At 41.5% G+C, this 61,933-nt stretch overlaps 2 protein-coding genes across 4 annotated transcripts; one reads left to right on the top strand and one right to left on the bottom strand.

The window, feature by feature from the left end:
- Positions 1-10,296: 10,296 nt before the first annotated feature.
- LOC107796819 (peptide methionine sulfoxide reductase B1, chloroplastic) lies at positions 10,297-18,823 on the bottom strand. The gene is made up of 5 exons (XM_016619642.2): positions 18,496-18,823; positions 17,677-17,788; positions 10,994-11,059; positions 10,711-10,908; positions 10,297-10,610 (listed from the first exon to the last, which is right to left on the bottom strand). Exons 1-5 carry the CDS (start codon positions 18,686-18,688, stop codon positions 10,583-10,585), a joined length of 597 nt encoding a protein of 198 aa, XP_016475128.1. The 5' UTR covers positions 18,689-18,823; the 3' UTR covers positions 10,297-10,582.
- Positions 18,824-19,314: 491 nt separating this feature from the next.
- Positions 19,315-23,025, top strand: LOC107796802 (ribokinase-like). Of its 3 annotated transcripts, none has more exons than XR_001650512.2 (6): positions 19,315-20,070; positions 21,043-21,228; positions 21,617-21,812; positions 21,886-22,024; positions 22,509-22,550; positions 22,668-23,025. XR_001650512.2 is itself a non-coding variant. In XM_016619622.2 (4 exons), exons 1-4 carry the CDS (start codon positions 19,360-19,362, stop codon positions 21,975-21,977), a joined length of 1,185 nt encoding a protein of 394 aa, XP_016475108.1. In that variant the 5' UTR covers positions 19,315-19,359; the 3' UTR covers positions 21,978-22,188. The 3 variants fall into 3 exon arrangements, 1 of the variants encoding a protein (XP_016475108.1); XR_001650511.2 differs by having other exon boundaries at positions 22,501-22,550; XM_016619622.2 differs by lacking the exons at positions 22,509-22,550; positions 22,668-23,025 and having other exon boundaries at positions 21,886-22,188.
- The last annotated feature ends 38,908 nt before the right edge of the window (positions 23,026-61,933 follow it).

Raw genomic sequence — 61,933 nt, 5'->3', positions numbered from 1 at the left:
AAAGATTTGGTATATTTCAATTCGTGAATAGTGCAACAGATAGAGGAAGTTGGGTGAATGGGTCAAAGGTATTCTCTGTGATGAGATCAACAAAGAAAGTGGTTAAGCAGTGACAAGCGAGGTCTTCCAATCAGAAATCACAGTTATCGTGACAAGTGAGGGAAGTAGACTTCAAGGCCAAGGCCAGTGATTTAAATCAGGAAAGAACAACATGTGCACTAAGTGGATGGAAATTAACGTGCTTTGGAATTCATGAGAAACGCAAAGGTGCAGTACATATCAACACAAGAGCACGAAGCAACAGATGGAGGGTGTTGGGTGGATGGATCAAAGGTATTTTCGGTAAAACACAAAGGTTGGTAAATGTCAGTTCATGAGCAATGCAACAGATAAAGGGAATTTGGTCTGAACAGAGAAGGAGTATTTTCTGTGATAAGGATGACACAGAAAGTGGTTAGTCCATAAGCAAGCAAGGTCCTCGAGTGGGAATCAGTTATCATGGGAAGTGAAGGAGTAATCGCCCTCAAAGTCAAGGCCAAAACCAACCACTACATTTTAAACTGACAAAATTTTTCTTTAATTAAAACAGGGGCAGAAATCTCATTTGTTTCGGAGAAACCCTCCGTGGAGAAAGGCGATCACCAAACAGGTTTGATTTTTGATTTTCAGGACCCTCCTGAAAAATGGGACCTAGTTTAAAGTTCAGAAATAGCATAATTTAGCATAAATGTATCCCAAAGGAATATAAGTTGGCTTAGAAGTTTGCATGTTCGAGATAGGATTCAATTAGGAGTTTCCAGGATCATCCTAAATAATGGGACTTAGCTTTAAGATTTCGATTAGATAACAACATTTAGCGTAAATTCTGCTGTAGGGTAGTATAATTCAGCAATGAAAGTTGTCACCTTTAAGATAAAATTTGACCTTTGATTTTTAGGACCCTCCTGGATAATGGGGAGTAGTTTAAGACCCTCTTAGATAACAAGATTTAGCAGAAGTCACACCTGTAGAAGATATAACTTAGATTTAAAATTGTCGTTTAGTTAAGAGTTGTCAGGACCCCCATGAATAATGGGACCTAGCTTTCAAATTCTTAGTAATACTTGGTAATATGATTTAGTTTTACACTCACATCTATGCCAGGGAGTACTTTCAAATGCAGAAGTCAGGAGCCCGCCTGGAGAGCAGGGAATACTTTCAAACGCAGCAGTCAGGAGCCCGCCTGGAGAAGAAGGGAGTACAATTTAAATTTTAGCTTTCAAATTCTTTGTTTTGTCTACGTTGAAGTCAAGAGCCCGCCTGGAGAGCAGGGAATACATTTCGAGTTGAAGTCAGGAGCCCGCCTGGAGAGCAGGGAATACTTTCAAGCGCAGCAGTCAGGAGCCCATCTGGAGAACAAGGGAGTACAATTTAAATTTTAGCTTTTAAATTATTTATTTTGTCTATCTTGAAGTCAAGAGCCCGCCTGGAGAGCAGGGAGCACTTTCAAGTTGAAGTCAGGAGCCCGCCTGGAAAGCAGGGAATACTTTCAAGTCAGCAATCAGGAGCCCGTCTGGAGAACAAGGGAGTACAATTCAAGTTTTAGCTTTCAAGTTCTTATTGATATTTAGTAATGTGATCCATTTTACACTTACATCTGTGCCCAACCACCAAACTGGGGCAGAAAACTTTCTTTGTTTTGTCTATTTTGTTGAAGTCAGGAGTCCGCCTGGAGAGCAGGGAATACATTCAAGTTCAGCAGTCAGGAGCCCGCCTGGAGAGCAGGGAATACATTTCAAGTTTAGCAGTCAGGAGCCCACCTGAAGAGCAGGAAATACATTTCAAGATTAGCAGTCAGGGGGCCCGCCTGGAGAATAGGGTCAGTTTTACTTTAGTCAAGCTTAGTTTATAGTTTTCCTAGTCTATTCTTTAGTTTAATTTCATCATTGCATCAATAGTACAAGTGGTTTACAATTTTGCTAACAACTCACAAATCTTCCTAGTGCAAACTGGGGCAGAAAAATTTCTTTGTTTTGTCTATTTTGTTGTAATCAGGCGCCCACCTGGAGAACAAGGGGAGACAACTCAAGTTTCTAAGGAAAGCAGTGTCGAAGGAAGACATCTCGAGTTTCAAGGGAAAACAATTTCGAAGGAAGACAGTTCAAGTTTTAGAGGAAAATGGTTCAAGGTGCAAGGGAAAACAATGTCAAGTAACAAGAGAAGACGGTTCGAGTTCAACAGTCAGGCGTCCACCTGAAGAAAGGGAAAAGCATCTCAGATTGTAATTCAAGTCAGCAACCAAAGAATCTCACGGCAAGAATGCGAGTCAACAGTCCGAGGTGATCAACAGAAGTTAGTCACAATAAAGAAAAAAGAGAGAAAGACAAGAAGTGAATCCATATGTAGAAGTTGATGAAAGATGTGAACTGCTTAAGACATGGTGGAAGTCACAAGCACTACATATCCGGTCTTGGTTCGAAAATCTGAAGAAGAACGAGCTAGCACCTGCAAGTAGCAAGCGTCAAGGTTCAAATCCAAAGTCTGCATGAAGAACCATTCAAGACTCAAGATCAAGCTTCAGAAGACTTATAGATAGGAATCTTGTAACTTGTAGTTGACAGGTTTAGTTAGTTTTTTTCATTTGATTTTTGATGTAATAACAGGGACCGTGGACCGGAACCTCGGCGAAACGGCACCTCGACCGGATCTCCACCTCAGCATACTCCATCATCTCACTCATCTCTGTACTATACGTGGCCTGATTCCTTTATAGACAAGGATATGTAGGCAGCCCAAATACCAGGGCTCGATCACATTCCCCTTTTCTCTTAGTTTTAGTCTCTCCAAATAAGGGTCGGGTCAAAAACCTGTCTAGTCAGTCTTTGTCTGAAAACTCTGTACGTTTCCAGTCAAAGAGGGGCAGCTGTAGACATGTGATTTTTGACCCTCCCCAAGATTTTTCATATTTTAGCGCATAAAACATTTAATTTAGACATAATATAGATATTTTAAGTAATTTTGACTCTTTTACTTTATTTTATTACAAGAAAACAAAAAATCACAAAAATAGGTTCATTAATGTTTTGTAGTCATTTTTAATCTAAAAAAGAAATCTTAAAAAATATATACAAAAATAGTATCGTATTTTTATTTTAAAATGATATTTGAAAATGCCAAAAATAGGTTTGTTTTAATGGTTAGTTTTATTTTAGTAATTATTTGAATAGTAGGATTAATTAATAAATGGGCCCGTATTTTTAATCTCGTTCGCAGGGAAAGAATAGAACTTGGGCTCGAGCAATCCATTTTTAGGCCTAATTTTGGACCTAGCCCACAATTTCCAAGCCCATAATTCCTAGGCCTATACTCCTTAACCTATAACCCTACCAAAAACCTAGACTATATAAATAAAAAGAAGAAAGAACGCTGATAAGGGGGATAACGAGGAGGGGCTGAAAACGAAAAAGAAAGGAAGAAGGCTGAACAAAAAAGAAGTAGCAGCTGAAAAAGCTGCGCAGCAAAAATGACCACCCCTGCGTCGTCTTCTTCACCCACAAACCCCCCCTCTGATCGAATGATGATCTTCTCAGCCATTTCCATGGCTTCTTAGGCAAAAAAAGCGACACCCATCGCCCCGACCCCTCCATCTCTTCTCCAACACCAACAGACTATAAAACATAGACCTACTAGAACATAGGAGAACCCTCAGCTCTTCTTCTTCATAAAAATCCTAACAAAAAAACGTCTAAGAACAAAAGGGAAAGGCAGTCGTTACCCTAGCTTCATCTTCCTCATGGAGAATACTAAAGAGCCACTAATCGAAAACAAGACCTTTTAGCCGCAGAACTCCATGAACACCCCTAAGCTTCAGCAATATTAACCAAAAACGACCACCCCAAAATGACTCCCTAACGCCATAGAACGTTGTTGCCTCACCACTGAACACTGACGCACACACGCATAAAGATCTTTGGTTTTCAATGGAGTCCAATTGAGGCCAAGTCGCGTGAGGTCCGTTCGAAGTTCCGGCGAGGCTTCTATGTCGAAGTTCTAACTCATAGCTTCAATTTTTTTTAGTCCGGTGGTCTTGCTCTGTTTTGTATATGTTGACTTTGTCCATCAATAAAAAAGTTTGTTCGATAATCAGATTTTTTGGTGTTGAGGCTCAAAGAAAACTTCAGTTTCTGGGATTGAGTTTGAAGCTGCGTAGCTTATGCATCGTCCCTATGCGTCGATATTTAGCGAATTCTAGAAAGTATCGGGTTTGATTCTTCTAAGTAGAAAGCTTGTTTTATGTGTTGAAATTTTGTAGTTGCTCTTCTCTGCTTATGGACTAATGTATGATTGTATTATTGTTTCATCTGTTATTGTTGACGGATATTCTAGCATAAAATGCTTACTGTTTTAGTTAGCAAATGTGGCTAAGTTTACGAAGATTGCTATGATAAACATATATATGTTGAATTATATGACAAGTAAAATACCAATCTTCAATGAAAGTGATGTGATTTTTGTTGTTTCTCTGACTAGTCATCCATATAGAATGAACGAACCATTACTAGGTAGCTAATTTGAATTGGTAGTTTGTATTTGGCGAATTTTTTCACACATGAGTCAGTAGCTGCAAATGGGGTGAGACGAGGGGTTTCAACAATTTTGTAAGTTTTGATGCAAATCTGTCGTTCAGGTCAATTGACACATGTATGCGCTGAACACTTAGTATACTTTAGGGCTATTATTGTGATTGTGTACATGTTCGCGTGACATAATTACGATTTCTAAAAACAAAACCGAAGTATGTGTTCGCGCAACTTCGGCCGAACTTGCAATAATAATGCGTTATTAATTGTGGACACGTTCGCGTGACATGATTTTTGACGCACCAAACAGATGGGTACACGTACGTGTGACTCATTTCAAGATAATTTTCTTAATTAAAAAGCGGTAAAAGATAAATGCACATAGGTTCTAAAATCAGTAATTAAATAATTTTAATAAGCCAAGTATGATCAAAGCGACCGTGCTAGAACCACAGAACTCGGGAGTGCCTAACACCTTCTCCCGGATTAATAGAATTCCTTACCCGGATTTCTGTCTTCGCAGATCGTAATTAGAGTCAACTTCCTCGACTCGGGATTTTAACCGGTGGCTTGGAACACCATAAATTATTCCAAGTGGCGACTCTGATTTAATAAACAATCCCGTTTCGATTGTCACTTTAATTGGAAAAACTCCCTTATACACCCCTTTCCGGGTGTGTAAGTAAAAAAGGAGGTGTGACAATTAACACGGCTCGAAGACATCCGAGAACCATAACAAAAATAGGCCTTCGAAATTTTCATAACCAATTTTAAAGGCTACGCTCGGCAAACTAGGGTCTGAGTTACTTACTTTGGAGAAGTTTCCCGGTAACCCCGAACCTCCAAGATAACTCAAAACAAATATAATGTAAAGGCAAGGTTGTTCGAACTTACACAACTCAAACTATTTTATGTTAAGGCATCCCGGCCTTTGTGAATTCAAGAAATAAAGCAAAGGAAAAATTCGAAAGCCAAAAGGGAAAAAAGCCTTGTATATATTTACACAATTATCTTTACAAAAGCCAAAATGGCTTAACTCGAAAAAATCTACAACGGCCAAAATGACCTCAAAAAGATGCAAAGAGAAAGCAAAAAATACAAAGGCTTAAATGGCTTGGTCTTCATCGGAGGCAACGTCTCCACCCTCGGGATCTTTCCCGCCTTTAGACTCACTTAAATTATCTGAGTCTTCCTAGGGAAAGGCCAGCTTTTGAGCACTGGCTTCCTCTACTTTGGCGTTCTCGAGCTCAACCAGTATATCGAAGCCTTGATCATGGACTCCCTCAAGGGTTTCCCTTCGATCTTGAAACTTTGCATAATCCACTATGCTTTTGGCCTACGCCTGGATGGCCTCGACGTCGACCTGGTACTGGGTCACATTAGCTTGGGCCTTGGTGTTAGCTGCAACCACCTCAAATTTGGCTGCCTCGAGCTCATTGGCCAAGTTTGTTAATTGGGACTGAAGCTCCTCATTTTCTTGGCTTACACCGGGGCTTTCTCTCTTGTAGCCCAGAGCTGGGACTCGGCCGACTCCAACTCTACTTGGACGGCCTCTTTTTTCGAGGCTATGATGTCCATATTCTTCTTAAATTATTTAGGATCGGCTCGTATTGCATCTATTTATTTCTGAAGATCCCTGATCTATTCGAGCCTCTACTTGACCTATAGAACCAGATCGTTAGTCGTTATCTCAAATTTGTCTTCAGTATCGTGAATCACTCGAAATACCTGCTCAGTCATCTCGGCATGCTCATCCCGAGCCGTTACTAAGTCTGCCTGAAGCTTCTTACTGAGAAGCTTGTAGGTGTCACTTCTCTCAGTGAGGTCCCAAACCTTAGTCTCGTGCTCCTCCCGGATTCGGAGGAAAGCTATGTGATGCAACACCAAAGCCTGCAAACAAGGAATAAGATGATAGAATTACCTACAACTCCAAGTTTAAAAGAGATAATGGAGTGGCCCTCGAAGTTACTCAATTCAGAGCATGTTGGGCCTTATTGAACAGGCAAGCGGCTCCCACCGCATTCATCACGGCTTGGTCTTCCTTGGTCACCAAGCATCTGAGATAGCTAGAAATACCCACTGGGAGAGAGAAAGCCCGGGCATCCTCCAGGACAAAAAGCACTATATTACGCCTGCGATCAGGGTTAACACTTGGGGTCGGGAATCGGTCCACCGGTTTTGGGCTCGATGAAGACCCAATAACACCCGATAACAATGCTTTCTTTGGCACCGGTAAGTCACCAAGCCCGGTGACATCTCCCAAAGTAGAAAACTCTACCACATCCAAGAAGTCGTGGATATCAACCATCCCCTAAGGACCCTCACAAGAGCAACCTTCCAACATATATGCCTCACGGATCGTGGCGTCCAAAAATTGAAAGGATTTAAAAATATCAATCATTTCGAGATCGTCCCTCGGGACATCTTCAGCTACTCGGGAAACCTCACCCCCAGTTTCTCCCTCGACCATCTCAGCTTGGGACGAGTGACCTCAACTCTTTCTGGTTCAAGAACTTTGGTCGAGGCTCCCCGTCAGCCTCCTCTGGTTCGGAGGGCTTTTGTACGGTGCCCGCACGCAGCTCACCAGTTTAGAACTATTATCCTCCTCTTCTTATTCGGACTCATCCCTTAATCAGCTGATCGAGTCCGAAAGCATAGCACCAGTGTCATCACTAAGCTTACGAGACCTCCTTGTAGGTCTTTTCTTTTCCGGGCTAGGGGAACTCAGAACCGTTTTTATTTTCTTCTCTTTGGCCTACTTTGGAGCATGTGGTGGGGAAAGGACCTCTTCTTCAGCAGATGAAGACCTTATTGCTACATTTTTCCCAAGGCCTAAAAAGGAAAAAAGATGAGTAAACTCGAGAAGGAGCCCGAACGGCAACCGTTCCAAGAAAGAGACTTACCATGATTGCCCCATTGACCCTTCGATAACTCCATCCTAGCACGCTCGGAGCATGGTCTCTGCGACATTAGGCCTTCGACCCATTGCTTGAGATCGAGGACTACTTCCGGCACATGGGCCACAACTGCAACACCAAAAACATAGATGAGGAAAGAAGATAAGAAGTAAAACGAAAAAGTTGGACATTCAAGGCGAAGTAATGTTTACAATTAGTGTTCCATTTTCCAGGAAACGACATATCTTCAGCAGGGATCAGGTCCGAAGTCCTTATTCGGACAAATCGGCCCATCCAACCTCGTCTATGCTCGAGAATGGGGCCTTGACGGACCGATGAGCAAGGTTCATCAACCCTCCTCGATAGAGTCAGGAACTGTAAAGACACATAAGGTGATCGAGGGTGAACGGGCATCCCTCGATTTTGCTCAAGAAGAATCGGAGGAGAATCACTGTTCTCCAGAAGGAGGGATGGATTTGGCTGAGGGTCACGTCATACCTCTTGCAGAAGGCGAAGATGATAAGGTCTAAGGGACCCAACGTGAAAGGGTAAGTGTAAACACTTAGGAAACACTCCACGTGGGTAGTGATCGACTCCTCGGGCAAAGGTACCACAACATGTTTATAAACCCAGTGGCAATCCTCTTTAACTCTAGGAAGGAGATCATCGGTTATCGTGCATATATATACCTCGAGACTGGTTCACATCGACTGGGTACTGAGGAGGTATTTTCAATCCTAAAATCGACGACAGTAGGACACCCTTCCGGAACGAAATCCTCAAGGGGATAATCCGCCGTTGCTCCGTCGCCGGTGGGCCGTGAAGAAGAGGCGGCCTCCTTTTGTGGTACTATTTTGGAAGTCTTTGCCATTATAGGGCAGAAGAAAAAGGAACAAGGATGGTATGTGGTTTTGCTAAAAGTTCAAGAAAATTGGGTGCAAAATTTGTAAAGTGAAGAAATCTTTGAAGTGAAGCAAGAATGGGAGAAACTTTGAACGTAACGTTTAAATAGAGGAAGGTTACGATACTTATAGCTTGCAGTGACGGTTCAGAACTCATGGTGGCCGACCAGCAATTGACAGGCATTTAATGCCTTGGTAACTGGACCAACAGGACATTTTGAGTCATTTCTTATGTCATGATTGGGCATATCAGTGATGTTCGTCGCTTACGTTACAAACCCGCCGAGATGGAACCCAGAAATTCATATTGTTTCTTGTCATCTTCTCTCCGAAAAAAGAGGGGACTATCTGTATACAGTCAAAATCGGGTTTGCCCTTTTGTATGACTAATCGAGACTAGAACATGATGGACCAAGGTTCAGCCTCGAGTTATATCGAACCATAATGCAAAGTTAGGTTGTCGAGCTCGTGGCCCTGAGACCGATCAAGATCGAGATCGACCAAGATCGAAACCGAACAAGATAAAGATCGAGGGAGGCTTATCGAGTCAAATAACGGAAAGCCGAAATATCTGCAATCGAGCAAAAACCACGGCGCGAATCCCGACACGTATCAAGAAGAGGCCGATTAATTGGCCAATCATGGGATTTCTTACCTCATATAGAATTGTATCAGGAGTAGGTCTCCCCTACTATATAAAGGGGGGTCTGATCATTTGTAAATCACATCATATTCACGCAATACAAAGCAATATACTGTCATTTTCTAGCTTTCATTATCTTGTTATTCTGTTCATAAGCCAGTTGAAACATATTTGGTTTAAGGGTGACAAACTCGATGGCCAAGGCTGTTCAATTGCTGTGATTTGCATTTATTCTTTCATAGTCAATATCAATATTAATTTATTCTTCTTAATTTGTGCCAAGTTTATATCGCGTGTCCTTAAAACCGCGTATAAATTAAATTGTTATCCGATTTTAGGGTAAACAAAGTCAAAAGAAAACAACATCATAATTTAAATATTTTTCACACACACAGACACACATATATATAAAATACAAAAACATCATTATGAACTTCATTTGAATTGTATGTACATTTTGTTGATTTATTTAACCCACGTGTTTACACACGTGTTTGGCCTTCACGTGTCCATTTAATTGGTGAGCTCGGATTTTCGTCAGTCGGAGGGGTAAGTTTGTTCAAAAGTATAACTATGAGGGATATATACAAAGGAATACTTAAACAGAGGATATATTCAAACAATTTTTAAAAGTAGAGAAGTAAATATAGCTTTTTCCGTTTATGAAAAGACTCTTTGCTATATTCTTGGCTCATTTGAATAGAATGTGTGTGTTGAAAATTTTACTTGTGCGTTTTTTTTTCACATTGCGAGGAAAATGATAAATCATGAAAAGGAAGCATCAGCTTGGTAACGAGAATACAGAATTCCAGTAAATTGGAGTAGGCGACTGTAAATGAAAACTTACTGACATTTTACATACTCTTAGAATGAGTTTCAAAATAATGAAATATCGTAGGAAAGGGTGGGAGGCAGCTTCTAAAGGCGCAGACGTGAACTTGTTAAGAGCTTAAAGCATAATACGTTAAGGGCAGAGCCAGAATTTTTATCAAGGACTGTCAAAATATAAATAATTAGATACATCCAAAAGTCAAGGAGAGTCAAAGTATAGTAAATATACATACAAAAAAATTATCTAGCATAGTAAATATACATAAAAAAAAAAAATCTAGCAATATAATGTAATTTCCCGGCGAAGGGTATCACTTGACACCCCTTTGTTCAATGTAGCTCCGCCACTAATTAAGGTATACTAGCAAGCTAAATTAGGCTTAAACCTAGTTTGTTGAGAAAATGCATGGTGTTTAAGTTTAACCATAGATATCGCGGATAGCCTATAATATAACCTTTGCCCAAATATAACCAAACACCAGAAAACTGTACTTATTCCAAATTGAATATTACAAACATCACAAGAACCAATAAAATCTATGAACATGTAAGACATTTACGTAGTGTGTGCAGAAACAGTGTATATTTTACACTCTTATATAATATGTGAACATATCATCAGAAATGTACTCAGCATATCACACAGAAGAAACCCTCAAGTTCAAAATTTTAGAAACAACAATGTTTCCTGCATTAGAAGAATTCTGTAGCTTGATATCTTCACTTCGTCATGAAATCAACAATACATTTCTACTTTGGCTTCAATTTCAGGGCAGCACTGCACATATAAAATAAGTCGTAAATCTCGAAGAAACATTAGAGAGAAAGTTTGCAGCAATGAAAGAAGAGGACAGCCCACATTAAAGGAAGTAATGTACCTATTGATGCAGTAACGCTTTCCAGTAGGCGGAGGGCCATCATCAAATACATGTCCAAGATGAGCATCGCAAACTGCACATACAACTTCTTGACGAGGCATGAAAATGATAGACAAGTCCATCTTTGACTTCACATTGTTGTCTACAGGTTGGTAATAAGATGGCCACCCAGTCCCACTGTCAAATTTGGTAGAAGATCTGCATATCACATGGTAACAAAAGTATTAAGAATGGTTTGCTTAAAGAAATTGAGCAACTAATCAAATACAAGGAGAATACATACTCAAACAAAAGAGTGTCACAGCAGACACAATGATATGTTCCAGGGGTTTTGGTGTTCCAGTACTCCCTGAAAACAAGAACAAAGAAGAGATCAGTAAAACAGGCCGCAAAAAAAACACACATTTATAGCAGCATGTTTGCCATCTCAACCTATAGGCAAAAGTGTAAAGGAACTAGATAGATGCACTACAGTGCACTAATGCTGAGCTGGACACTAGCTGGGGACAACTGTACATTGTAGTTAGTTAGTTGATTAATTTAGTCGATTAGTTAGTTGTATATATTGCTAGCTATAGTAGATATTTAGGTAGAGCTTCATTTTCTGTATCAGATTATTCTAGAAGCTATCGATTTCTCCTTGCTCTGTCTTCATTCTTCTTATGCTCCTAATCTCTTCGATCACGACTGATAATCAGCCAACTTAACATGGTATCAGAGCTAACTAGCTACTGAATTGAGGGATTTTTCACAGAATTGACAGTGAAAAACGAGGAATTCAGAAATAGGGTAGCAAGCAAACCCTCATTTTTCGAATTCAATGGCAATTGAAGACATAGTTACTGAAAATATGAGTGATACTTCAAGCGGAGTCACTGGCTGTAGCTCGGTGGTGATTGACCACAATCATCATTTATTCGTTGGTGCCGACGACACTCCTGGAGCCGTTCAAATTAGAGTTCAGCTGGTCAGAATGGAGAACTACTCGTTGTGGAGTTGAGCCATGAAAGTGGTTTTGCTAGTGAAGAACAAGCTAGGTTTCATAGATGGCTCAGTGCGATGTGAAGATTACAGAGGAGATCCGGTGAAACAGTGGGATCGCTGTAATGCAATGGTGATTTCGTGGCTTACCAGCAATGTAAGTGCAAATTTACTCGGTGGAATTCTCTATAGTTCAAATGCATTTCATGTCTGGAATGATCTTCAGGAAAGATTTGACAAAGTTAACTTGACGAGAATCTATCATTTGCTTCGAGCAATTTGTACACTAACACAAGGTGTTTCACCTATTTCTGTCTACTACTAAAAAATGAAAGACCTTTGGAATGAAATGGATTCAATAGTTGCTTTTCCTTCTTGTAATTGTGAAGAATCTAAGGAGTATGTGGTTCATCTACGAAACCAGAGGTTACTACAATTCCTAATGGGACTTAATGACTCCTATAGCCAAGCAAGGAGTCAAATACTTATGATGATACCAACTCCTAGTGTAAATCAAGCATATGCTATGCTGGTTCAAGATGAGAGTCAGAAAGCAACTTCTAGAATGCTAAATTTGGAGGGAAATGGTACTGAACCAACAGCCTTATTCACAGCAAAAGGACGCGGGAATGGGACAAAGGAATAGAAAAAATTACAATATGTACTGTGACTACTGTAACATGAAAGGACACAACAGAGACAATTGCTTCAAGCTGATGAAATGTGAGATTTGTCAAATCAAAGGCCACACGAAAGAGAACTGCTATAAGGTGATAGGATATCCAGCTGATTTCAAAGGAAAAAAGAAGGTCAACTTGGTGAAGGGGAGATTATGGTCAGCAGTCAGCTGGTCACATGAATACACCAGTAGCACCATTCTTCACTAAGGAACAATACAGTCAAATCTTAACCGTGTTAAAGAAGGCAAGCATGTGTGATGCAAGTGTAAACTTGGCAGGTAAACCTTTATTTTCTGCATTAACTAACTTGAAATGGATTGTGGATTATGGGGCAACTAACCACATGGTTGGTGGTAAATCCATGTTGAACACTGGTGTATGAGTTACAAATCCTGCAGTTGCAAATTCTGGACAGGTGCAACTTCCAACTGGTGATTCAGCAGGTGTCTCTCAGATTGGAAATTGCTCATTGACAGGAGGTGAAGTCCTCAAAGATGTGTTGTGTGTGCCATCTTTTAAATTCAATCCCATGTCTGTATCAAAAGTGATAAGAGATCTTAACTGTTACATCACATTCTTTCCTGGTTTTTTATTGTTTCAGGATCTCTTCACTAGGAGGGTGAAGGAGATTGGTAGAGAGGTAGATGGGCTGTATGTTCTGTGTTCACAAAATAAGACAGTTCAGTTTGAAGATATGAAGTCTATGGCAGCAATAAGCAGTGTACCTACAGAACTCTGGCATAAGAGAATGGGTCATGTTCCCATGTCTGTTCTTAGGAAGTTCACCACTTTCCAGAATAGTGAGAAGTTTTGTATTACTCATTGTGAAGTATGTCCTTTACCAAGACAAACAAGAGTTCCATTTCCAATTAGTAGTAGCAAGGCAAATAGTTGGAAACAACCTCCCTACTCCGAAGGAGTACTTCGGAGTAGGTGTAAGGTCTGCGTACACACTACCCTCCCCATACCCCACTTGTGGGATTCCACTGGGTTGTTGTTGTTGTTGTTGTAAGGCAGATAGTATGTTTGCTCTCTTACATATGGATGAATGGGGCCCTTATAAGGTGCCAACACATAATGGAATGAGGTATTTTCTGACATTGGTTGATGACTACTCTAGATGGACTTGGGTTTATTTTCTGCACCTTAAATCTAATGTTGTAGTTTTATTGAAGGATTTTACTGTGATGGTGGCTACTCAATTTGGTCAGAAAATTAAGGTGTTTAGATCTGACAATAGCTCAGAATTCTTCAACTTCAATTGTTGTGATTTGTTCAAAACCAATGGAATTGTTCATCAAAGCTTTAGCCCTTACACTCCACAACAAAATGGAGTGGTTGAGCAAAGGCACAAACATATATTAGAAACAGCTAGAGCAATAAGAATTCAGGGACACTTACCTATCAGATTTTGGGGTGAATGCATCATTGGGGCTGTGTATATTATTAATAGGTTTCCATCTGTAGCACTGGACAACAAGCCTCCTTATGAGCTTGTCTATGGGAAAGTACCTTCTTTGCAGCACATAAGAGTTATAGGATGTCTCTATCATGCCACAGATGTCAGAAAGAAGGATAAATTTGCCCCAAGAGCAATCAAATCTGTTTGACTAGGATATGCTGCAAATCAAAAGGGGTATAAGTTGTATGATATAGCTAACAAATCTAGTTTTGTTAGTAAAGATGTCACATTTCATGAGGACATCCACCCTTTCCAACATCTGAGTCCTATTAATTAGCCTGATAGTTCTCTGCATCACATTCCTACACCAACCCCTACACAAATTGTTCCTTCCAGCCCAGACTGCTTGCTATTTAATCCAGGACAGCAATCACATGTATTGAGGGAACCTGAGATGGAGGTAGACAGGGTCATCGCTCTGACCCATCGAGCAACAAGTGCAGCATCAGGATGTCTTGCCCATGGCAGACTCTCTTTCACCAACTCAAGATACACATATTCAGTCTTCAGCTTCCATTTCTCAGGAGCAACTTGTTAATATCGAGCCCATACAGAATGCAGTCAGGCAATCAGGGAGAGTCAGTAAGCCTCCCATCTGGCTCAAGGAGTATGTAACTCAAGGAAAGGGAAAGACAGTGGCAAACACATGCCTTTATCCTATTTCAACGGTGGTCCGCTATGATCATCTGTCCAAGCCTTACCAAAACTTTGTGGCACATGTCTCAAGCATCATTGAGCCCAGATCATATCAGGAGGCTGCCAAAGATAGCAAGTGGATAGAAGCAATGAAAGCTGAGATACAAGCATTAGAAGAAAACAAGACTTGAGAAGTTGTAGCACTACCTAAAAGGAAGAAGGCCATAGGGTGTAAATGGGTATACAAAATTAAGTATAAGGAAAATGGTGGAGTGGAAAGATTTAAAGCAAGGTTAGTGGCCAAGGGCTACAATCAAAATGAGGGAATTGGTTATCAAGAAACATTCTCTCCTAAATGGTCATTGTTAGAGCAGTTGTTTCTTTAGCTGCAGTTGAAGGTTGGACCTTATACCAAATGGATGTTTATAATGCCTTCTTCCAAGGTGATTTACATGAGGAGGTATACATGGACCTTCCTCAAGGTTTCAGTTCTAAGGCCGGCAAACATAAAGTTTGCAGGTTACAAGTACCTCTATGGGCTTAAACAAGCATCCAGGCAATGGAACATCAAGTTGATCTCAACATTGACCGCTTCTGGTTATACACAAAGTCATTTGGACTATTCTTTGCTCACCAAAAAATCAGGCAGCAAGTTGGTAGTGATTCTGGTTTATGTTGATGCTCTCTTAATCACTGGAAATGATCTTGAGCTCATCAATGCCACAAAGGTTGTTCCGCAGAACAATTTCAAAATCAAGGATCTAGGTGAACTCATGTATATATTGGGGATAGAATTTGCCAGCAGTAATGAAGGTATTCTGATGCACCAACGCACCAAAGCAAATATTCTCTGGAATTAATCTTAGACATGGGGTTAGAAGGTGCTCGACCACTTGGTGCGCCAGTGGAGTTGAACCAGAAGCTTACCAGTAGTGAATTTGATGCTCGTGTTGGCTCATCCTCTGATCGACCACTAGAGGATCCTAGCAGCTATCAAAGACATATAGGTAGACTGCTTTACTTGACCATCACTAGGCTAGACATTGCTTTTGCTGTGCAATGTCTGAGCCAATTTATGCATGATCCTAAAGCCTCTCACATGGAAGCAGCAGTCAGGGTAGTGAGGTATGTCAAACAGGTTCCTGGCCTTGGTATCCTTATGTCATCTCACAGCTCTCCTTCACTTCAGGCCTTTTGTGCCTCCTGCCCTAACACCAGAAAATCTTACTGGCTACTTGATCAAATTTGGAGACTCTCTTATCTCTTGGAGGTCCAAGAAGCAGGCAACCATTTCTAGAAGCTCAGCTGAAACTGAATAGAGGAGTCTTGCAACCACTGTTGTAGAGATTGTTTGGCTCATAGGTCTATACAAAGAATTGGGAGTTTCCTTACATCTGCCTATTCCAATGCACAGTGACAGCAAGTCTGCCATACAGATTGCTGCTAATCTTGTGTTCCACGAGTGGACTAAGCATATAGACATTGATTGTCACTTCATTCGGGAAAAGATTCATCAAGGCCTGGTGGACACGCTCTATGTGCCATTATCAGAACAACAAGCTGACATCTTGACTAAGGGCCTTCCTATTGCTCAACACTCTTATCTTCTATCCAAGCTAGGAATGAAGAATATCTTCATCTCTCCTCGCTTGAGGAGGATGTAAGGAACTAGATAGATGCACTACAGTGCACTGATGCTGAGCTGGACACTAGCTGGGGACAACTGTACATTGTAGTTAGTTAGTTGATTAATTTAGTCGGTTAATTAGTTTTATATATTGCTAGCTACAATATATATTTAGGTAGAGCTTCATTTTCTGTAATTGCATGTTGATCAGATTATTCTAGAAGCTATCGATTTCTCCTTGCTCTGTCTTCATTTTTCTTCTGCTCCTAATCTCTTCGATCATGGCTAGGAATGGCAAAAGGGCGGGTCGGGTATGGTTCGGGGCGAAAATGGATAGTGAAAAAATGAATAAATTATCCAACCCAACTCATATTTTATACGGATTAAAAACGGGTTAACCGACGGATAATATGGGTAACCATATTATCCATGACTTCTTGAATATGATCACTTTTGGGAGAATTCCTAGTCTCCCAAACTTGCGGAACCTCCAATTTGAAGCTTTACAAATGTAAAAGTTAAACTCATTGGTTATCCATTGGCTACCCATTGGTTAACCATTTTCTAAATGGATAATATGGTGCTTATCCATATTTGACCCGTTTTTAAAAAAGTTCATTATCCAGTCAATTTTTTAGTGGATAATATGGGTGGTTAACTATTTTCTTTTAACCATTTTGCCACCACTAATCATGGTTGATAATCAGCCAACTTAACAAAAAGCAGCAATGCAGTTAGATCTATTCCATAACCGATACAATCATGCTATATATCCTTTAATAAAATATGGACCATAATTGGACAGAACTTAGATGGTTGTCTGCGCATATAATGTTTAGACATTCCAATTAACCATGTCTGCGTCAATAACCCCAGCACATTTAGTGTTGAGTTCTGAACTCACGGTTGAAATCAATTAGGGGAAAGATGCTATAGTATAGACTATAAGATATCGTTTAGTTCCTGACTCTTGCTTTAGTAAGATTCAAGAGACATATAACTCAGTATGCTGATTCTCTCAGACTTGTTTCCCTATTCCCTCAGTGTGTAAAATAACAGCAAGGGGGAAAAAAAGAGAAAATTAAGTATGTGTTACTGGTCCCAGTACTCTATTCAACACAGTTCACTGCACGATGATATCAAAGTTCAAGGTTCTAGAGGTGACGGGTCCAAATGCAAGGCTTAAACAAATCAGCAGATAGTTTTATTTTTGTAAAAGATCTAAGAAGCTTTGCCAAAGGTTGTTTCCAGTTAGTTGAATCTTGAAAGCCAAGATTTTTGGGTAGAAAATTGGAATATTCCACGACCAAGTAGTCAACCTTTTACAAAAATTCTGTGGCAAAATCACATCTACATACCCAAGACAGCTTTTTCTTCTAAAACCTAATTCCCCAATTAACCAACCTCCTTCCCCTCAATTGCAAATGTAGAGCAATCATCGACACAATGGTAGCATCAGAGTACTTGACAATCAATATTCAGATACTGATGGTTCCTTGAGAGAGCATTCCTGTATTATTGAAGTCTACTAACAAGCAACAGGCAAAACATACACTGCGACATAAAAGGAACAGACATACCCAGTGAATGCCCGTTCTGTACCCTTTTGCCGTGTAATGTAAAATTGTTCATTTGTTAGCTGCTTCCTCCACTCCTCATCGCTTACAGAGCTATAACCTACTTTGCTGGCCCCTGCATAATGATGTGCATTTTATGTATCATGGTAAGATGATTCTCACTTCTGAAAGCCACGTGCTTTAACTATTTCAACAACATCATACAAGATGCTTAGACAAAGATGCCTCACAAAGCTTATTTTATGCCAAACCATTTTGAGACTACTTCACAAAAGTCAAATATCCTAAGCATTCCATTAATCTTATCCAAGTAACATCGAGTTTTTCTAGTTAAAACGGCATATACCAACTGCTATTACCCAGTAAAACTTCAATTTCCAATTTAACTTGGTACAAATTCTGCAAAATGACATCAGAATCTAAAAGAAATAATAACAGGCTTAGAACGAAAGAACCAAAGACTGAACCTTTCAAGTTCTTCTGAACCTTTCAAGTTTTTCATATTCTAACTTTTGCTTCCATGGCAAATCATTTCTAAATACAACCTCGATTCCATATATAGCTCCCCATACAAATAGGAAAAATGGGACATCCTATCACTATTCATCATAATCAAAAGTAAATTCCAATTTGCCTAAGCTATTAATTCTATCCTACGCTTTAAAATACTTAGTAAAATAGAGTCCCTTCACTATCTTCCGCATGAACTAGCCATAATATGATCAAAATGAAACAATGATTTTAACTTTTTACAAATTATAAATAAAGAGAGAGAGAGAGAGAGAGAGAGAGAGAGAGAGAGAGAGAGAGAGAGAGAGAGACCTTGAGCACTGTCTGGTTTTTGAGAAGAAGCTGAGGAGCCCATCGCACGAATTGAGACAGAAATTCTGCTTCTGGGTCTGTTTAGCGCTCCAAAAGTTACGCAAGACAATGGCTTGCTAGTAATTTGGGATTTTGATGAAAAATTCACAGCTGAGCTCAATGAGCTTGGTATGGTCCGAGAAGCCATGGACATGTACCAAATTAAACTGATTCTTGAAAAGGAAGAAAAATGCTGGCAATTTCTAGTATTCACAAAGGATATATTCCAATGCTCCTCACGCCCATGGACAGATTATGATTTCATCATCTTAAGCCGTTGAAGTATTGAATATCATATTCTTTCCACCTTAGATTTACCTGGATGTTTTCTTTTGTATCTCCCATCCCATCCTTTGATTAATCTGGAATTGACCAGTGTAACGTCTATTAACGGAGGAATGGCTCCTTATCTTGTGCAATCACCTAATTAAAAAGTTTAAATCATTTATTAAATTGATCTATTTATTATTTTTGCAACATTTCTTGTTGACTAACTAGTAACTTTAGATCTGCCTCTGATCTGCAATCAGACTGGTAATGACTAGGTTTTGATCGTGAACTCGAGTGTAGCTGAATATGCCTTGTATTGACTAGTGGTGCTAGCCAAAATAGAGGTTTATCTCTAGCCACGTTAACTGAAAGTTCCAATGAGCTTTACTCAAGTATTAGACGGACTGGGCCGAAAGCTTTTGTGTGGAACAGTGAGCCCATCAACAGAGACCGTAGCATCCACGATTCTTAGAGAGCGTGATTTTATCAGAATAAAATAAAATATTATTTGTCACATGTGGCGTCTCCGTCAATAACAAAAACCTGAACAGAAGAATGACTCAAACACTACACGAGAGACACAGTGAAGAAGAAGAAGAAAAAGATATGAGGGGTCTAACAACACCTTTACAATCAAAGCATTGGCACCCAACAGCCCAAAACAACCTCAAAAAATCAGAAAGCAACAATCTTTACAATTACCCTTTTCAGTGTAATGTCAACAATAACAACAACCCCTTATCAAGAAAAGTAAAACCCATATCTTGTTTTGCTTCAGAAAACCCAAATCAACCAATCTTGAAAGAATCAAAGCCACCCCTAGTAGTAGTTGGATCAGCCAATGCAGACATATATGTGGAAATTGAAAGATTACCAAAAGAAGGGGAAACAATCTCAGCCAAAACTGGTCAAACATTGGCAGGTGGAAAAGGTGCAAATCAAGCTGTTTGTGGTGGGAAGCTTTCATACCCAACTTTCTTTATTGGTCAAGTTGGTGAAGATGCACATGGGAAGTTGATTACTGAAGCATTAGAGAATGGTGGGGTGTATTTGGATTACCTCACTACTGTTTCTAATGCTCCTACTGGACATGCTGTTGTGATGCTTCAGTCCGATGGCCAGAATTCAATTATTATTGTTGGTGGTGCCAACATGTCTTGTTGGCCCGAAAATTTATCTGATGAGGATTTGGAGATTGTGAGGAATGCAGGGATTGTATTGCTCCAAAGGGAAATCCCAGATTTTGTTAATATTCAAGTTGCAAAGGTTTGAGCTTTGGATTTATTTATGATTTCTCTAAAGCAAAATATAATTAGTCTGTGGACTCTTAAACTAGGGGTTGATTTAAGTTTCTTCACTATTTCTTAATCTTTATGTTTTTTTATGAAATTGAGGCTATCCTTGATGAATTATTATGTCTGTAAGTAAAGAAAGGTAGATTATAACAATGTGTTTTAGTTGCATCCAAGCTGCAAAGGTGTGACTTTTGGATTTACTTTTGATTTCACTAAGGCTTGATTCGTTTAGGCGAAATTTGATTAGTGTGTGGACTGTCAAACTAATGTTCAATTTATATTTCTTCACTATTTCTCTTAAGCTATCCTAATTTTTATGTTATTTTGCTGAAATGGAGGTTCTCCTTTTGAGGAAATATTATCTCATTTAAGTAAAGAAAGATAGATCATAATAATGTGTTTCCTCACTTACCTTTTTCTTGTCGTAAATTAGAATTCGCCTTGGAGACAAAAAGATCAAGTAGGTGGGATATCCTTACTAATGGTTCCTTTGATGAACTAGGGGACACTGTCAGATTATCAATTTTAATTGTGATTATCATGTATTGAGAAGGGAATGATATATCGTTCTAGTAAATGAAAAAAGAGAAGATTTATTCTCATTCATTTTATGACTCTTTTTTCATTTTGGGACATACTAAAGTACTATTCCATTGATGTATTATTTAATACAACCTTCAAGAGTTCAAATTTATCTAGCTATTCAAATTAATCTCTAATATGGTATTTTCTTTATGAAACTAACTCTTCAAACGTGATTTTAATATTTCTTCTACTACCAGTAATATAATACACTAGGCAATTACTATCTTGAACTCCACGTCTAGTCAAACATCGTCATATATTGAAACAGATGAAGTATATATATATTTTGTGTGTGTGTGTGTGTGTGTGTCAAGTGTCTTTCATTGATATGCTTCTTTAAACGTCTTGGTATCTTCAGGCTGCCAGGAATGCACATGTTCCAGTTATTCTAGATGCTGGTGGCGTGGATTCTCCAATCCCTCTAGAGCTTCTTCGTTTTGTTGACATTTTGAGCCCAAATGAAACCGAGCTGGCTCGCATAACAAAAATGCCAACAGAAAGTTTCGACCAAATCAGCAAGGCAGTGGAGAAGTGCTATGAAATGGTTTGTTTTAACATGCCTATTTTGTTTTTATTGCCTAAAGTTTGCATCCTAAGTCTTAGGACACGTTATTGCAGCGGTTCACTTTGATTTAGACTTTATCAGTAATCCAAAACAACTTGCTAAGTTAAATTTTCCGAGTCTGTGTTGAGGTGTTATGGTTACCCCCTTATTGATGTTGCAAAATGTAAATGTCCTGTTAGTACTTTTGCTAGGTGAGTCTAATTAGCTGATACATGGCTTTTCTTCTCCTCATAAATATGATGGCCTAGCACTTTGTTGTTTGTGTGCTCCGGTTTGGTGCACTTACACAGCAGGACATTCTGTAAATTTGTGGTTATCTCAGTTTTCATTATGTAGGATGATACTTATATTCTGTTTTGTCTCCCAGGGAGTTAACGAAGTTCTTGTTAAGCTTGGTTCCAATGGATCTGCTCTTTTCACCAAAGGAGAGGAACCCTTGCGGCAGCCCATTATAAAAGCTGCAAAAGTCGTTGATACAACTGGAGCTGGTGACACTTTTACATCTGCTTTTGCAGTGGCCTTGGTTGAGGGGAAATCCAAAAAGGAATGTTTGAGATTTGCGGGTATGTATGCTGCTGCTTTCTCCTAGTTTTTGCTTCTTAGCTACCTATTTGACAAAGCCTTCTGCACTTACAGCTGCAGCAGCTTCTCTATGTGTTCAAGTGAAGGGAGCAATCCCAAGCATGCCTGAGAAGAAAGCAGTTTTCAGTCTTCTCCAGTCAGTTTGAAGACCTAGAGTTTCCTTTATTGATGCCCTTGTACATAAAAATAAGAGGTAGTCTTCAGATTCTCTTTTTCCTGCGTAAAACAACATTAGTGGGAGATCAACTGATTGGAATGTATGAGGATTATATTGATTGGTGCTTTACCCTAATCTAGGAGAAAAAAGAAATGATAAGACGGTTGGAAAAGGCAGTCTCCTGGGGAGGAAGTGAACAAGAGAGGAAATTCAAAAGATAACTTGAACGAAGTTTCACATTGACAATTATGTGAAATGATAATGTTTCTTCACAATGTAGGCATATATTTGGGTGCCCAAATAAGTTGAAACTGAAAATTAGAACTTAGAAGAAAGATGAACAACAAATTAAATCTGAACTTTTCTTAAACTCTTGCATTAATGAAATCTGAAGTTGCCTCATCCGTCATATGTGCCTGTTGTATTTGGTTCACTCAAATCTGCAGTTCTGGGTATTGAGACAGAATTTCTTCGCATTAGTAACACGACTTCTTTTGTTTCTTGAAATGAAGTTTCTCAGGTTAATGAGTTGAAGTTCCGGACTTTTTATTTTCATGAAGAGGTGATCAATTACTATCTTTGTGTCTCATTCACTTTTCCTTTTTCATTTGTTCTTTTCTGTGCTAAACATTTTTCCACTTCTCTTCGCCACCATACTTGTGCATCTGATATAATTCAGGACTGCTATGGATCACTGGTTAACTTTGGGAAGGAGCACTAATCTGCATATTTTGCTGCTGATGCCTAATCTGATACTGCTTTGAAATGCTTATTCTACCTTTTGTAAAAAACAAAAGAAAAGAAAACTATCCTTTTCCATGAGTAACTTCAGGTAGCCGGTTAGCATAGCTGTGTCCTCTGTGCCAGGGAACTAACCAAGCAAAGGGCATAGTGTTTATTACTTGAGAGTTTTCATTACTGATTGACAAATTTGAGTGACGTTTGACTGCTGTTGAGGGTTTAAATGAGCTTCATCTTGTTCCCGACTGATTTTGCTAATATTCTTGTGCTTTCGTTTAATTTTGAGTTTGATTTAATCAGATGGTCCAAATAATATGCTATTCTACCAATAGATTTTCATACCTAAAAGGCTAGAAAAAGGAAAATGTGCCTTCACATCAATCTTAGTGCCTTAGGAATTGTAGGCAAACACAGGCTCATTGTTGTATCTCGGACTTTCAGTTTAAAGATTCTTCAGGAACTTAATTTTGAGCTCCCAATCTGTTTCTAACAAGTTAAAATACATTATTACTAGATGATTATGGAGTAATGGAAATCAATTCCTTAGAGCAAGACTTGGTTATTCCTTCGACAATGTTAGCAGCTTATGGGTTTGATGTTCAAATTTATATGCTTCTGCTACCTGTAAAGGCTTCAAAAAATTAAAGAAACGTTATCATAAGTTTGGCACATTCAGATGGTAATGAGATTTCTTTTCTCGAGAGTGTTTTTTGTGTTCCTTGTACCTAAACTTTGGTGGGTAGAGTTAGTCAATATTTGTACGGAAAAGGGCTAAATATATTCCTCTACTTTCAAATATTGTTTATCTGTACCCTTCGTTATATTATTGGGTTATCCATACCCCTACCATCATACTATTGGGTTATCTATACCCCTATTGTCATACTTTGAAACAAAAATACTCCTATTTTTGGATGGAGTGCCACGTGGCAGCAGCAGATTAAAACGACCCATTTTTTTACCCGACCCGTTTTTTTGAAAAAACCCACAACCCGACCCCTATTTTCATTTTTTCCAGTTTTTTTTTTAAATTCAGTTTTTAAAAAACGAAAATATTTTGTTAAAAAACAAAAAATATTTTTTTTCTGTTTTTACAAATTTGTTTTTCCAGTTTTTACAAAACAAAATTCTTTTAAAAAACTAAAAAAATGAAAAAAAAAATATTTTTCAAAAACGAAAATATTTTGTTGAAAATAATTTTTTCAGTTTTTAAAAAACGAAATTATTTTTTTTTTCTGTTTTTACAAAAAAAAAATTCAATGTATACAAATTTGTTTTTTCAGTTTTTACAAAAAAGAAAATCTTTAAAAAAACTGAAAAAAAAACATTTTTCAAAAACGAAAATATTTTGTTGGAAATATTTTTTTCAAGTTTTTTAAAAAAGAAAATATTTTGTTAAAACTGATTTTTTTCCCCAGTTTTTACAGTTATTACAAAAAAATTATTTTCTTAAAAAAACGATTTTTTCCAGTTTTTACAATTTGTTTTGCAAAATCTTTTCAGTATCTACTCAATTTAAAAAAACGAAAATATTTTGCAATTTTTTTTTAAGTTTTACAAAAAGAAAATTCTTTAAAAAACTGAAAAATGAAAATATGGTTCGGGTTGTGGGTTTTTGTAAAACGAGTTGGGTAAAAAAAAAATGGGTCATTTTAATCTGGTGCTGCCACGTAGCACTCCATCCAAAATAGGGGTATCTTTGTTAACGAAGGTAACATATAGTTGATGATATAGTACATAAGCTGGCTGCACCTCTTTCATTCATTCTCATGCCCTCTATTCTGATTAGTTCCTTAAATAATCTGAATTTAGGCGAAGTTTTCTCCAATTTAAGGACGCCTAGAGTGAAATCATGGTCTTGAGTTTCAATCTGATTTTGTAATTGAATTGTTTTGATTAGGTCAATTAGCTTTAACCTATATTATCTCCACCAACTCAATCAACTTTGCTGGACGTCAATATCCTTTTTGGGCCATATCAAAATAAGCTTGGTCACAATATGCCACACCAACAAGTTATATCAGCCCAAATATTTTCTTACCTAAATTTTTCTTCCATTTTTTTTTTTTTTTTTTTTCTGTGGTAAAGGTGACCTGTACATTCGTCCTTCAAGTCTTAAATTGGAATTGCCAAAGCCTAACTTTACACTCGAAGGTCCGAAGTTCCAATTGCCATTCAAACTTAGGCTTTGGCAGTTTCATCTCAAAGTTTAAATCAGGAGCGACTACATGTTAAATATAATTCATAAATTTTAGCCTTTCTTTAAAGAGATTTTTACATTCCTATGCTATATAGTAAATTATATTACCTTCCATGCTTAACTTTTAATATAATTACCTTTTATATACCTAATTATCATTTATGTACATTTTAGGGGTTTTAATGATATTAATTAGTCTCCTAATTTAATTCTACCGTATATTTCCACTCCCCTCAAGTTTCTCTCTCCAAATCTCACCTCCTCACCCACGTATCAAACCACACCCCACGATTTCCTCTTCAATCATGGGCTAACCAGTTTTCGGACTGGTCATTCAAAAATAGCCAGCGTTTGCCAAGTTATTAAAAAATAGTCATTATTGTGCTGCAACAACGACCGGTCCAGCATAATATACTGGAGTTTGATGCACCTGTGTATAAACTTCCAGCATATTATATTGAATCGGTATACTTTGCTGGCCAAATTATGGAGGGGATAATTTGGTAAACATAAATTTTAGTAAGGATTGTCCTAACAAATACTCCATTATTAAGTTGATGCTTCTATGAGACACTGCAAATTTCTACTTCCTCTTCACATCAAAACATCAAGTACGACTTTTACTATTCAAACGAACTCATTTTTCTCATTAATCAGTAAAATAATATTTTATCCAAATTTCGGTCAAATAAGTTACTAAAAGGTAATTCGTGGATATCTTTTAGGTGCTGATAATGGAAAAAATAATAATTTTGGCCTTTCACGTGGTGTTCGGTATTCATATTGGGACCAACAAAATTCGGATTCGTGTTAGGAAAAGGTAAATCACTCCCTAACAAAGATGGCTACATACTCAGGGCTTGAGCGCAAGACCTGTTAACGATAAAGGATTATTTATCACTCCACTACAAATTTTTATCGGTGATAATTAAAATTATTTATGGTTAATGTATGTCAAGTATGTGAACATCATGCCATCTCTAATCTCTTGATTGAGGACTTCTTTCCGGCTTTAACTCGGTTGACTCCACGTGTAGGTACACTGCGGATTTAGCTTAGAGTTAAATGTACACCTATTGTTTACCAAAAAAAATACTACTAATTGATATAACAATATATCTAACACCTAACCTATAAATTTGTATCATTCTCACCTCTTTAAATTCATGAAGACATTGAGGCAATATGAGATGTACCAAAGCCGCTCAATTGCAGAAAATTAAGTGATAGATTAGCGGTTGCTTCTGTTTTTGCTTGTCGTGTCATTCTATAAAGGGCAAATGCAATGATTTGGCTAATAAAACACAAAGTGAATAACGTGCTCTTTTTTGGTTTGTTATTGGCAACGGTGGAAAAAGGGAAAGAAAGACGCCAAACTTTTGAATTGGAGTTAAAAAACAAGTCCAAAATATCAGTCGTAAAGCCTTGGGAAAGGTCCAATTAACTCACGCAAGGAGGACCTTTTGGTTGGAATATTACGAACAGTTCAGTGGACTCGATAATCAAATCCATAACGGGAAAATTTTGTTGAAAAACTGTGTCCTTTTTTGTTTAAAAAGTTGTGCAAATACAACGGCAGCCTATTTGGAGAAATTCTGTTTTTCCCAGGTAAGACGGGTCAAACGAATACTCCCTTCGAGTTTAATTGGTTTTTTGTGTGGATATTTTTATATATATTAAGAAATTTATCTTTTAATATTAATTAATAATAAAATTAATCAGATTAACTTTAATTTATTCAATTAAAATATAATAAATACTCTTAGGCTTTTTACTTTAGGGCAATTTGGAAAAAAATGAAGTTAATTTCTTTTTGATATTTAAATAATCACATGTGATGGACAACAAAAAAATCGCCAAAAATCAATTAAAATAGACCGGAGAGAGAAATTTTAACTGAATATTAATTTGAAGTGCATTTGAGTAATTACATTGACAGCGTAATAATCTTTTTTACATAATTAGTGTAGTTCAAGACCCTACTTGTAAGATTTTATTGGATATGTTATTGTAGTATAGTGTTATATGTTTTAACAGTTTGCTTACTGTATGAGTCCAAATTTGAACAACCACGACCATCGACGAGTACGACGAATGACGAGGTCCTCGTAACTCGACGTCCTGCGGAGGACGACCTTAAGGCAAACAAGAGATTGTACGATCCTTGTAATAATACAGGCCCATTAAGGGATAATATTCCTTCGAATATTCCTTATAACTTGTTTTTTTATAGCTTAGAAGGGTTTCACTCCTTACAAAGATAGCGAACAACAACTTTGTAAGTGGGCACTTCTGGTCTGATTCATAATACTTGTTATAAATTTACTTACAAAAACGAGTGAGAAGATTTATTGTAAAAGAATAGTTGATCTAGATAGATAAACAAGTCTTGTTATCCTTATTCTCCTTATCCATCTTTCGTTCTAGAGATTATTATATTTAGCTAAGATTTACCCCTTCATTTTCTTTGATTGATTTGTTCAAAAAAGTTTCGATATCTTTTGAGTCAAACAATTTGGCGCCGTCTGTGGGGATTTCTATAGCTGAAATGATAGTTTCATCTAGATTCTTGAAAGAAATAATCACCTCTCTTTAGCTTCACAAAGGCCAACAATGGCAGGGAAGGGAGAAGCAAGGCTAGAGGCAATAGTAGGGGTCACGAACAACCTCCTGAATTCCCTCAACGAAGCCAGTGGAGAAGACAACAAAAACGCAACGCCAAGTGCTACACCTGAGAGAGAGATCTCACCCCCCCTCCCGCACGAGGGTTTAACGGTCTTGCGCGAGAGGGAAACCTCAACATCCGCAGTAGGAGAAGCATCACAGCCCATGAAAAGGCTATTAGAAGAATGGTTGACAAACACCTTGAGAAACATGCTCCAGAAACCCGTTCAAAGAGATATCGAAGACACATTACTCGTAGAAATCGCAGTTGTTGCCGATGAGCCAGACACTACACAAACAGGTAACACCCATACTGTTGTTGATGCAGGCAACGATACACTTACAACCATCTTAAAGAAAATGGAAGAGATGAAAAATGAGAACAAAACACTCCGCGACCAGATGAAGGAACATCAGGAAAGGGTTGATAAAATACCAAGCGCTCAGAAGTTGTTACCAAAATGTGATGTGGGCCGATTCGTCGAACAACCATATAGCAAAGGGGCAGCTCCCCACTCCATCCCAAAAACTTTCAAACTTCCGCCATATCTGAAAATATATGATGGCACCACGGACCCGGAGGATCACCTAATCTATTACGTCACTGCAGTAAAATGTAATGATCTATCGAAAGAACAGGTGTCGTCGGAACTGCTAAAAAAGTTCGGCGAAACTTTGACAGGGGGAGCGCTGATATGGTATTCCCAACTACCAATGCGATCAATATCAACGTTCGAAGAAATGGAAGATAAGATCGTCACCGCTCATGCGGGAGCGAAAAAGGCAGAGGCCGGAGTAAATGATATCTTCGCCGTCAAGCAAACGACATGCGAGGGACTTCGGGATTTCCTAGACCAATTCAATAGGGTAAGGATGAGCCTACCGAACGTGTCAGAAGGAATGGCGGTAGCAGCCTTTCAAAATAGGTTAAACAGAAACGGGTCAAAAGCAACCAAAAAACTGCTAAGTAGACTCATGAAGTACCCCTCCACCACGTGGGAAGAGATCCATAATGCCTACTGCGCCGAAGTGAGGGCAGATGAGGATGATCTGAATGGCCCGATCCAGCGACTAACTTCGGTACAAATCGAGACAAGGAGAGATCGCTGCAACGACAACCAAAGGGATCAGCTACCACGTTTCAACCAAGAAAGACACCAAACCTATGTCCGAACATCCAACCCACCTCCTCCACGACATACAGATGTCGCGCCTCGACACATCGCACCACCCCGAAGCGAAAGAGGTATGCCTCCACTGTTATCTGCTCATAACTTTTGTGTTTCTCCTTCAGAAATAGTGTACGCACTGGAAAAGCTCGACATAAAGGTGCAATGGCTACAAAAGATGAAATCAGATCCTAGCACTAGGAGATCGAACGTTCTATGTGAATTCCACCAGGAAAGGGGACACAAGACCAAGGACTGCATAGGTCTGCGATAGGAAGTGGTAAGAATGTTGAACCAGGGATACCTGAAAGAACTGCTGAGTGACCGAGGACGGGCCAACTTCGCTCGTGGATACGATCAACCTCAAGGACCTCCAAAACCACTATCGTCCGCTTGTACTATACAGATGATCATTGGTGGCGACGACGATACGACAATCAACCATGTGAAATTCACCACCACATACAAACTCAAACGGATGGTCGCCCACGAACAGTATGATGACCTCGAAGACAGTATCATCTTCGATAAGTCGGATACCAACGGTTTGTCTTTCCCTCACTATGATGCTTTGGTTATAACTTTATGCATCGTGGATACTGACATAAAAGAATAATGGTGGATGACGGAAGCGGTGTGTGTATTATTCACCCACGAGTTCTCATGTAGATGAGGCTCGAGGATAAAATAATACCGCATTGCATAACACTAACGGGTTTTAATAATGCAGTGGAACGAACCTCTGGAGAGATAGTGCTACCCGTCCTGGCAGGAGGAGTCACCCTAGAGACGACATTCCACGTCATGAACTAGGAAATAGCCTACAATGCCATCATAGGACGTCCATGGATATACGCCATGCGAGCCATCCCGTCAAGTTTCTATCAAGTAATCAAATTTCCTACCCATGGGGGATATTCAGCATCCGAGGCGAGTCACGCACCGCCCAAGAATGCTACCGGATCGCCCAAGATTACACACACACCAAAAAACTAAAGGGGGAAAGTGTGGAGGCATAACAATTAGCTATGTCGGGAACCAAAACCGACGTACAAGTAGAGGCCATCAAAAACCCGGATGTCGTAGAAGCTTGCAAGGCAACTATAGAAGATCTTGATCTCGTCCAACTGGACAACACCGATAGCATGAAAAAGGCTTATGTCGGACACAACCTCTCAGAACCATGTAAATATCGTGAGTTTTTAACTAACAACGCCGATTTGTTTGCCTTTTCCCACTCAAGTATGCCAGGAATCCCATGGGATATCGCCACACGTAGGCTGAATGTCGATCCTCTTTACCCGCCAGTACGACAAATGAGGAGAAAGTTCAATGCCACCATCAATGAGGCAGTCAGCGAATAGGTTGATAAATTACTCGCTAACGGTTCCATCAGAGAGTCGAAATACCCCAATGGGTCGCCAATGTAGTCATGGTCAAAAAGAAGAACGGAAAATGGGGGATGTGTGTCGATTTCATCGACCTGAACAAAGCATGCACGAAAGATTCCTTTCCGTTACCACACATTGACCAACTCATCGACGCAACATCGGGGCACGAACTACTGAGCTTTTTGGATGCATACTCTGGTTACAACCAAATTCTAATGGCTGAAAAAGATCAAGAAAAGACCACTTTCATCACTCATCGAGGAACGTACTGCAACAAGGTAATGCCATTTGGACTCAAGAACGCAGGGACAATGTGTCAAAGGTTAGTCACCAAGATGTTCAAAGAACAACTCGGTAAGACCATAGAGGTTACATCGATGACATGCTAGTGAATTCAAAAAAGAAAGAGGATCACATTGGCCATCTGAAGGAAGCCTTCGAGATATTGAGGCAATACGGGATGAAGCTGAATCCCAAAAAATGTGCCTTTGGCGTAACTTCAGGAAAATTCCTTGGATTTCTAGTGTCATAGAGGGGTATCGAGGTCAACCCGGATCAGATCAGGGCCATTGAAGGAATACCGGAGATACTGACCAACAAGAAGTAAGTGCAAAAATTAATAGGCCGAATAGCCGCCCTATCGAGGTTCATTTCACGATTATCGGATAGATGCCATAAATTCTTCAATGTGCTAAGGAGGGACCACGGACTGCAATGGAATGCAGAATACGTCGATGCCCTGAGGAAGCTGAAAGCGTATCTATGCTCGCCACCGCTACTCGTCAAGTCAGACCCGGGTGAATGCCTATTGGTTTACCTAGCAGTCTCCAAAGTCGTAGTAAATGCAGTATTAATCCGTGAAAACAAAGGTACGCAATCTCTAATTTACTATATTAGCAAAACCTTAATTGATGCCGAAACAAGGTACCCTCACCTTGAAAAACTAGCTTTGCCATTAGTCGTAGCTTCGCGAAAGCTTAGACCATATTTTCAATGTCACCCCATAAAAGTGGTGACAACTTTCCCCATGCGGGGCATCCTATACAAACCCGAATTATCGGGTAGATTGGCCAAATGGGCCATAGAATTAAGCGAGCAAGACATAACATACTAACCGGGAACTTCTATTAACTCGTCGCTGATTTCAGCACGAAAATATTGCCTAAAGTAGAGTAGGAGGCGCTCCGCGCTTCCACACATACTGACCTCTGGGTCCTCTACACCGACGACGTATCTAATACCTCAGGATTGGGACTGGGACTCATCCTCAAAGTTCCTATGGGTGAAGTAATTCGCCAGTCCATATGATGCCCCGAGATGACTAACAACCAGGCCGAGTATGACGCTGTGATTGCAGGATTGAAATTAACCCTCAAATATGGCGCTCGACGACTCGTCCTCCATTGTGACTCTCAACTCATGGTAAACCAAGTCACCGGGACTTTTCAAATCAAATAACAGAGCCTACAAAAGTACCAGTCAGAAATTCACAAGCTGCTGCCAGAATTCGATGAATGCCGCCTTGACCAAATACCCAGGGCGCAGAGTATCGAAGCAGACGGCCTCGCCAAGATAGAAGTAGTCATCAAAAATATCAACAAGGAAAACGTGGTCACCCTTCTCCATTCCGCAATAGACCACGTCGGGGTACACTCTGTATACCTAACTTGGGACTGGCGCAACCGCCTCGTAGCATATTTGCAGGATGGAATGCTCCTACAAGATAATAAAGAAGCCAAAAAGCTTCAAATACATGCAGCCAGATACAGCCTCATAAATGGTGATCTCTACAAGAGAACGTTCGGCGACCCCCTGGCCAAATGTCTCGGGCCAAACCAAACAAGGCGAGTACTAGAAGAAGTACATGAGGGGCACTGCGGCACCCACACGGAAAACCCCGCCCTCGTCCGATGCCTCATCCGTGCCGGACACTACTAGCCTACCATGAAAAAAGAAGCCACGGACTACGTCAGGAAATGTGAACAGTGTCAAAAGTACGCCCCTATGATAAATCAAGTAGGGGAACTCCTTCATTCCATCGCTTCACTATGGCCATTCATAAAGTGGGGGATAGATATTGTCGGACCCCTCCCAGCAAGACGAGGTAAGGTATGTTTCCTTTTGGTTTTAACTGATTACTTTTCTAAATGGGTGGAAGCAGGTGCATACACTCAGATACGTGAGCAAGAGGTCATCGTGTTCATATTTTAAAATACAATATTCCATTTCGGCATCCCCAAAGAAATCAATTGCGACAACGGACCTTAGTTCGTCGGAAAGAAAATGGCCGAGTTTTTCGAAAAATGGCACATCAAACGAATACTTTCCATGCCATATCATCTCGCCGCCAATGGTCAAGACGAATCCTCCAATAAAGTAATACTGAATATATTGAAAAAGAAGCTCGAGGACGCCAAAGGGCTATAGCCTGAACTTCTACTGGAAGTATTATGGACATACCGCACTACACCAAAAACCAGTACAGGCGAGATGCCATAGTCACTAGTCTACGGGACTAATGCAGTTATACCCGTCAAGATCGGAGAGCCTAGCTTGAGATACTCCAATGAGAGCGGACCAAAAAATGACGAAAATAGGCTACAAGATTTGGATTAAGTCGAAGAATGAAGAGACATGGACCACATAAAAATGGTAGCCCAAAAGCAACAAGTAGAAAGGTATTACAACAAAAAGGCCAAAGTGCGACCGCTCAAGGTCGGAGATTACGTCCTTAAAGCTAAAACACAAGCAGCGAAGGACCCTAGTGAGGGAAAACTGGGAACAAGCTGGGACGGACCATACAAAATCATGGCAGAAACAAACAAAGGAGCATTCTAGTTAGAGACAATGGAAGGAAGACTACTCCAAAACAACTAGAATGTCGTCCATCTCAAATACTTCCACTTTTGAAAGGATGCGCCACCTAAGTCATACTCTTTTTCCCTCATCCGGGTTTTGTCCCAATCGGGTTTTCCTGGTGAGTTTTTTAATGAGGCGGCAAGGGGGACGTCTCGAGGTTCGAAGTATTGTTCATTACCCCGCCCATCGACATGGTCTCCGGACCGAAGTAATGAAGGGATTGGATATAAATAATAAAATCTCCATTGTATGTACAAAGTCGACATGTGATTCTTACAAGAATATAATTAAATCTCCATCGTATGAATAAAGTCGACATATATCTTCCTACGAGAATATGATCAAACCTCCACTATGAAATGGCCAAGGCCATCGACGACAATATGAGTTCGACCTTGTTCGAACCACGACGGGATCCTACTTCGATGATAGAAGCAACATCCCAATGGCCAAGGCCATTGATGACAATATGAGTTTGACCTCGTTCGTACCACGAGATCCTACTTCGACGACAGATCGAAGCAACATCCCAAAGGCCAAGGCCATCGATGACAATATGAGTTCGACCTCGTTTGAACTACGATGGGATTCTACTTCGATGATAGTTCGAAGCAACATCCCAATGGACAAGGCCATCGACGACAATATGAGTTCGACATCATTCGAACCACGACGGGATCCTACTTCGACGACAGATCAAAGCAACATCCCAATGGCCAAGGCCATCGATGACAATATGAGTTCGACCTCATTCAAGCCACAACGAGATCCTACTTCAACGACAGATTGAAGCAACATCCCAATGGCCAAGGCCATCGATAACAATATGAGTTCGACCTTGTTCGAACAACGACATGATCCTACTTCGATGATAGTTCGAAGCAATATCCCAATGGCTAAGGCCAACGACGACAATATGAGTTTGACCTCGTTCAAACCACGACGGGATCCTACTTCGATGACAGATCGAATCAATATCCCAATGGCCAAGGCCATCGATGACAATATGAGTTCGACCTCGTTCGAACTACGATGGGATCCTACTTCAATGATAGTTCAAAGCAACATACCAATGGCCAAGGACATCGACAAAAATATGAGTTCGACCTCGTTCGAACTATGACAGGATCCTACTTTGATGATAGTTCGAAGCAACATCCTAATGGCCAAGTCCATCGATGAAAATATGAGTTCGACCTTGTTCGAACCACGACGGAATCCTACTTCAATGACAGATCCAAGCAACATCCCAATGGCCAAGGCCATCGACGAAAATATGAGTTCGACCTCGTTCGAACTACGACGAGATCATACTTTGATGATAGTTCAAAGAAACATCCCAATGACCAAGGCCATCGACGAAAAAATGAATAGACCTCGTCCAAAAAAGCTAAATTGACTTAACAGCTCAACAGGTATCCCGGATACCATAGACATTGCAAAGAACACCAACGAATCGACAAAATAAATTCTACATTACATCAAAATGTTATTTACACCTATCCTTACAAACGGCATCAAGAATGCCCACTACAAAAGCCCCCAAAACAAAAGTAAATACAAAAAAAAGATTACACATCATCCTCGATGGGGTAAGCATCTTCGTACCAAGAGTTCAAAGCAAGACAGTTCGCATCATCGGAGTTGATGTCGTCCCCATTAGGTGTAAGAGGGTCGTACCCGCATGCCTCATGAGCTGCACGAGCTTCGGTATGTACGGCCTGAAGTTCCGCTTCAGTTGCCCTCCCCTAGGCATGGAAAGCCTTGCACATGTCAAGCCGGGCCTCAGCAAGGACCCACAACTCATATAAACGATGAGGCACGACCGGATCGGCCGAAGCACGAGACGTAGAAGGTTGAGAGCGTCGACTTGCATCCTCCACTCTCAGCGAGGCCACTTGTCCATTCAGCGTAGATAGCTCCGCCTCGAACTCCTTAATACGCCCTTCAAGCCCCTTGACCTTAAGCTTAGAGGCTTCCTTCTCCTCAGTAAACTCTGACCTACAAACATTAAGGGTATTCTCCAAGGCCGCCATGCCAAAATAATGGCTGTCGGCTTATCAACACCGACGTTCAGTTCGCCCTTAAGCCCATCAATCTCTACATCCTTCGCATTCAATTCAGCGGTCAAACTGGCCACCTTCGCTTGTAAGTTCGGCATTCTCGGCCATCTCCCCCCTGTTCAACTCAAGCTCGTCCTCCTTCACCTTAAGGGAGGCCTCATGTTCACTATTACGGGAAACAACCTTCATAAGCTCCTCATTCCGTTCCCTCAGCTCTTTAATCTTGCACTCTAGTTGGTCCTACCTCTGTTCGAGCCCTTCGCGAAACAATTGAAATTCAGGTTCCTGATTATAAATATCGGCCATCGCGGGGTGCTTAGCACGATACTGTTGATACTTGGATGACATTTTCCCGTAGATGGTCGTCCTCTTCTTCTCCCGACGCTCACGCTTGGGTATCCATGATGAGGGTCTAGCACAAAAGAAAAAGAAAAGTTAAAAACAAAATACAGGTCGACAATCGCCACACAACCCCAATGACGAAAAGGAAAAAGAAAGGCACCTACCCGTAAAGCCATACCGGCAACTGATAACACAACTCCATGTAACTCATCACCCTAAGCACCTCATTTTTAGGGGCAACACATAAAGGAGTTAAAACAGACACCACTTCCTCACAGTTCAACAACAAGTTGTTGTCCTCCGGGATGACTATGTGACGATCAGACCCTTCCGCTCTGACCTCCATGTGAGTATGGAGACCTACGAACTCGTTAACATCCTCCAGGTCGACATCTAAACCTGATCCTTCGCCCTCGACATGATGGCCTCCAACATTGGACGATGTGATTTAAGAAGTCTTAAGTGAAACGACAATAGGAAAAGTAAAGGATAACACGCCCTGTTTTTTTTACAGTAAAGTAGTGGTCATCTTTAGTCACGTTTAATGCAATTATGGTGTGGCAAAAAAGTAAAAAGAGGAAAGGGGATAACACACACGAGGGCTACATAATAACATAGGCGAGTGAAGGTTATTTTTGCAATTGACAAAATAAAAAGCAAATTTTATTCAAGGGCACTTAAGTTCATTTCCCGGTCTGTCATAGTTCTTTCTAATGATTGCAACTTTGTTTGCATACACTTAATTTTACAGTTTTAATATAAGTTTATGGATAGGGTAAAATATGTTCATATTTAATGATCGCATGAGAAAGCGATACGTGGAGCCGAAGACAGAAGATAGTCGGGGCCGAAGGCAACGATCTCGTTTGTTATCGGAGAGAATGGCATTCATAAAGGCGAAATAAATGGCTGTCACCTAGTAGCATTCAATGAAGAATATTCTATAACATTAAATGCACGGTCTGTTGCAGAGAATATTGCATTCACTGTCTACTATTACACATTGCAGAGAATATTGCATTCACTGTGTAATTGAATTGGTCCATGTATCTGTATACGGTGAAATCGGGGGACCAATTTCTCGTTGATAAGGTACTTCAGGATATCACTGCAGAGGATCGAGACCATGGACCAGGTATCTCCCTCAGGATCTATCGACACCCAGCCTGGGGATAATGTTGGCCGGAACGCCAATGGGCATAAGAGGCTTCCGAAGAATGCATCCAGGGCCAATTAAGTCTGCCAGGCTAATCTAACGCTGGTCTACGTCTACATCATGAAACTAGTTAGCTGTCCCATCCCGCTTCCTTTATCATTTAATGTATCTTGTACTATGTTTGGATTCCCCCTCTTATATAAGGGGGATCGTTGGCACTTTGTAAGCACGTTGCTCCAACTATTCTACACAAGATCAATAACAACTCTCCCTCTCTTTTCTCTCTAACTTACTCGCTCGAGACTACTTTCATTTATTGCTTTCATACTTGCTCTTTATTCACTGCTCTCTATAAGCCATAAAGAGCCTCCAATGATTATATCCTAACTGTTAGCCCCTTCCCAATTATCCCCGATAGCTCGAGCCCGAGCCCGAGCATCGACCTCGAGGCCCCTTATCGATTAGTCCGAGGCCCGGACAGCAAGCCCCTCGGTTTGATTATAGCTCTGTTCTAGCTCGCATTTTATCCTTTATCTTCACATATCTAGCATCAACCGCTTAAACAACTAGCATAAAAGTAGATCACGTATTTTTAGAGTCCCATCAACAAATTTAATTTTCATTACCATTTTCACGGTAAATAGTTTGGGGCCCACCATAGGGCTAAAAATAATAGCGATTATTTTCTTACTGGTTTTATAACACAACGCAAGTTATCTTTTACACTTTTCTTGTTCAAGATCTTCGATTTCAGGTCAAAATGTCTGGTTCTGTGAACAGAGTTGAGAACAACAACCTTGAAAACCACAGAGAAAATGATGTGTCCATTCCAGTTATTGGCGCGCCACCACAGAATCCTGATAACGCACCTGGACCGATTCCAGGGGACGCAAGTTCGCAAGATACGCAGCAGGTCGACAAAACCTCGCACACCGACAAAAGTGTACGACATGACGACCAATAAGAAGCCCGAAAGACCCCAACTCGGGAAGAACAGGAAGTTAGCCTTCATGTTATTTTCAAAATATTGCAGGCACAACAGCTGGCTATCGCTTAGCTGCAAAGCCACCCGAAGACTCCCAGCACAGTAGCACCGAAAACTATTCCCCCAGCCGAACAAGTACCGGAGAGATTGAGCAACAACTGATCGATAGACGATCTTGCCATCGTGAAAATGCTCGAGGACCTCACCAAAAGGATCGAATTGGGCGAGAAAATGATAGTAGCCAACGATAAGAAGGTCGAGACCTACAACTCCAAGGTCGACCAGATCCCGGGCACACCCCCGGTCTTGAAAGGTGTGGATTCGAAGAAGTTCATACAAAGGTCGTTCCCTGAAGAAGTAGCCTTGAAACCCATTCCTAAGAAATTCAGAATGCCAAAGCTCCCAAAGTACAACGTGACATCAGACCCCAATGAACACGTTACCACCTACATTTGCGCAGTAAAGGGCAACGACATAAAGAACGATGAGATCGAGTCTATATTACTGAAAAAGTTCAGGGAAACACTCTCGAAGGGGGCCATGATGTGGTATCACAACTTGGCTCCTAACTCCATAGATTCATTCGCCATGCTAGCAGACTCCTTTGTGAAGGCGCACGCCAGTGCCATCAAAGTAGCAACGAGGAAGTCCGACGTTTTCAAAATTAAGCAAAGAGAGAATGAAATGTTGCGGGAGTTCGTGTCCCCCTTTCTAATGGAACGGATGGAGCTACCACCAGTCTCCGACGACTGGGCAGTACAGGCTTTCACTCAAGGTCTAAATGAATAAAGCTCGGTGGCTTCAAAACAACTGAAATAGAACTTGATCGAGTACCCAGCTGTGACCTTGTCAGACGTCCACAACCGGTACCAATCAAAAATCAGGGCCGAGGATGACCAGTTGGGAGCCCCCTCTAGAACAGTATTCCCAAACAGGCTTCTGGCAAAGGAACCAAAACCAAACAAAGATAGATATCAGCCATATGTCAAGGATAGAAGGAACGCCCCGAGGCGTAACCCACCTTGCAACAATCGGAGAATAGACCGAGGACAGGATCATCGGGGACTCATCAATAGAGCCAGATTCGATAGGAACGCAGGGCCAACAGTTGCACCTCACTTGTCGGAATACAATTTCAACGTCGATGTATCGAACATCGTGTTCACCATCAGCAAAATCAGAGACGCCAAGTGGCCCAGGCCTATACAGTCGGATCCTTCACAAAGGAATCACAAATTAGTATGCGAATTTCACAACACGCACCGTCACAGGACCGAGGATTGTCATCAGCTACGAGAAGAGGTAGCTTGATTACTTATCAAAGGGCATCTCTGGGAATTCCTTAGTGATCAAGACAAAAATCAGTTTCGGGAAAGAGAGGAGATCAAGAAGAACGAGGCAAATGAGCCAAAACATGTCATCCACATGATCATGGGGGGCGTCGATGCCCCGCAAAAACCCGTAATGAGAAGAACGAAAATATCCATTACCAAAGAAAAACGGACCCGAGGATATATTCTCAAGGACGCCCTCACGTTTAGCGAAGAGGACACTGAGACCTTGTCTCAACCTCACAATGAAGCACTGGTAATCTTTTTCCTTGTAAATTCTTTTCAAATAAAATATGTACTCGTGGATCCAGGTAGCTCGGACAATATTTTTAGGTCGAGGGTAATAGAGCAGCTCGGATTGCTCAACCAAATTGTGCCCGCCACTCGAGTCCTCAACAGATTCAACATGGCAAGTGAAACAACGAAAGGAGAAATCATCCTTTCGGTCACCGTGGCCGGCACGACCCAAGACACCAAATTCTATGTCATCGAATGAGACATAAGGTATAACGCCTTATTCGGACAGCTGTGGATACACTGCATGAGAGCGATACCATCCACTCTTCATTAGATGATGAAATTCCCAACAAAGGATGGAATTAAAACCGTCTACGGGGAACAGCACACGGCAAGAGAAATGTTCGCAGTACATGACATGGCACCAGCGCTCGCACCTCTGCCCTCGAATGAGCCAAAGGGTAATCGAGCCTCACCCTCGATCAAACTTGATTAAACGAAATAGAGGACCGTACCGCATCCTCACCTCGAGCGATTGAAACATATCAATCCTCATGATTGGAACATATCGATCCTCAAGGCATCGCCAGCATATCTCACTTTAAGGAACGACCATCTCCCTTTTCATTTCATATTTCGAACTAACCCATATGCAGGCACCCGATCAGAGCGGTCAAAACGCTAACCTTGCTCGAAGACCTTAAGGTTTTAAAGCATCCGTTGTACTCTTTTCCTTCGACCGAGTTTTTATCCCAAAATAAGGGGTTTACCGGGAACGTTTTTAACGAGGCAACATCTACATGCTACCTAAGGGAAACTCAACAAATGCTCGAAACTTCTTTTGCAGTCAACTTTGAACGCTGGGGGCATTCCCCCAGGAAGCCACCCATTCGAAAAAGTCATGAAACGCCAAATGGGGTCCCTGTAGGAAAGTAATGTACCAGACCAAATGATCAAATGAACTGTGTCCATATTTGGGCTCCCATCGGTGAATGCATGTACTCTTGTACCAAATAATCAAAGAATATCTTTTGTTAAGACACCTTCTCAAGATAAGGCAACAATTACTCCGCCAGAAACATCCCGAACACTCGGGGACTGGCGTCAAAATTAGACACTTAGACGACCTCCGAGTCAGGACTCCAAAATCGTAAGCCCTCAGGTAAGGCAATGCAGAAATCGCTAAACATCTCCAATATCGAAGGTACCTCGAGTACTCGGGGACTGACGTCGAAATCTTAAAAAAAATGCACGGCCTCAGGGTCGGGATCTCCGAAATCCCAAGACCTCGACAATGCAATGAAAAGCTTACGAAGAATGGCTCCTGAGTCAAGAAACTCTTGACGACTTAGGGACTGCCGTCAAAACGCCATCTCCATTGACTCACCAAAACACAAGGCCATAAGACCCCGAGCGGACAGACTCGATCCCGTAAGACCTACATAAGGCAACAACTACATATGTAAGACCTCAACGGCATGAAAAATCTATAAGACCTCAACGGCATGAAAAATCTGTAAGACCTCAACGACATGAAAATCTATAAGACCTCAACAATGTGAAAAATTTGTAAGACCTCAATGACATGAAAAATCTGTAAGACCTCAACGGCGTGAAAAATCTGTAAGACCTCAATGACATGAAAAAACTGTAAGACCTCAACGGCATGAAAAATTCGTAAGACCTCAACGGCATGAAAAAATCTATAAGACCTCAACGACATGACAAAACAGTAAGACCTCGAGCAAGGCATAAATCACACTCGTACCAAGTATCGACAGAATGAACTGTAAGATCTCAAGCAAGGCATGAATCATACTTGTACCAAGTATCAACAAAACTATAAGACCTCAAAAGACATAAAACTTTTGTAAGACCTTACTACAGGCATAAACTCAATCCCGAAGTTTAGGCTATATGTCGCATTTGTAAGACTCCCAAAAGGGCATACCCTCGATGTAGATGCCTAAAACTACTACACTCAGGATTAAAAATGGCTCCAGCCAAACATAAATGACTATGGTCATACAGCCGTACCAGCCAAATTAACGTGACTCGGGGACGTCCGACTGTCGCTATAAAATCATAGGCCATTACTTCGAATCTACTTCGAAAAGAACGGGTCAAACAGGCTACCCTCGACAGGAAAAAGAGCTTCGACCATGTCAGCTCCAAATCACAAGGCTTCAAGCTAGTCAACCTATGAGCTAAACCTTCCGAGGTGCTAGAACATTGCCGCAAACGACTTGAAATCGAGGTTCTTCCCAAGCCGACGACGGGTCAGGCAAAATCATTTTAAAAAGTCCTTAACAAGAGGAAAACAAAGCCTATATATGCCTAAGGGCAAAGCGTAAGAGCCGTTGTTGCCAGCCTAACGAGCCTCAAGGCCACACACTAACAGGTCGCAATGACCAAAAGCATAAGGGCCACTGTCGCCAACTTAAAATTTGAAAGCTTGAGGTTCAAAGTGAGCTAGAGTCGTAACCTAATTCGGAGACCAGATCCAAAATAGTTAACTACACATGCCTAAGGGCAAAGCGTAAGAGACATTGTCACCAGCTTCATGAGCCTTAGGGCCGCATACATAAAATGTCGCTTCAACCCAAGGCATAAGAGCCATTGTCGCCAGCCCACGAAAACACAGAACTTGAGGGCCAGTTGTGCTCGAGTCGAAGCCCGACTCGGAGACTAAACTCAAAATAGTTAAAATACAAATCCCATGGGCAAGACGCAAGAGCCATTGTCGCCTGCCCCTGTAGACACAAAAGCTTGAGGGTCAAATGAGCTCGAGTCAAAACCTGGCTCGGAGACTAAATCCAAAACAGTTGAGCAAAGCATAAGAGCTCTAATGCCAGCTTACACTAAAGGACGCATCGACTGAACGCCTAATGAGCCTCAGAACCATGTCATCAATCTAAGGATTCTCAACAACTTTGAAACCAGTCCACCTGGTCAGAAGCGGAGCAAAAAGGGGTACATAAGAAATAAAATCCTCAAGTTTTCTCGTATTTACATACATGAAAAAGTGCACTCTCCATCTACAAACGTGCTCTGAAAAATCACATACAAGATAGCAAAAGTCTACACCCTGCCCCTGAGGGCCACGACCTACCAGCCTCATCTTCACTCTCCTCAGCGTCGGACAGAAATGACTGAGCATCACGCTCGTCCGCTCTCGCTCGTGCCAACTCATCCGGGAGAATAAAATCCCTGGTGCTGATCTCCTCGAGAACCCTTCTTCAGGATCTGTAATGAGCTTATTCTTTGATCCTTTCTTCACGATCGAGGACCCTCTTCAATTCGGCTTGGACATTGGTAACATCCTTCAAATAAATTACCATCTCTCGATCAGCCTTAGTCCGGCTCAGTGCTACTTCAACGATCTCAGCCCTGATCCTCGAAAGTTCGAATTCAAGCTTCGTGATCATATCCGCTTGAACTAAAGCATTGTCACGAGCTAAGCGGAGTTGGGCCTCGAAGGCAGGAACTTCAGCCAAGGCACCTTCCTTCTCTGAAGCTTGAGCCTGCACATGAGCTCTTAACTCGCCACGGTCATTCCTGACTCGGTCGGCTTCACCCCTAAGGCGCTCCAGAGCCTCCATCTTTTTCTACAGCTGGGGTAGACGAAGAGTTAACCTGAGATGGTAAAAGGCGAAACGCATAGCCGCCCGGGATGAGAAATTACCTGTTTCATCAAGTAGCTCTTGTAATTCGAGCTCCGAAACACCTCATATCGCCAGCGTGCCAACTCAACTTCCTTTTCCTTGCAAAGGATCCCAAGGGACCTACCCTCATCCAGAGCTTTCCGGAGCCTAGCTCCACAATAAAGCAGTCTGTATTCGAGCTTGTCGGATTCCTTCAAAAGAAAATTCAGTAAGAAGTGGAAGGTGATAGCAAGGAAGGAATGGCTCAACACTCGCCATGATATTTTGTTTCCCATCTATCCTGGGACAAATCTCGCCACTCGCACCCCTTGCAGGTCGAGTGGGCTACCAAATGCTCGGACCAAGTCCGGCAGGTCAAGAACGTCGCCCGACGCCCATGAAACCACTACAAAAGAAGGAAAGAAGACACAACTACGAAACTAGCTCTCACCATAGGCAGAACTGATAAAGCACGAGACGCACCACTTAAGAGTACAGCCCCATTCTTCAATAAATGATACTGGCTCCTGGGATATAATGTTAGCGGTCTGCACCCGGGCGAAACGACTTGTCCATACCTGGTCTTCGTTGTCCTCAACAACAACAACGATGGGCGTAATTGATCAACACCACAAAGTTAGCAAACCTCGATGATCCTGAAGATCGGGGGCGGAGCTCTCGCCTCCCTATCGGATAAACCCCGACATAGCCGTCGTGTCGGTCACAAAGTTGGAGAATTAAAAAGCGAGAAAATGTGCAAGCATGTTAATGCCGGAATATCGAAAAGCTAGCGCAGAAAGAAAATGACAACTGCTTAAAATGGGGTAACCTGTGAGAAGGTGGAAACAACCCCATATTATATGTGAAAAGATGGCGATGATTCGCTTACCTCAAAGTCGGTCAGGAATGTTGGCCGATAACACCCTCTCTAGTCGTGAGGCGGTACCCATCCTCGAGGGCCTCCTTCAAGATAAAGCTACGCTCCAGGGAGCCGATGACGCCTTCGCCAATACCAGGGTGACACCCGATGTCGAGGATCTCCGTTAAAGGGAATAGGGCTCCAAAGAGATGAGCATTTTTGAACTTCACCCGTATAGGCCTAGCTCCGGGTGCCGTCCAAGATCGGACAAACCCTCTTTTAAAATCTATCTACAGCACCATAAGGCTATTCCCACTAAAATGCGCTTCCGAGTGGTCCGAGTGCGAGCAAGCCTTCGCTTGGGGACTACCCTCAAGAGATCAAAGGTAGCCCCCGCCCACGGGTCCCCGAGCAAATTTCTTCTCAAAGGTTACTATGGAACTTAACTGGTAAGTCATGACTCCGCGGCCCGAAACGTTATTCTCATTTTGCTCAAAGTCAAGGTCTCGGCGACCCGAGTCTATTGGCCCTATTCAAGGTCAATCTAAGGAATCTCAAAAGACCCCGCACGAAGCTGTTTTCATCAGCCGAAAGGAATACTCGCATCTGAGTTCGGTATTAGCGACAACAAACAGGATCGTGCATTCGGAGTCTCCGTAAACATAAAGGATTACAGCAAGTATCGAAGGCAGAAGTCAAGAAAATATCTTTATATTCATAAAATGTTTTCTTATAACGGCCCTAGAGGGGTCCTTACATATGATTACAAAAGCCCGCAAGGCAAAAGGGTGTACATACAACAAAAGCCTAAGAATCTAGCCTATTCACAAAAGTGTGTCCTCAATGGCAACAATTTCAATATCATCTCCTCAAGCACTCATCCTCAAAGACAATATTTTCCAAGCCTAATCCCCTCGGGAGTCTCATCTCGACCCTTCTGGAATGGCATCTCCAAAAGGGAAGATGTAGAAGGATAAAACGATGGAGAAGAGCAAAGTGACGAAGGAGAAGACGAAAGGAGACAAGAAGTGGTTGGTGAAAAATCTGGCTAGTATGAACTCCGCCAGTATTACTATTATAAAGCCACTTCTTGAGACACTGCCCCGGCATGGGTGGCGACAGTTAGTAGATAGTGCCGCCATACCTCAAGGAATCCAAATGGGGTGTAATGTGCCAAGCTGAGGAAGGAGGGTGAGCAGTGGTGTATAATCCAAGCCCCCTAATGAGCAGTGGTGTTTAATCCAAATACTTCCTCGGGTTGGAGGAAATTGGTCCTCTGCTTCATCGCTGCGAGCCAGCAACAAAAACAATAACATAAAGGCAGTATTAGCATGTTCGACCAGAGAAGGTCCGGGAGATAGGCTGTAGCTCGCCTGATATCGTCATAAAATCTTGAGGCCATGGGCCTTAAACATGGTAAACAACAAAGAGTAAAGATAGCAAGAAAGGAGTAATGGATAGATATCAGAGGATGCTTGGATGAAAAATTGACCACAGAAGGCCCCATTTATAGAAAAAGGGGGCAAAGTAACTGATAGTGCCATTATCTCCCTCGAAAAATGTGACGACAGGCGCACTCAATACGTTCATGGGAGCTGAATCAATGGCGACATTATGGCCCCAAAGAATGAGAAATCATTACACGTCGGATGACCCTGAAAAAGCGAAATGACAAAATGTTTTGGTTTTCATGGAAGCTTGCTTCATTAGCACGACGTCATCACGGGAGCCCATAGAGTGGGATGGTTAAAATCATTTCTCGTCGCTTATCTCTCAAAAACATGGGGACTATCTGTATACGGCAAAATCGGGGGGACCAATTTCTCGTTGATAAAGTACTTCAGGATATCACCTCGGAGGCTCGAGACCATGGATCGGGTACCTCCCTCAGGATCTATCGACACCAGGCTTGGGGATAATGTTGGCCGGAACCCCGATGGGCATGGGAGGCTTCCAAAGAATGCATCCGGGGCCGGTTAAGTCTGCCAAGCTACTCTAACTCTAGTTTACGTCTACATCATAAAGCTAGTTAGTTGTCACATCCCGCTTCCTTTATCATTTAATGTATCTTGTACTATGCTTGGATTCCCCCTCTTATATAAGGGGGATCGTTGGCACTTTGTAAGCACGTTGCTCCAACTATTCTACACAAGATCAATAACAACTCTCCCTCTCTTTTCTCTCTAACTTACTCACTCGAGACTACTTTCATTTATTGCTTTCATACTTGCTCTTCATTCACTGCTCTCCATAGGCCATAAAGACCCTCCAATGATTATATCCTAACTGTTAGCCCCTTCCCGATTATCCCCATCGCTCAAGTCCGAGCGTAGGCATCGACCTCGAAGCCCCTTATCGGTTAGTCCGAGGCTCGGACAGCAAGCCCCTCGGTTTGATTATAGCTCTATTCTAGCTCGCGTTTTATCCTTTATCTTCACATATCTAGCATCAACTTCTTAAACAACTAGCATAAAAGTAGATCACGTATTTTTAGAGTCTCATCAACAAATTTAATTGTTATTACCAATTTCACGGTAAACAGTATCGATTACTAACTTGTTTGATTCTTTGTTCTTAGCAAAAATCAGTAAAAATGGTAGATAACAATGCCAACATCACACATAATGTTGAGGCCCAAGGAAATCAACCTCAGCATGAAGATTCCATCAGCGATACCCGCAACCAGGGGGGATGAGGCCATGCCAGTTCACGGTGGGCAATATCCATGACATGTCAGAGAGACGACTCTTGATGATGCTAAAGACGAGCATATCATTGAAACAGTAAGGATCCAGACAGAGATACAATGGGTCATTATGGGTCATCTCTCGCAGTAGGATCAGGTCATGATGGAATTAAGGCAGGCATTGTCGGGTGCTTCCAACAACGCAAACAGAAGAGGTCTAGTTCCTCCCGATGCTCCCGCAAATCAAACAACGCGGAGGATCAATAACAACACCCCGAGGGATGAAGTCGGCTTTGATAGGCCAGGGGAACAATACCGGATCCGGTAACAACTATGAGAATGATCCCTTTAAAACCGAACTCATGTGATTTATAAGGAAATAAATGCCAGAATAGATCAAATTTCGGGCGCACAACCAGTATTGAAAGGACCGGATTCAAAAAAGTACACCCAACTGCCATTCAAATGGAGCATGGCACCAGAGTTGATCTCCAAGTGGTTCGAAATGCCGGACGTGCCAAAGTATGATGGGAATTGACATCCTTAGGAGCATATCACCACCTATACAATGGCGGTGAAGGGAAACGATTCGGCTCCCACGAGATTGAGTTAGTTTTATTGAAGAAATTCGGGGAAACCCTCACGAAGGGGGCCTTGGAATGGTATTCACTCTTGCCAGAGTATTTTATAGATTCCTTCGAGATACTCGTGGGCTCTTTCATTAAGGCTCATGTCAGTCCAGAAAGGTATAGGCCCGAAAGGCCAATATATTTAGAATTGCACAAGGAGAGTCTGAATTGTTGCGAGAGTTCACGACCCGATTCTAGAAAGAAAGGATATTGCTCCCGATTGTACCAGACGAATGGCTACAGAAGCATTTACTAAAGGGCTAAATTCGAGAAATTCTTATGCTTCCTAAAAATTGAAAGAAAGTTTGCTTGAATTCCAGATAGTAACATGGGAGAATGTTCACAACCAATACGAGTTAAAGATTAAAATTGAAAATGACCAGCTCGATTTTCCCATATAAATGCTCTTCAAGGGGTCAATTTTTACCTTATGAGCGCGCCAAAAGATGCGAAAGAGGTTTCTAATCGGCGAATAGATTTGTTACCAAAGGAGAACTGATCGCGGCTGGAGTAATATGTCATTTCAAGATAAGGAGACATCGGGTTCTCGAGATTCTTCCTACCCCAAGCTTTCTGAATACAACTTCAACGTCATTGTAGTGGAGCTGGTGTCAACTATGATGAACATTAAAGAATAACGGTTCCCGAAGCCAGTGACGTCCGATCCCAGCCAAAGGGATCCTAATTTATGGTGTGAATACCATGGAACCAACGATCACCGAATAGGGGACTATCGGCATTTGTGAGGAGGTGGCGACATTGCTGAAAAATGGCCACCTTAGAGAATTTTTAAGCGACCGAGCCAAAAATAATTACAGCCGCAATTGTGATAATACAGAACCATTGAAAATAGGAGAAGATCCCCCACACTTGACAATTAACATGATTTTCGGTGGGGGGGGAATGAGATTAACGATGTGACATTTTTGGGGGCAAAAAGACGAAGGTGTCAGTGACCCACAATAAGAGATTCCGGTAAGTCGCTGAGGGTGGCATTACTTTCAGGAGGAAGACATATATGGACTGTTGCTGCCGCACAATGATGCATTGGTAATATCTCTAAATGTCTTAAATTTTAAAATTAAACGTGTTTTGGTGGACCCAGGATGTTCGGCTAATATTGTCACACCCCGACCTCGGGGAGCGTGATCAGCGCTCAACCGAGATACCCCGGTCAAGAAAGCCTACTTCATGCCTTCTATCCAATTTTACCCATGAACAACATAAGAATCAGAGACAAGAGATACATATGAGAAGAGTAATGCCTTCCACATACTTTTCCATATCTCAAAGGAGATTCATTTACAATTCCAAAATATAACAAGTGCATAATTACGAAGGAAAAACATTTTTGCCAAATACCAACATTTTTAGTTCATTACCCAACATCGAACACCATCCACAACATGTCTACGGAGCCTCTAAGTACAATAGAAGAGTATTATAGAAGTGTCGACGACAAGGCTCCGGTTATACAATGTCAAGTGACATAAGGCCCGGAACAGAGTAGAGCTCACCAAAACCTGCTGAATTATGGGTAGCTGCTAACAAGGATCAAAGTTGCCTGTTGATGAACTACTTGCATCCATTAAAGATGCAGTGCCCCCGGCAAAAGGGACGTTAGTACATATAGAATAGTACTAGTATGTAAAGCTAAAAGTACTCCCATAAAATAGAATGCCAATATAATAAAGGAATAACCATAAAAACAGCAAGTAACAACCAATGATATCCAAATGCCAAGTTAAAACATAACAATTTTTCTAATAGGAAAATAACAATTTTAGTTGGGAGGTCAAAGAGAGATAAATGAGACACATTAAGAAGCTATTAAACAAACCATATGATTGTACGAAAGTGAGCCACACAATCCATGACATTGGATACAACAAGTATAATATAAATGTACACTATGTACAAACCAAGGATAATGAAAATGGTACCTATTGTTCGTGCTAGCTATGCATCTCACCAGACCGTACACAACCCTTTCTTACAATGCACCTATGCATTTCATAGACCGTCCATAGGGCTCACCAACGCAATGCACCTATGCGTTCAAAGACCGTCCATAGGGCTCATTCATACCATACACCTATGCATTTTATAGACCGTCCATAGGGTTCATTCATACCATACACCTATGCATTTCATAGACCGTCCATAGGGTTCATTCATACCATACACCTAAGCATTTCATAGACCGTCCATAGGGTTGATAACACACCATATACCTATGTGTTTCATAGATCTTCCATAGGGTTTGTAACACATTATTATGCACATGATCATTTGTAAGCTCAAAACATAAGTAACCTTACATTTAGGGTCGTAAGTTCTCGGATCATTGGGATATTTCATGTTCATGCTCTCTTATGCGATAACATCACTTATTACAATAGAAAACGTATGGAGAATTAATGAGTAGATTACAACGGCGCATGTACCCAATTCCTTTTCTTTAAGGATCATCATCATCATATAGAATATTCTGGAAATCATAATTCTAAATTTATTAGTAATGAAGGCTTAAACACAATGGATTTCTTTCTACAGAAATGGAGCAAGGTGATTTTGGCAATCGAAGCACAAGATGAGATCATAAACGAGTGACACACCATTTATAGCTTTATTAATACTTTCAACCATTCACAACATTGTTATCTCATTGGCTCTCTTGGCCACACATATGATTCTTCATTCATGGCACGATGGCCGTATCTCATATTCCACACTTTCATTTCATTATGTTGGCATTATTAGCCATAAGTATAACTTTTATTCTTGGCACGATGGCCACACTTTATATCTCCAACTCACTTCTTCCACTTTTAAGTATCTTTATAGATTATCAACAGTAAGAACATTTGAAATCAATGCCTTAATGTCACGACCCAAATCGATGGGCCGCGATAGGTGCCTGAGTTCTACCTGTCAAACACCCCATAAGCATGCGTCTTGGATATGAACCTATATATTATCTGCTGAATTACGAAGATAACATACATGAAGGAGACCTGCTGATAACTAGGGATTTTAATGCATTTTATACTCCTTCTTGCTTATGCTTTGATTAGAAATTCATACAAAATAGTCCCAAAAGGCTCACAAGTTGTGCTTGATTGCAGTTTTGATCAACAAAGGGACAAAATGTCAAAGATCAGCTCAAAAAAGAGTGAAACTTGCACAAGTCCCAAGACAAGACAAAGCTCAGGCAAAACAGGCCCAGTGCGGTCGCACACCATTTTATGCGGTCAGCACTAGGGGATTCAGAGGCGTTGACATTCAGGAACAAAGGCAATGTAGCTGCACTGAAGTTAATGCGGCCGCACTGCGGTCCGCAGAACCCAAGATCAGAGAAGTGCCAGTTTTAAGGATTCAAGTCCATGCGGTCCCCATTTCATTTTGTGCGGACTATACTAGAAGCCTTCGCGGCCGCAGTCCATTCTCTACACTATGCAGTGCTTGAGTTCAGAGAGTCAGATCTTCAGATTCAGAGTCCTAGTGCGGCCGCACACCATTTTGTGCGGTCCGCACTAACCCCATAGGGGAATTTTTGTCCAGAATTTTCAGCTTAGTATAAATAGCTTCTTTTCCTATTTTTTAGGGTAGCAGATAGTTTTGTAACGTAGCTGCACTCGTGGGTTCGACTTTCTTAGCCATTTTGGGCATTTTTATCTACTTCTCATCATTGAATCTTGTTATTTACCTTATTGATTAATTATATGAGTTGTTCTTCATCTATTTCTTGCATTTCTTCTTTAATTATGAGTAGCTAGACCCATAAGCTAGGGTTGTGGCTCAACCCTAGTATGGTTAATTGATAGGTCTTGTATTTTAAGGCTAGATTGACTATGGGTGTTTGATATTTGGGCCAATTTCATGGTTAATTGCTGAATTAGTGGTTGCACACACTAGTTTGTGTTTAGTTGACTAGGGCTCTTCTTGAGAAAGCGAGCCTAAGTCTCTGAAATTGGTTCAACAAGGAATTGGGGCGTACTCAAGAGATTAATAGCCCCAATTAAAAGGTTAAACCTCGAGGGAGTAATACTCGACTTGAACCCTAGTTGCATGTGCAAATTTGCATGCCCAATTGGTCTTGAGAAAGTCAATTCGGGCAAAATCACTCGAACTACTGAGAGGTATAGAGTGGGTAATATTGTGCAATGATTATATCATACTCCCCAATTATATCAATCGTGTCTTAGATTCAATTACCCGTCAATTAACCACCTAGGTGAAAGTCATTACCCTAGTTCCTTTTAAACTATTTGAACAACCCTTTTTAGTTTAACTCTTAGCTTAATCTAGTTGCATTTACCATTTGTAGTTGATAATAGTAGAAGTAAAATGAAAACCCCAAAAATGATTAAAAGTGTAATTTGGAACACATACACAATCCTAAACTAGATAGATACTCGATTCCAAATTCTAGCTCTCTGTGGAAATCGATCCCGACCCTAAATCTGGTAAAAGTTGCTCTGACCCTCTCTCGTTACTCAATAGTAGTGCGGAGTAGGCCATGATCAACTTTTTTGTGCCGTTGCCGGGGAGCTAACGATTTTGGCTATCTATTTAGTTAGTCTTATGTATTGTTCTTCTTTCCTTCTTTGTTACTAACTTGTTTGTGTCACAACTCAGGTACCAAATGGCAACGAACAATGCTAATGACCCTCTTGGAAATGTGATTGCGGGGGAGGAGGTAGATGATGTCGGAGATGATGAGGTCCCTCTTGTACCTCAAGGACAACGTAGAGGCCGTAATGCCAATGCTAATCCCAATGATAATGTTCCAGACCCTCCTCCGCCACCTCTAAGAGTGGCTTCCAGGATACTTTCGAACCAAGGTTATGCGAGTGCTATTGTCCCACCCCAAATTCGGGCGGGCAATTTTCAGATAACCAATATGATGTTGACCTTACTTGAGCAGTGTGGGTATTTCACGGGCGCTGCAAATCAAAATGCCTATAAACATCTCAAGGGGTTCGTGGATACATGCTGGGGGAGCAAGAAGACGAATGTGTTCGAGGATGCTCTTAGGTTGAGACTCTTCCTATTCTCACTTCGGGGGAAGGCATTAGATTGGCTCGAGAGACTTCCCAACCATTCCATCACAACTTGGGATGAGTTGGAGGATAAATTCATTGTTAAATTTTTCTCGTCGGGGCATATGGCGGCATTGCGTGATGAGATATTGGCTTTCAAGCAAGAGCCCACAGAACCTTTGCATGAGATTTGGAAGCATTATAGAACAATGGTAAAAGAATGCCCCAACAATGATATGACCGAGGCTATGATCCAGCAAACCTTCTACTGGGCATCAATACAACAAATCAATGCATAGTGAACCAACTTGCTGGGGGAAACTTTATGAAGTTGTCGTATGATGAGGCATGTGACATACTTGACGAGATGGCTGACACTTCTTCTTCATGGCAAAGTAGAGCCAATGTACCTCTGGGTGACCCCACAGTTATTCATTTGCATAAGGAATTACATGAACATGGGCAAGCTATAGCGGAGTTGACAACTACTATGAACCAATTGGCAAAGGCACAGTTGCAATAAGTTCAAAATCCTCGCCAAGTGAATGCCATGAAGGGTGTCAATATGCTTGTCAACAAAAGAAGGCAACAAAACCAAGGGAATTTTGAGCAATTTGATGATGACTGTGATAGATTTTAAAATAATGGTTATGATGACCAAAGTGAAGAGGTTAAATATGTAAACAACTATCAAGGCCAACGGGGCAACTCTTCCAACCAACAACAGTGGAGACCTCAAGGCAATTGGGGCAACTAACAACAAAATAGTGGTAATTGGGGGAAGAACAACCAAAACAACAACTGGGGCAATCAGAACAACAATCAAGTCAACCAAGGGAATTGGAATGGTAATAACAACAATTGGGGTGGCAATAACAGTCAAGGTGGATGGAACAATGAAAACCAAGGAAATCGGGGGCAAGTCTTTCAAAGTCCCCCAATGTACCAACAACCGAACAATCCACCCCCATTTCCATCTCAAGGTCCTAGTTCTTCTGGCAAGGATATAAGTAGAATTGAAATGATGTTCGAACAGATGATGAAGAAGAATGTGAATTCTGATACACAGTTAGCTTCCCACAATACCTCTATCAGAAACTTGGAGGTACAGTTGGGCCAAATCTCTCAGTCTTTAAATACTCGCCCTAAGGGTGCTCTACCAAGTGATATGGTAGTGAACCCGAAGGGTAGGAACAATCATGTTATGGAGGTTACAACAAGAAGTGGGAGAGGCAGTGATGTGAATGCCTCCAAACAAAAACAAATCTTGGATAATGATGTTGAGTTGCAAGAAGATGAAGTCCCTTTGGTAGTTAAAGATGTGGTTGAAGAAAATATGAACAACGAAGTGAGGATTGATATTCAAGATGTCGAGGTAGAAACTCAAAATGATGTGAACCCGTCTAGGGAATACATAATAGATATGCTGGAGTCAGTTGTGCCTAAAGCCAAGGTTCCTTTGCCAAGGCCACCTCCACCTTATCCTCAAAGGCTCACAAAGCAAAAAATGATAATCAGTTTAAGAAGTTCATTGACATAATGAAGAGCTTGTCCATTAATGTCCCTCTGGTGGAGGCTCTTGAACAAATGCCGGGCTATGCAAAATTCATAAAAGACTTGGTCACAAAGAAACGTTCTATGGATTGTGAAACTATAAAGATGACTCACCAAGTTAGTGCTATAATGCATTCAATGGCCTCGAAGCTTGAAGATCCTGGTAACTTCACCATTCCTTGCACCATTGGAAGTGCGGATTTTGCCATTGCTCTATGTGATTTGGGAGCTAGTATCAATTTGATGCCCTACTCAGTGTTCAAAACCTTGGGTATTGGGCAACCTAGGCCGACTTCCATGAGGTTACAAATGGAGGATAGATCGATGAAGAGACCATTGGGTATTATTGATGATGTGCTTGTCCATGTGGACAAATTTATCTTGCCAGCTGATTTTGTGATCTTGGACTGCGAGGTGGACTACGAAGTTCCTATCATACTGGGCAGACCTTTCCTAGCTACAGGGAAGGCATTGGTAGATGTGGAAGTAGGGGAACTCAGTGCAAATCTATGAAGCAGCCCAACAGTACTAAGGTGTGCTCTTTTGTTGACCTCGTCATAGTAATGATAATTGATGACACCACTGCAATGATCAATGTGGAGGACCCATTGGAGGACATATTGTTGAATTTAGATGTCAATGAGGATGCAAGTTGAGTGGAGTGTGTGAATGATTTACATGGAATGGGCTCTTATTCTTATGAGCCTAGGAAATTGTCTTTGGATCTCGAGAATAGAAAGACTCCACCAACTAAACCTTCAATTGAGGAGCCTCCGGTGTTGGAGTTGAAACCAGTTCCTCCACACCTCAGGTATAAGTTCTTAGGCTCAAATTCTACTTTGCCGGTTATTCTTTCTTCTTGCCTTAATAACATATAGGTTGATGCCACATTGGCGTTGCTTCAAAAGCGGAAAAAGGCAATTGGATGGACTCAAGCTGATATTCGGGGAATAAGCCCCGCATTCTGTATGCATAGAATTATCTTGGAGGATGATGCAAAGCCTTACTTGGAGCATCAAAGAAGATTGAATGAAGCAATGCAAGAAGTTGTGAAAAAATAGGTGATCAAGTGGTTGGATGTCGGGGTTGTGTACCCCATCTCTGATAGCTCTTGGACTTCGCCAGTGCAATGTGTACCAAAGAAAGGTGGCATGATTGTGGTTACAAATTCTCAAAATGAGTTGATTCCTACAAGAGCAGTCACTGGTTGGAAGTTATGCATGGACTACCGCAAGTTGAATAAAGTGACTCGCAAGGATCACTTCCATTTGCCTTTCCTTGACGAGATGTTAGACCGACTTGCTGGGTGTGCCTTCTATTGCTTCTTAGATGGGTATTCTGGGTACAACCAAATCTTGATTGCTCTGGAAGATCAGGAGAAGACCACATTCACTTGTCTATATGGCACTTTTGCTTTCTCTAGGATGCCTTTTGGGTTGTGTAATGCACCAGCTACATTTCAGCGGTGTATGATGGCCATTTTCACCGAAATGGTGAAAGACATTTTGGAGGTGTTCATGGATGATTTTAGTGTTGTGGGGGATTCATTTGATGAGTGCTTGAAGAATCTTGATAGGGTGTTGGCCCGTTGTGAAGAAACCAATCTTGTCCTCAATTGGGAGAAATGCCACTTTATGGTGGAAGAAGGAATTGTTCTTGGGCATAAAATTTCAAAGCATGGTATTGAGGTAGATAAATGAAAGATCAATGTGATTTCAAATCTCCCTCCCCTACATCTATCAAGGGAGTTCGAAGTTTTCTTGGGCATGCGGGGTTCTACCGGAGATTTATCAAAGACTTTTCGAAGGTAGTGAACCCCTTGTGCAAGTTGTTAGAAAAAGATGCTAAGTTCGTGTTTGATGAGAAATGTATACAAGCCTTTGAACTTCTCAAGCATAAGTTGACCACCACCCCGATCATTACCACGCCTAATTGGAGCTTGCCCCTTTGAGCTCATGTGTGATGCGAGCGATGTTGCGGTTGGGGCAATTTTGGGTCAAAGAGTGAACAAAATATTTCATCTGGTGTAAGCAAGATAATGAATGATGCTCAAGTGAACTACACGGTGACCGAGAAAGAACTTTTGGCTATTGTGTTTGCTATGGAAAACTTTCGGCCGTATCTTATAGGTACCAAGGTTATTATTCATACCGACCATGCCGCACTCTGGTACTTGATGATGAAGAAGGACTCCAAAGCTAGACTGATGCGATGGGTCTTGTTACTTCAAGAGTTTGATTTGGAGATTGTGGACCGGAAGGGTAGTGAGAACCAAGTGGCGGACCACTTGTCCCGCTTGGAGGAGGAGGGGAGGCCTCGTGATGGCCTAGAGATCAATGATTCATTTCCCGACAAACAACTCCTTTCGGTGTCGGTGAATGGTATGCCATGGTTTGCGGATGTTGCTAATTTCCTTGTGACTGGTATAATCCCGTATGAGCTCTCTTCTAACTAAAGGAAGAAGCTCAAGCGGGATAGTTTGGACTTCTATTGAGATGAGCCATACTTGTTCAAGATTTGCACGGATGGTGTGATCCGAAGGTGTGTCCCGAAGGAGGAGCAATTGAGTATCTTAGAGGCTTGTCATTCCTCTCCCTATGGTGGCCATCATGGCGAGGTGAGGACGACTTCTAAAATTCTTAGTTGTGGGTTTTATTGGCCAACTTTGTTCAAAGATGCGGGTGATTTTGTGAAGAGATGCGACGAATGCCAAAGAGCAGGTGGAATTTCGAAGAAAGATGAGATGCCTCTCAATACCATCCTTGAGGTTGATATTTTTTATGTATGGGGCATTAATTTCATGGGCCCATTCGTTAGATCTTGTGGGAACACTTACATTCTTGTGGCGGTGGATTATGTTTCAAAGTGGGTTGAAGCCGTGGCTTTGCCCAACAATGAGGCCCGGAGTGTTGTTGCATTTCTCAAGAAGAGAATTTTTACAAGGTTTGGTACTCCTCGTGCAATCATAAGTGATGGGGGCTCTCATTTTTGCAATAGAGCTTTCGACACTTTGCTTTCAAAGTATGGTGTCAATCACAAAGTTTATACCCCCTATCATCCTCAAGCAAGTGGTCAAGTGGAAGTCTCCAACAGGGAAATCAAACGCATATTGTCAAAGACAGTCAATACAAATAGGACCGACTGGTCAAAGAAGTTGGATGAAGCTTTATGGGCTTATCGGACTGCTTACAAGACTCTGATTGGTATGTCTCCGTATCGGTTGGTGTTTGGGAAAACTTGACATCTACCGGTTGAGTTAGAGCATAAGGCCATGTAGTCTTTGAGGAAGCTTAATCTTGAGTGGGATGTTGCATCCAATCTTCGTAGGGAGCATCTTAATGAACTTGATAAATTTAGATTCCATGCCTACTCCAGTTCGTCCTTGTATAAGGAAAAGATGAAGTACCTTCATGATAAATATGCACGTGAAAAGGAGTTCAAAGTAGGTGATTTGGTTCTCTTGTTCAACTCCCGGTTACGTCTGTTTTCGGGAAAGCTCAAATCAAAATGGAGTGGACCTTTGAAGTGGTGTGTGTGACCCCGTTTGGTGCTCTTGATTTAAAGAACAAAAATAGTGAAGTTTTCAAATTTAATAGGCATCGGGTCAAGCATTATCTTGGAAAAATTGATGGCATCCATGTGGTGGCACTTCTCCATTTCAAATGATGTGATGGTAACTTGTGCCGTGCCGCGACGTTAAATCAAGCGCTTCTTGGGAGGCAACCCATGTATTTTTCTTCTTTTTTTTTCTTTGATTTTCATTGTAGGATAGGATTTATTTTTGGGCTAACTGGCTGTGAGATGTTACAGGATTGTGTTCATGCAGTGTAGGACATAGTGGAAAAAAGTGTCAGGTCTCTAAAGTTGTTAGTGCGGACCGCACTAGTGAAGGGTGAAATGATGACCTCTCTAAAGTTTTCCACTGCGTCCGCACTACATTTTGTGCAGTCCGCAGTGGACCACTGCGGTCGCTGTCCATTTTGTGCGTACCGCAGTGGGTTACTTGGTCAAACTTGGCAAAAGCGGTCGATTTTGTGTGGTCCGCACTGGTTGGTGAGACTGAGCCCTAGGTCCTTTTCTATAAATAGGGCCTGAGGCCCCCCTTTTACCCTTTTCAAACCCTTGAATCTCAGACTAATTCAAACACTGTTCATCACTTCCCTTTGCTCGTAATTAATTGTTGGAACTTATTAGCTTCGTTTCATCTCACATCTGGTACCATTACTTGCCTTTTAATTGTTCAATTTTGTTAATTTCTTTTAATTTTAGTTCTTCTTGCTTCCCTCTCTATGTTTCCCGTAGTTTTTATTCAATTGATTAGGTTAGGGTTGTAAATTTCTTGATTAGAGTAGGCTTCTATAGTTAAAAACAATGGGAAATCACTTAGGGGCATTGTTTAGGTATTAATTATGCTTAAAATCAAAAATCCGTTAAACCCTAACTTAGTACCACAATTGGGCACTCAGTGCGGACCACAATCATTTCTATGCGGTCCGCAGTGCCCCGGTGCAGTCCGCAGTACCATTTTATGCGGACTGCATTGATGAAACTTTTGAAAACTGAACTTTGGGCAGTGTGGCCGCACTACATTTTGTGCGGACCGCGCTGGCCCTAGTGTGGCCGCACTACATTTTATGCGGTCCGTATTGCCTGGATACAGAGGGTGGGTATTCTGAATCCCACCCCTGTGCGGACCACATGGCCATTTTGTGCGGTCTGTATTGGCCCCTGTGCGGCTGCACACCACTTTGTGCGGTCCGCACTGGGTACCTTCTGCAACATGTCTACAACTCTTTTCTTCTGTCTGCAATTCTATTTCTCGCCTGCTGCTATTGATACTAACAAAGTCATTTGAATTGTGTTTGCAGACAATGGTACAACAACGAGGCAAAGGATCTAAACAACCTGGCAGAGGTAAATCTTCACAGGGAGGGAAGTAGAAAATGATAAGACTTACTCCCCAAGCTAGGCAAAACATCAAGAACATGAGGAAAGCGATAAAAGCTGCTGACAGAGCCATTGAAATGTCGGGGAGTGAGTACGAGCCTTTTCGGGAGATCTCTTCGGACTCTGTACCAGAATACATCCCTGACTGGCCGGAGAGGTATAGACTGAGAGATACACCTCCAGTATCCCTCACTGCCCAAGCATCAGTGAATATCTCTTCTAGGTTGTCTGAGGGCTCAGGTGGTGGTAGTGGGGAATACTCCACCTCTCCCACAGCTTCATTATCTGGAGAGGGTGCAGTAGGTGATGAGGAGGAAGTAGGGGGAGACGAAGAAGTAGGAGAAGGAGGTGAACCACAAGTGGGGGGTATTGCCCGAACTAGGAAGCCGGAGGTGTGGAAGGACCAGTTTGTTAGTGGGGTAGCGTATCACAAGTTCCGGGAATGGTGTCCGGTAAGGAAGTTAATCCCGGAGCGGAGTTTTATTGATAGAGACTAGCTACCTCACAACCCCAACGTGAGGAGGCAGTCTAGGACAAGAGTGGGCTGGGAATATTTTTTAGATGAGTGTGTGGATGCCAACGAACACTTGGTCAAGGAATTTTACAGCAACGTAGCCCACATCAAAAAGGGCTCCAAAGTGACCAAGGTTCGAAATCTGAAGGTGTTGTTCGACGGGAAGACAATCAATGACTATCTTGCGTTTAATGAGGAAGATGAGACCTTGTACATGGCAAAGATGGAAATGGGCGAGGAGGTTCGTCCCTAGCTAGCACAGTACCTAGAAATCCCAGGTACCACCCCTGACTGGTTGACTGCTGGAGTCAAGATCTTGAGACGGAGTTTGAACTTTGAGGCACGGGGGTGGGAAACCTTTGTATGTAGCAGGTTGGACCCCACGACACATGACAACTCCCTCCCTCTCCACCGGGCTATGTTAGTGGCTTTGATCATGGCGGGGTACCCAATCAATGTGGGGAATGTGATATCACAGATTATTACTATTGTGGGTGCAGAGCATGACAGAAACTACCCGTTCCCCAGTTTCCTCACTATGTACTTCCGGAACCTGAAAGTGGAAAAGAGGCCCTTCGACATCAAAGTCAAAGCGAAGGCCCCTTTCTCCTGGTACAACATGCAGAGGGATGACAACCCCAAGAGCAAGAACTTCAAGAGTACAGTTACTGCTCCAACTGGCCAGTCTAAAGAGCCAGTTATGGTAGTGACTCCAGCTGAGCCTGCATCTACTTCCACTACTGCCCCTCCTAGTCCATCCATCTTAGCGGACCTGGAGATTCCATCTTCCACGGCCTATCCTATTATTGCCCACCGACTGATCCAGGCACTTCTGAGTATCAACAACTTGATGCAGACTGCCTCATCCAAGTTATCCATCCTAACTACAACGGTAGAGGCTCAGTCGGCAACTCCAGCCCCACAGGTTTCCCAGTCGATAGAGGATGATTTGAAAGAGATTTTAGACAACCAGAAGAAAATCCTCAACACTCAGAAAGTATTGACTGAGGTAGTTGATTCACATAGAAAGGCTCTCAAGGAGCTTGCTCGGGAGCACAAGAAGCTGAGGAAGACACGGGCATCCAAGGAGTCTGTAAAGGTGTTAAGAGCTGATGTTGACAGACTGAAGGCGGATCAGCTGCCTTTAGACTTACTACTCCAGGACCCAGTACCCGCAGCTCATTCCCAGCCAGAGCAGTCACAGAGGCCTCCCAAGAGGAAGAGGATGATTCCTAGAGCGGATGATGCAGTCGTCCAGTTGGCCGACCCACCGGAGGCTTCCTCCAGTCAGCCTCAGGATGCACTTTAGAAGCCTGTCCAGGTCTAGGCCCGGGTCCTAGCAGCAGCAGAGCAGCAGGCCACCAAGAATCAGTCTGAGGTTCCCGAGCACAGTGAGGACCCTGGGACCACTTAGGAGCCTATGCAGACAGACAGGCCATAGGGAGTCCCTATATCCTTTTTCCTATCTCTTTTTGATGCTTTATTTGGTTTAGTTGGCATTGGGGACAATACCAGCTTTTATTTAAGGGGGTAGGCCCTATTTTTTATTCATTCGGATGATTGTATATATATTTGATACTTTTTTATGCTTTCTTGTTTTTTCACCTTTGGGTTGTATATAATTTTAACATTTCGTACTTCTCGCACTTTTATTTTACTTTGGGTTTGTATATAAAGTTATGTTATATTATACATATTCATCCCATCTATTTTATATTCAAATCCCCTCTTGTATATATTCATTCTACTTTCCGCAAATTTTCGTTCTTAGCTTCTTATTTGTGATTCGTAGCTTCTTGTTTCTTAAGTTTGCAATAAGCCTTTAGTTTTCTTAATGCCACGGTTCTTTTCAAAGGTGGAGAGTTGTGTGAACCGGGTGGCTCTTCCCAATGATGGATGGCGTGACAACCTTCTTAAGGGTTTGAGTCCGTTTTTCTTTTCGTTATTAGTAGTTAGTAGTTAAGGGTGCCTCAAGCAAAGCTTCACTTGGGCCTAGCACATTTGCCTTTGATCTTATGGTCAAAAATAAATTATTGTATTTAGGATGGTGAAAGTAGTGACCTTGAGACTCTTGTGTTGACCGATAATCATCAAGTGATTTTTCGGGACCATTATGTGCTCAAATCTTATCTAAGGTCGTTGTGGGCCCTCGACTCTGCGTCTTTAGAAATCCTATAGCTTGTGTGGTGAGTAATCACATTGCAAGTCCAAGTCCCGAGCCATTGGTCTAGAACTTGCCCTGAATGTTTGTTGAGGCGAAATCCTAAGTGAATTCTGACTTGAGACATGATTATAGGCTCTCCTTGGTCCAAATGATAGTTGAACATACCCATAACCTACCAATGATAAGATCCCTAGTTAACCCTTTTGAGTCTTAGACCTCTTTCCTTCAAGAACCATGATACAAGCCTATACCCGTTCTGAAAGATACCCTTTCTTGGCACATGATATTTCCTTTAGCACATGGCAAAAGTATAAGTTTGGGGGGGGAGACGAGGATTGCAACAACATGGTAAAAAGGCACAAAAATAAAGAAAAGGACAGGCAATGAAAAAGAAAGAAAAGCAAAATGGCAAATAGAATGTTTAATATGAAAAAGAACAAAAAGGGATTCAAGAAAAGTAAAGAATGAAAGGTGTGGAAAGTTGAAAAGGGAGAAAAAGTTTTGAAATGCATAAGAAAGAGTGACAGTGTGTCTCTCTAACCTCTTAGAAAGAAGTGAAATGACTCAAAAGGTCAAGTGAATGTGTGCCAAATGAATCAAAAGAAGTGCTTAAGGGAAGATGGAACTTACTTAGACCAAAACATTTCCTACCCCGAACCAAAAGCCTTCACAATGTCTCCACAAAAGCCCTATATGATCTTGAGTTGAATGAAGCTTACATTAGTGGATACTCATATAAGGGGCAAGCATATGGTACCTAGAACC

This window comes from Nicotiana tabacum, chromosome 10 (assembly GCF_000715075.1).
Source record: "Nicotiana tabacum cultivar K326 chromosome 10, ASM71507v2, whole genome shotgun sequence".
In the NCBI taxonomy this organism is placed as follows: domain Eukaryota; kingdom Viridiplantae; phylum Streptophyta; class Magnoliopsida; order Solanales; family Solanaceae; genus Nicotiana; species Nicotiana tabacum.
The sequence above is the reverse complement of the archived record's forward strand: the minus strand, read 5'-3'. Positions and strand labels throughout refer to the sequence as shown.

Bases quoted from the DNA above. Each gene is read 5' to 3' on its own strand.
- LOC107796819 (XM_016619642.2), bottom strand. From the start codon at position 18,688: ATGTCCATGGCTTCTCGGACCATACCAAGCTCATTGAGCTCAGCTGTG. The intron at 11,060-17,676 runs GTATGTCTGTTC...TCTTGTTTTCAG, and splicing joins ACAGAACGGGCATTCACTGG to GGAGTACTGGAACACCAAAA. The intron at 10,909-10,993 runs GTATGTATTCTC...TGTGATATGCAG, and splicing joins TGTGACACTCTTTTGTTTGA to ATCTTCTACCAAATTTGACA.
- LOC107796802 (XM_016619622.2), top strand. From the start codon at position 19,360: ATGACTCAAACACTACACGAGAGACACAGTGAAGAAGAAGAAGAAAAA. The intron at 20,071-21,042 runs GTTTGAGCTTTG...TGGTATCTTCAG, and splicing joins TTAATATTCAAGTTGCAAAG to GCTGCCAGGAATGCACATGT. The intron at 21,229-21,616 runs GTTTGTTTTAAC...TTTGTCTCCCAG, and splicing joins TGGAGAAGTGCTATGAAATG to GGAGTTAACGAAGTTCTTGT.